The sequence below is a fragment of the Medicago truncatula genome, chromosome 6 (genome assembly GCF_003473485.1).
Source record: "Medicago truncatula cultivar Jemalong A17 chromosome 6, MtrunA17r5.0-ANR, whole genome shotgun sequence".
Classification (NCBI taxonomy): Eukaryota; Viridiplantae; Streptophyta; class Magnoliopsida; order Fabales; family Fabaceae; genus Medicago; species Medicago truncatula.
This window is the reverse complement of record NC_053047.1, coordinates 23,815,742-23,883,311: the sequence shown is the minus strand read 5'-3', so window position 1 is coordinate 23,883,311 and position 67,570 is coordinate 23,815,742. Positions and strand designations below refer to the sequence as shown.

At 34.3% G+C, this 67,570-nt stretch overlaps 4 protein-coding genes and 2 non-coding genes across 7 annotated transcripts; 2 read left to right on the top strand and 4 right to left on the bottom strand.

Moving 5' to 3' along the window:
- Nucleotides 1–9,354: 9,354 nt before the first annotated feature.
- On the top strand, nt 9,355–9,461 carry LOC120576235 (small nucleolar RNA R71). The gene has a single exon (XR_005642312.1). It is a non-coding gene; the product is annotated as a small nucleolar RNA R71 (small nucleolar RNA).
- Nucleotides 9,462–14,712: 5,251 nt separating this feature from the next.
- Nucleotides 14,713–26,999, bottom strand: LOC112421721 (uncharacterized). 2 transcript variants are annotated; one of them, XM_039826697.1, is made up of 10 exons: nt 26,811–26,999; nt 23,372–23,463; nt 21,896–21,987; nt 17,056–18,022; nt 16,666–16,925; nt 16,369–16,572; nt 16,192–16,284; nt 16,000–16,107; nt 15,233–15,628; nt 14,713–14,857 (listed from the first exon to the last, which is right to left on the bottom strand). In XM_039826697.1, exons 4-10 carry the CDS (start codon nt 17,189–17,191, stop codon nt 14,795–14,797), a joined length of 1,260 nt encoding a protein of 419 aa, XP_039682631.1. In that variant the 5' UTR covers nt 17,192–18,022; nt 21,896–21,987; nt 23,372–23,463; nt 26,811–26,999; the 3' UTR covers nt 14,713–14,794. The 2 variants fall into 2 exon arrangements, with proteins under 2 accessions (XP_039682631.1, XP_039682632.1); XM_039826698.1 differs by lacking the exon at nt 16,192–16,284.
- LOC120575879 (uncharacterized) lies at nt 18,067–21,885 on the bottom strand. The gene is made up of 2 exons (XM_039826696.1): nt 19,039–21,885; nt 18,067–18,958 (listed from the first exon to the last, which is right to left on the bottom strand). The coding sequence occupies exons 1-2, from the start codon at nt 20,190–20,192 to the stop codon at nt 18,247–18,249; spliced, it is 1,866 nt and encodes a 621-aa protein (XP_039682630.1). The 5' UTR covers nt 20,193–21,885; the 3' UTR covers nt 18,067–18,246.
- On the bottom strand, nt 20,550–21,582 carry LOC120576055 (uncharacterized). The gene is made up of 2 exons (XM_039827017.1): nt 20,641–21,582; nt 20,550–20,558 (listed from the first exon to the last, which is right to left on the bottom strand). The coding sequence occupies exons 1-2, from the start codon at nt 21,580–21,582 to the stop codon at nt 20,550–20,552; spliced, it is 951 nt and encodes a 316-aa protein (XP_039682951.1).
- A 3,634-nt stretch (nt 27,000–30,633) lies between the features above and the next one.
- On the bottom strand, nt 30,634–34,600 carry LOC120580851 (cytokinin hydroxylase). Its single transcript, XM_039835022.1, has 4 exons — nt 34,290–34,600; nt 33,552–33,781; nt 32,537–33,148; nt 30,634–31,059 (listed from the first exon to the last, which is right to left on the bottom strand). Exons 1-4 carry the CDS (start codon nt 34,558–34,560, stop codon nt 30,634–30,636), a joined length of 1,539 nt encoding a protein of 512 aa, XP_039690956.1. The 5' UTR covers nt 34,561–34,600.
- A 14,008-nt stretch (nt 34,601–48,608) lies between these two features.
- Nucleotides 48,609–48,715, top strand: LOC120576252 (small nucleolar RNA R71). The gene has a single exon (XR_005642329.1). It is a non-coding gene; the product is annotated as a small nucleolar RNA R71 (small nucleolar RNA).
- The last annotated feature ends 18,855 nt before the right edge of the window (nt 48,716–67,570 follow it).

Genomic DNA, 67,570 nt, shown 5'->3' with positions numbered 1-67,570 from the left:
GCAGCGGATAAAACACACACACACACACACACACACACAGAGAGAGAGAGAGAGAGAGAGAGAGAGAGAGAGAGAGAGAGAGAAGAAAGACACAAAGCAATTATATAGGTTCCTTCCACAAACCGGAAGTCAGTCCTGTCCCCCTTGCACTTCCAAGGAGAGTTCACTAAAATTTAATATTTGATTACAATTGCTCACTGTTAAACTTAGCAAGAGACTTCAAACTACTCAAGCACAACTGCAAGAGATTTCTTATGCTCCTGAACACAATTAAGAGACTTCCTATGCTCAAGCACAACTGCAAGAGACTTCTATTCAAACAGAATTACAAAGAAAATTGTTTGAGGTTAAACACTTGATATACAATCAGTGGTGATCACAATACAAATCAGATATAGACTCTTAAGACTGTAGAATTTCTAAGATATGAACTTTGATAAGAAATTCTAAGTGAACTTTTGATGCAGAACAATTTCAGCAGAGTTTTGGCGCTTGTTAATTGTTGTAGAGTCTTACAATTCTCTAAGTCTTCACTCCTTTATATAAAGGTGTGACAGAGACGTTGTGAATTGCCAACACATCAAAAAGAGTCGTTTGAAGCTTTGATCAAGCACCAATGATATTTTTCCTGATATGGTTATTGTCTTATGAAGGATCAATTTCAAATCCATTCCAAGTATGAAGGAATATCATTGCATGCATATCTATTATTCTTGTCCTATAGCAGAGATACAAACAAAGTAGTAGAGGTAGTGGTTGTACACTTCATACAATTGTACTTTGTCAATGCTTTTCAAAGAGCAAGCATCTAATTCCTTCAAATCCTTTTGAATTAGCCGTTGATTAAATCCAATGCTAGGCGTGATTAAATCCTTTGAACAACCTTTGAAGCTTTAATTCTCACAGCTTCTGATGATGTTCAGCTTCTGGTGATGTTGTTTCTGATGAGGTGCTTATGATGAACTTGCTTATGATGAACTTGCTTCTGATGACGTCAACACTTCAGGAGCACTTTTCTTCAGATGCTTCAACCTTTCTTCTTGTTGATTCCACTGCTCTCGTTTGTTCTTCCAGAACCTATACTTTAAGTAGACACTAAATTTTTGTCTATGGTCCTACACACTTGAACAAATATAAGCATATCCAATTGACAATTTTTAATACCTTGTTATTGTAACGCCCTATTTAATTATTTGATTATTTTATTGGGTTTAGAGTCTATTTATATGATTTATGTGATTTAAATGATTATGTGGTGTGTTGTTGATTTATTAAGTAGTTTATTTTATTATTTAATGGAATAAGATTTGAAAATAAAATAATACTAAGTTGTGGGGGGCTGTTTTGGAATTTAGAAGAGTTTAGTGGAATAAGTGGAAATAAAATAAAGAGGGTTGAGGAAATAAATAGGAGAAACTGTAACACCTCGTTTTCCCAACATAAAAATTTCATTTAAATAATCAGAGTTTTCCACATAAACGGAATGCTACACTTCTTTTCATAAAAATCATAAACGGAATAATTAACTAATTATCCATCAAAATTCAATAACAAAATATTCAATGCTTTGCAGCAGAATTTATTTCAACATCTAAATAGTCTTTGGCACGGAGGCCTTATCATAAAATATCTCATAATAATCCAGTCTAAAAATATAGTCATAATCTTCATAAAGTAATACGTAAGGAATAGAAAAGAATGCAACAAAGTTCTCATCCCGTTACGTATCAGAGCACCTAAAGACACATGTGAGAGATAGTCCACTCACGACATCAATCTAATAGCAGCTTAAACTCGATCACCTGCAAGTTACTCATACGAAGAGCAACATTTCTGAGCAGAAGGGGTGAGATTTCACATTCAATAATAATAAGCATATAATTCATCAAAAACATTTAACAACTTAAACTTCATTAATTAATAACATTAAATCTTCTTATAATATTTCATTAATAATTCAATCAAATTCTAATAATTATTAGCTTCATAACAAATATAAAGAACAACATAATCATCATCTTATAATAACATAAGCAACAACATATTCATCATCTTATAATAATATAAACACAACATAATCATTAATATTCCATGGTGTGTCATCAACAACAACTTCAACGATTCAACAACGACAACGTCAACCTGAAAACAACAACGTAAGAGTACACCTCCTCTTATAAACAACAACGTAAGAGTACAACAACTCTTATAAACAACAACATAAGAGTACACCACCTCTTATAAACAATAACTGTAACACCCCGTTATCCCAAAGTAATTAAAATATTAAATAATACATCATAGTATATCCCAAACGGGCATGTCACACTTCTTTTCAAAATTTCTTAAATAGAATATAAAACTATTTAATGAACAACAAACTTTAATAGTTTCACCAAAACCTTGCAGCGGAATATTTTCATTAAAAACAACGACAAACATCAACTGTTTAATTCTCCATAAAATCTTGGCATGAAAGCCTCATCAAAGTAATTCAAACAACAATAAGGGCTACATCAACATGTTACAAAAAATTGATACATATGAATGAAAATAAACAAGAAATCTCATCCCGTACGTATCAGAGCCCTAGACATTGAGCCACCACCTACTACTCAGGATCACCTGCAAGTTACCCATAGGAAGGGCAACATTTTCAAGCAGAAGGGGTGAGATTCACAACATTAAATATAGATAATAAATTCATCAATTGAATCTAACACCCTAACATAACAATAATTATTCAATATAAATGTATATTTCATAATCAACACCTCAACAACAATAGTATTCACAACCAACAACAATGACTCATGCAATTACTCGACAACACCGCTAAGACTCCTCGACAATACGACAATGCATGTGGTACCAATTTACAAGGCAGAAGCCCTCACCGGATATTGAATGGTTAAAGCATTCATCAGAGCATAAGCCCTCACCGCTTTGAACAATTAAAGTGTTCCAGGACATGAGTCCTCTCGCTTTGAACGACAAGGCGTTCCCGGGCAAGAGCCCTCCCGCTTTATATGCTTATGCAACTGACTCCACTTGTGTATATCTACATACAACTCAACAATGCATATATGTATATATGACTCACAGCTCCACAATTCAACAACATGTATGATTTAATTAATGTAAACATACATCACAATCATCAAGAGATCATTATAATCAATCCAACAATTCCAGAAAAATATACAATTAATCATAATTATGCCCAGACATCAAGATCATTCAACATTCATCAAAACAGAACAAACAACTCAAATACTGGGCAACTCGCCTCGCGAGTACTTCTACTCGCTATGGCGAACACAAGAAAACGGGTTACTCGCCATGGCGAACTCAAGGCGAATTAGAAAGGGGGTGCTCTCGGGAGTTTTGACATTTTTCTCACTAAATCTTCATTTCGAAGCTCCATATTCATCTTTTTAATCTAAAAATTGTCCCAATCCTCTCTAAAATCATTTAGGCACTCAAAACTAACAAAAATACAACTTATAACAACAATTCAAAAATCATGATCTCTCAGGCACTTGCTCGCTATGGCGAGTGGTTCTGCTCGCGAGGCGAGCCATGAAGTTGCTCACTCGCGAGGCGAGACAAGCTACTCACCGGGGCGAGCGATGAACATCAGTACGGGCATAATGCAGGTTTTTCTCCAAAATCCCAATTTTCTCAATTTCACTCCCCAAATTAGTTTATAGATACGAAATAACTTGTTGTATGCACCCAGAACCTATTTCTAACATCAAAACAACAATCTCTACACTCAATTCAGTCAAAAACCCAATAATTCATCCTAAACCCAACATCCCCAATTTCTACCAATAACCTGTTAAATCAAAATCAGAAATTCAAAATCTATTCTACTGAAGCAAACCTCACCCTTACCTTAATTCAGACGAACGAATGCACAACAATTCTGGTTCACTTGACTCTTCTCCCTTTTCTCCCAAAACTCTGTTTTCACGTAAACTGCTTTCTGACTTCTCTTTTCCTAACTCCCCAAAATATAACTCCCCTTTAATTCATTTACTCCCCCTTAATTCTATTAATTTCTAATTAACTCCCCAACCTCCAAAATAATATTAATTCACATATTATTCTAATTAATATTGAAATAAACTATATAATAAAATAATACACACCACATAATCAACAAATACTATTTAAAATCATATAAAAGACTCTAAATAAATCAAAAATAAATAAAACAACGACTAGGGCGTTACAACAATGTAAGAGTACACCACCTCTTATAAACAACAACGTAAGAGTACACCACCTCTCACAAAACACCTGAACATAAACAGTCACCAACAACATCTTCAACTACGACTTCAACAACTTAGACAACATTAACAACTTAAGACTCCAATACTTTGGAAAGACAACTTACAACTTTACAACTTAGACCAACACCTGCAACTTGATCAATATGCAACAGCAACAGAAACAGTACAAGCAATTCACAACATAGCAATATTAATGAAGTTTTAGTCCCTAAACTATATGTTTTTTGCAGTTTTAGTCCTATCTCTCTATTTCCAACTCCAGAAATGCATAGAAATGACAATTTTAGTCCAACCACCTATGCTCAACCATGAAATATGATGAGATAAAACCGCAAGTGCACGGTCTTACCGAAGTAGTATAAAAGAGTATCGTTCCGACAGGGAGTAGTTCAATTTAATTAACCTTTAGAGATGATTAGAAGAGAGAAGAGATTGTAGATTGGGGGTTTTTAAACGGTTGAAAGCAATATAATAAAAGAGCCTTGGGATCGTTGGTTTCATCTAAATAACAAGTCCTTCTCAAACCGAAACCATAAGCTTATAATGTTATGTTAGACCTAATTTCTCAAGACAGTTTCTCTTAAGTTCCTCTAGCAACCAAGCCTATTTCGCTGACTTGATTACTATTGGATTTTGGTTCCTCTAACAACCAAGCCTATTTCGCTGAATTGATTGTTATTAGTTCCCTTGAAGATCGAAACTATATGTCTCAAAGATTGCAAAGCCTATTTCGCTGACTTTGCAATCCTTGTCTGAATTCACTTGTTCGAATATCAAAGCTCCACTTTCGTTTTATGAATTGATATTTGAAATAATGGACGAACAATTATCAAACCCTCCACTTTCGTTTCCACAGTTTGATAATGGTTAATCCATGTTAAGACGGTGAATTCAGATAAGAAACTAGGGTTACATAAGATTAAGGCTTAGAGCTTGGTTTGATTAGGATTATGTCATTTAGACTTATCCAACAATCCCAAGACAAGAAGAAGTCTACTCACTCATGTTCATCGTAGACATGGGGGAGAAGAGAGAAAGCATGAAAGTAAAAGACAGGAAAATAAAGGAAAGGAAAAGAACTTTATTGAAAAGCAATTGTCACTTATTGTATTCCAAGTAAAGATGAATATTTAGTGATGGCTAGCTACTCTATTTATAGTACACAATTGAAACACAAGAGTTTGCTTTCATGTACAAGAATCAACAAAATAAGAGGAGACAATGAAAATTTTTGTGTCATGATTTTTTTTCAATAAAAATTAGCTACTTAACTATGCCTTTTACAATAAAACAGAACAAAAGAATAAAGTTCAAGGGAGTTTGGAAACACTACGACTACTGACACTTTATTAGGCTCCCCCCACACTTAGGAGAAGCATTGTCCTCAATGATTCAAGATAAAAGAAAAATAAAAGAAAAGGAGAGGTAGAAGAGTGAGATAGAGATTGAAGAGATATGGTGAAAAAAAAAAGAGGAAGAGGAAAGCTCACATTGTTATTGAGGTCCATAGGGAGGGCCCTGAAGGTGTAAGTGTTGCATCATGTTCCGAAGCATTTGGTTATTTTCTTCGGATATGCGGTTGCCCCGAAGGACATCATTTCTTAGCCCAGATAATTCAACACCTTGCCTTTGTTGCTCGGTGCTTATCCTTTGTACCTCGGTTTGCATCCATGCCCATCTTTCATTGTTGTCGTTATGGTCATGGGGCTCTTCTGCATGGTGCATGTGGGCACCTTCTTCTTCACCTTGATTATGCTCTTCATGTACCTGTAATCCATCACCAACATACAACAAATTTTCCTCCACCTCGGGGTTAGTCCGAGATGGGTTAGGAAGTAGAAATAATAGTGGTATGCGAAGTTGAAGTGCATAAGTCATGGGTGGGTGAATCTTAATGAAGTTCATAGCAACAAGGGTTTCAATATTAAGTCTATTGTTGCCCTCAATTGGATTTATCCCATCTTCCTCACCTACTCCAAACTTTCTAGCGATGAAGGTAATGATACCACTGACTACTATCTCAGCTCTATTGTCAGGTCTAGCTCCTATGGAGGAAAGGTAGTCAAGTAGGTAGAAACAAGTATTAACGGGATTGGTACTAAGCATTGCCCAAAGCATAAAAAGTTCGTCTGTCCTAGTTGTTCCTACTTCTTTTCTTCCCCAAATGGTACAAGCCATGACTCTCTGGAGGTATCTAAGCACGGGGTTGTGAATGTTACTAGCCTTGTTGTTGCGAGGATTGTATTGCCTTAACCCGGTAATGCGTTTCCAAAAGAGAGCGGGGTCATAGTGTTCTGACTTCAAATTTGGATTCCAAGAGTCATGGATGAACCCCGCATTTGCAAAGTCCATCTCTAAGCAGAAATTTTCAAGAGACATCTCGTAATCCATATTCAAAAGTCGGAAAGAGACTCTATGATCGGGGTTGTCAAAATTCACCTTATCCTTCGTAAATTCAATAGAACTTTAGAATTCATAAGTGAAATTTTCGAAGCCCTTCATAGGTCTAAGCATATCAACCCATCCTAAATTTCCTAGTAAGCTGAACAAATTATCCCTTAGTCCTAGCACACTCAAAGTATAAGGATCTAGATATCGACAAGGATGCAAAGGTTTAGAGATAAGAATTTTATACCTGTCCCTTTGCTTGGTGTCCTTGAAGATTATGCCATGATTCATGGCTTGAGTCTTCTTCTTTTGTTGTTGTCCACCGGAAGAGCTTGCTCCACCTTTCCTAGATGCCATTTATCCGGAACCTTGGTTGACCGTTTGTGTTTTGGGTGAGGGTTGGGTGTTGGGAAATGTTTTGAGTAGAAAAGGTTGGTTGGGTGATGGGGTTGGGGTTTGAGTAAGTGGTATGAGTTGGATTGGGTGAATGGATGAAGAATTTGTGGGTTGTTAGGTAGGTGAATGGGGGCTACGAATTTGATGATATTTGGGAGGGATGGAGGAAAGTTGTTTTGGATTGATGGGTTATGATTGAAATGGGTTTGTGATTGATTTGGTGAAGAAATTATGTGAAATGGTTAGGTTTTGGGGGAGATATGGAAGCTTTGAAATTCTATGGTTATGGAGGTTTTTTGAGAGAAGTGTAAATGGAGAGAGAGTTTGTGGTGGAGAATGAGGGAAGAAGAAGATGAAAAGGTGGGTTTATCCTTACCTGTTGTCGGGCACGGCCGTGCCAACCTTAGCACGGGCCGTGCCAACATTCTGGAATTTTATGCTGGTTTGGATAGGCAAGGTCTGGCACAGCCGTGCCAAGGTTCTGGACATGGGCCTCAAAATTTTTCTCGTTTTCTTGAATCACCTTCGGACAATTACCTACAAAATAACTTAAAAACAAAAACGAAAGCAGTTAAATACGTGGGTTGCCTCCCACGAAGCGCTTCTTTATAGTCATTAGCTTGACGTTATAAGAAAGTGTCCTTAGAATGGATCAAAGAGGTCATGTTGTGTAGATGGCGCTAATAAGCGTTCCTTCACATTATGACCTTTAATCATATTACAAGAATAAAGGGCGGGACCTTTCATATAATTCTCCAACTCAAATCCTATCAACTCATTACTCACTTGGAAAACAATCCTACCGTTTTGAACATCTACTATAGCACCCGCAGTGGCGAGAAAGGGTCGTCCTAAGATTATAGGGCACACATTGTCCTCATCTATGTCAAGCACCATGAAATCAGTTGGGATGTCTATCCCTTCTATCTTAACGGGGATGTCCTCGACATATCCGACAGGATGGATATCAGAATGATCGGCTAACTTCAATGTTGTTTCGGTAGGGTTTAGCTTGCCCAACCTCAGCCTTGTAAAGAGGGGTAAGGGCAACAGACTAACACTTGCTCCTAAGTCACACAAGGCTCGGTTGAAGGTTTCATTCCCTATCATACAAGGGATGGCAAAACTTCCTGGATCTCTAAGCTTTGTAGGTGGCTTCTTGATGATTGCACTATTGTCCTTTGTCAAAGCTATTGTTTCATTATGATCTATAGCCTTTTTTTTTGAAAAAATTTCTTTTAAAAACTTGGCGTATAGAGGCATACGAGACAAAGCTTCAGCATAGGGGATTTTAACGCAAATCTTTCGAATTATGTTAAAGAGTTTAGTGAATTGAGCCTCCAAGTTGAGCTTAGTAAGCCTTAAAGGTGTTAGGGCTTTGTTTTTATCAAGCGGTTTCTCACTTTTTATCACACCATTCTTACCTAGACACCTGACATTCTCCTTCTTGACACTTTTGGCCTTAGTAACAGTCTCTTCTATCTTACTACCCCCTAGAAAAATAGCGTTGACATGGGCTTTGGGGTTTGTTTCAGGCTGACCAGGAAAGACTCCTGGTGTTTGAGAAGAGGTGGCCACTTGTTGGGCCACTTGGGATATTTGGGTCTCAAGCATTTTGGTGTGCGTGGCGATGGAATCAACTTTGGTATTCAGTTTGGAGAGAGAGTCGTTCAGAAATCCTGTTTGGTTTTTCAATTCTTGAAGATTTTTATTTTGATTTGCAATGCAATTTTCCAGTAAAATCTCCAAACTTGATTTCTGAGCCACTCTCTGGTTGTTTGTATAGCCAGGTGGTGCTGCTTGTCCATAGGAACCTTGAGGATTTTTTTAAAATTTTTGATTTGGCCTCATTCCTTGGTTGTATTGAGCGTAATTCAGTTGCTCAATGTTGGCAGCACTACCTAACTGACAATCAACACCTATATGACCAGTTATACCACAGATTTCACAAGGAGGGGATGCGGAAGAAGGTGGGACAGCATTAACATTAAGTTTTTCAATTTTTTGTGTTAATGCCTCAACCTTAGCAGCAAGGTGGTTATATTCAGAGACTTCGTGTATACCTGCCTCTTTCTTAGAGGGAGTAGGAGTGGTGACGGCTCTTTCGTTGGTCCATTGGTAGTGATTCTGAGCCATGTCCTCAATCAAAGCATAAGCCTCCGTGTAGTTTTTGTTCATTAGAGCTCCAAGTGCAGCTGCATCAACAGACATCTTAGTGGTATATGACAAGCCATTATAAAACGTGTGGACTATAAGCCACTTCTCTAGGCCATGGTGGGGACAAAGTCTAAGCATTTCCTTGAAACGCTCCCACGCCTCATAGAGAGAGTCCCCATCTTTTTGATTGAAACGCGTAATTTGGTCTCTAAGCTTAGCTGTTTTAGATGGGGGAAAGAATCGGGCGAGAAATGCTCGCCTCATATCGTCCCATGAAGTAATGGAACCGACTTCTAGGGAATGGAACCAAGCGCTAGCTCTATCCCTTAAGAAAAAGGGAAAGAGATGAAGTCTTACGGCTTCTTGGTTCTCTTTTATGGTGCCACTGAGTCTAAGGAAGGAAGAAATATGGAGATTTGGATCCTCAGTGGGTGATCCAGAAAACTGGTTTTGCTGCACTAAATTGAGTAGTGCAGGCTTGATTTCGAAGTTATTACCCGCAACCGTTGGGTACACGATAATAGCTTGTGGCTCTTCCGTTGAAGGAGTAGCATACTCTTTGAGAGTACGTTCAGCCATAGCGGTATTATTTTGTGCCTCTCTCTTTTTCTTATGCAAAAATCTTTCGATCTCAGGAATAAATTCTCTGAGACTTTTACTTCTTCGCATAAGAAACCGAGAACCCAAGAAGTTAGTGGTAAAAACAAAAAGAAAGAAAAGTAGAAGAGAAGAGGAAGAGAAAAGAGAAGAGAGTTCTAATCACAAAGAAAGAATTAATTAAATTAGTTTACTCCCTGGCAGCGGCGCCAAAAACTTGATGAGATAAAACCGCAAGTGCACGGTCTTACCGAAGTAGTATAAAAGAGTATCGTTCCGACAGGGAGTAGTTCAATTTAATTAACCTTTAGAGATGATTAGAAGAGAGAAGAGATTGTAGATTGGGGGTTTTTAAACGGTTGAAAGCAATATAATAAAAGAGCATTGGGATCGTTGGTTTCATCTAAATAACAAGTCCTTCTCAAACCGAAACCATAAGCTTATAATGTTATGTTAGACCTAATTTCTCAAGACAGTTTCTCTTAAGTTCCTCTAGCAACCAAGCCTATTTCGCTGACTTGATTACTATTGGATTTTGGTTCCTCTAACAACCAAGCCTATTTCGCTGACTTGATTGTTATTAGTTCCCTTGAAGATCGAAACTATATGTCTCAAAGATTGCAAAGCCTATTTCGCTGACTTTGCAATCCTTGTCTGAATTCACTTGTTCGAATATCAAAGCTCCACTTTCGTTTTATGAATTGATATTTGGAATAATGGACGAACAATTATCAAACCCTCCACTTTCGTTTCCACAGTTTGATAATGGTTAATCCATGTTAAGACGGTGAATTCAGATAAGAAACTAGGGTCACATAAGATTAAGGCTTAGGGCTTGGTTTGATTAGGATTATGTCATTTAGACTTATCCAACAATCCCAAGACAAGAAGAAGTCTACTCACTCATGTTCATCGTAGACATGGGGGAGAAGAGAGAAAGCATGAAAGTAAAAGACAGGAAAATAAAGGAAAGGAAAAGAACTTTATTGAAAAGCAATTGTCACTTATTGTATTCCAAGTAAAGATGAATATTTAGTGATGGCTAGCTACTCTATTTATAGTACACGATTGACTTAAAATCTAAGCAAGTATATTCCTAGAATATTCCTCGGTAGATTGTGCGCCAAAATAGAATAGCTTGGAGTCAAAGCAAAAGCAGCAAAAGGCATCTGGAGGGTGGCACGGCCGTGCCAAGGCTAGCACGGGCCGTGCCAGGCTTCTGACTTGTGGGAGATATATTTTGTTTCCCAATCTTCGTATTTTCGTGTCCAATTTGCTCCAAATCCCTTTCTTTTGCTCCAAGACTCTCTCCATCCAATATTCTTCCCTGAAATATAATAAATTGCATTTTAAAGTAAACTATCCTAAAAAGGAAATAATACTAATATAAAATTATATAAAATCTAATTAAAACTAAACTAAAAAGCATATTAAAATAACATATAAATGACTCATCAAAATAAACAAGGAATAAATCATGTGGGTACACGGAATCTACTTTGTTCAGCACACAAACCAAGAAAAACTCTAATTTCTAAGACATGTTTCAGGTATGTAACATGTCTCCAAATATTTCTCATATTTCAAGTAAAGAGAAAATACAATACCTTATGATAAATATCATATCCAACATATAATAATTCATTCACACATCTTCATTTAGTCATTTAAGGCTAGTCACAAAAGATCATAAGATAACTGGCTTAAAAGAACCATTTCCGATAAAGTCCGTATCAAGTGGCAACCGGCCAACATTGATAATTCTCAAAGTAAAGTAACTTATTCAAGGTCGAAAACTCATAACTCAATCTTAATCAATCATGTAATCAAGAGCTTAAGCCACTTACAAACTATTAGACATTAGTTCAAAGTATAGCTTAAGTTCGTATGAGAAAACCCAAGTTAACATTTTCCACATTCCCACCAAAAATTCAAGTTTAACATGATTAAGATGTTTGACCAACTTTAATAGTCTTACCTAAGTCTATATGAATTGTAGGTTAAACTTGTAATCGCATTTAGTTCGCAAAAGTTCGTTTCGACAAAAATCCAAAATTCCCAAAAATTCAAGTTAGGTTTAGGAAAATCCCAAATTTGAATGAGTAAAACATGTTCCAGTAGGTTTAGTAGTTCAAACAGTAGTTAAAAAAGTTGAAAGAAGCATTTTACAAAGCTCGGATTGGCCCCCTAAGACCTGGAACAAAAATCAAAGGTTGCTGAAATTGGACAAGTTTGCTTAAGCGACCACCTTGTTCTCTTTAAGCGAACAAGTTCCAGTAGCTAGCAGTAATGTTTGCTTACGGTTCGCTTACTGGTTCGCTTAAGCGACCGAGTTTCAGAACCTACTGTGATTGTTCGCTTACGCGTTCGCTTAAGCGAACAGTCATAGTTTTGCAGAAAAATATTATGGGTTTCAACCCTTTTTCATCCAAAATTCTCAATTTTGATCTCCCAATGCCTAAATATGTTTCAAAAGTTTGTTTATAGGTCAAAACAACTAAAAGGGTTCTCAAGAGCATATCAAACATGAAAACAATTGTCATTTGAACACAATTCACTAAATCAACCCATTTTTACAAAACCAACAACAACAACCTATTTTTCATCAACAAACCATGATTTATGAACACCCAAGTCATGAATCATCAACAACAATATCTCTTAGCAACAACAATATCACTTAAACATGATTCTCATCATAATTCAACAACAACATAACACAATTCATTAATTTGAGCATAATTCACAATATATCATTTTCACATACTATGAACATGCAATTTCACCAACAACAATTCAATTATCACCAATTTCATGCATTAAACATATCATCATAATTAGAGCACGAATTTCAACAACTATGAACAATTAATCACTTATTCAATTAAGCATTTAAACATACAACAAATGATTATGATTGAATTCAAACCCCCTTACCTTAATTAGCACAAATTCTAACCCAAGCTTCACTTTAGCTTCTAGACTCACCACCTCTTAGGTCTTCAAGTCTCTCATCTTCTAACCATTTTCCTCTTCTCTTGCACTTTCTCTCTATATCTCTCTCTAAAAATCTAGTGAAATGAAAAATGAATGCTATTTTCTCTTAAGACAAGGTTTATATAGGTTATTCTCAAATGGGCTTAACCTAATTCCTTAGTGGGCTTAGCCCACTCAATCACAATTCTAAAATATTTCTACACACTTAACGGTCAAATACTAACAAGGGTCACTTACCGGCTCACAACTATTTACCACACTAGTAACTTAGTAAAATAATGGTTCTCACTAAAACACTAAAAATAATCCTCGCCAAAAATTACTAATTACCCTTACTAACAAAATGACCAAAATACCCCTGAGTCTAAAAGGACTAAATTACCCTTCTAACACGAAAACTCATTTAAATGCACCCAACGATGAATAATCACACACAAGCACATAAAAACACATAATAAAACAATTAAAAATAAATCTAACGAAAATTGGGCTGTTACAATTACACTTTCCACGATTTCGTAATCGCCAGAGCCTAGTGTGCCATTACAACGACTTTGCAACCCTCCACCTCTATATATAGGGGACTCATAGCAGTCCCGAAGATAGAATCTATTTCTTCCTCTAAACTCTCACTCTCTGATCTCTAATGAATTGAGTATCGGAGCGCCTGCAGGTACACACCCCCCACCGTTCCAAGAAGCATTCTTGACGCATTCTACCACCACTCAAACCACCGTATTTAAAGCACCGGCAGTAACCTTCTGATCAGATACGATCACACAACAACAAAAAATAGATAAACAAGAGTGGTACACCTTATACATTTAATCCCCTGCAAAGAATAAATTATCTATAATAAAAAAAAAACTAATGAAAGAAAAGTGTAAATAAAATATTTATTGATTATTTATTCCGAAGCATGCATCTCATGAACTTGTATACTAGTTATTACATCTATTTTGAATCGTCACTCAATTGTCTAGAAACAATAAGGACTAATACCTCATTCAAAGCAATTCTAAATTAAAAAGAGAATGGGAAGAAATTACAAAGAGGGGTCTCACTATAATTACTTATTTGAGTTTATCTACCAACATAAAAATTTCTAAAACCGTTGGATAGAGCATATGAAAATAACTCGTGACTTGTCCATAAGTGACTTCTAATTTCTTTTCATAGATTCTCTATGATATTCTATGAAAAGAACAATTAATCTATATGGAAACAATATTGACTTTATTTATTTATAATAGAAATAGCTTATAATATAAGCCTTAAACACAACAACATTTTGGTCCTATAGAAACGCCAAAAAACTGTAGTAAAATGCAAAAAAAGCGTTCTGTTTGGGTACCAGAACGGTTTAACCGCTGTGGCAAACTGAGGGGTTGTGCTTGCCTTTTGCTACGGTTTTCGTTAAAAGCGGCCACGGATAAAATATAACCGTAGTCTTATCTTAACTTTGTAAAACGGTTTTCAAAGTTCTATAAAGCTACGCTTTTCATTCGTTTTCATTTAAAATCCGTAGTGAAATAAAACTTTAGAGAACGGTTTTTTACTGGCATTTGCAACGGTTCTGGTACGTGGAGGATTAGAAATCCGTTCTTATATAAATAATTTTATAAGCTTCCACAACGGTTTCTCACCGTTTCAATAAAGAATGGATTTTTTTAAAATAAAAATTTGTGGACCCACTATTTTGGTCACGTGATTTACACTTTTTTGAAACCTTGTAATAATTATAATCCAACTTAAACAATAATATTCATGCAATTTTTTACATGTAATATCTCGAATTAAACAACTATATAACAAAAAGAAATACTTTGTTAAATATAGATCAAAATATATTTTTTTGTTAATCTTTAATGAATAGATTAAGTTTATCTTTGATCACAATGAACATCTTTAAAATATATATATATATATATATATATATATATATAAACACACATCTATATCTCTTCATCTTGTGCTTCCAAATCTTCAAATTCTTCATTGATATCATCATTATTCATCTACAAAATAAAAGTAAAGTGTTCAATATATATATATATATATATATATATATATATACACACACAAACTTCTTATAAATAAAAACTTCCATAAAATGATAAATGCATGCATCAAATTATACAACCAACAAATACAACAATCAACATTTGCCACCACAACACCGCACTAACTCTATTTCTTTGTCCATCATTATTTTTTCTTCAAATTGTGTTTCATTATGTATCATTACAATTTATTTGTAATATGTTAAACACTAACACAAAATTACACAACCAATACATCAAGTCTTAAAAAACATAACACAGTTTTCATATAATACATTTAAAATATTGTATGAAAGAAACAAGAAGGTAGAAATTATAGTTCAATCTTACCTCATTATCATCTTGAGCAAATATTGACGTAGAAGAACGCAATACATTCTTAGCATCAGCTGTAGAAGTTGTTATCAAATCTGCCAAAGCCTCTGTATCCAACCCAGTGGTGTTTTGACTCAACATGGCCTTAAGAAGAATCTGAATTTTTCCTTCCATTGCTTTTGTTTCCTTACGCCGTTTCTCTTCTATTTCTTGTATCTGATCCCTAAATTGTTTTACCTCATCATTATGTTCTTTTCTAAGTCTTGCAATTTCTTCATTTCTCTTCAATAGAGTCATAGTTGTAGTTCTTCCGTGGCAACGAAGTCTGCCAGGTTTTTCTTTGCCGCATACACTTTGAAAGGCTTCTTCAGAAGGCTTCCCATGTTTCTCAATTAAGTCTTGAAGCTTTATCTAACATACATGAAACAATAGCATTAAATAAATATATTAACGCTTCACTACTAACCAAACATATCATGGTGAAAACTACCGGGGTCGTAAATCAATACAAATACTCAAAAACATAATTCTTATCATATCCTACAAATATTAAACAACTACCAAAATCAACATCAAAACAAGATATATGACTACAAAACCAGAGTGCCACAATGCACAATGCATATTGAGTCTACCAAAGCCAAAGTGCCAACCATACAAACTATGAAGCAAATCAAACTCAATTCGCCAATAACAAACAACAAAACACACAACACAGTCTAAAATTAAATCCAGCCATGCCAAGACACCAACAAATTAAAAGGTATTAGAAAAAAACTCACAATTGCAGTATTGGTTTCTTGATCCAGCTCTTTTCCTTTCTTACTTTGACGTGTAGCAATGAACATTTCCGCTTGACTGGGAGGCTCTTTATCTTCATTACTTACACGCTAAACCAAGCATGACAAGATTTTTAGAATATCAATGAGGTAGCGGAATTTAATATTCACTTGCAAAAATTTAAACAACAATACCATTTTTTCTCTTATAACAGCAAAGGCTTTATTGCCCGTTCGATGTCTCCATTTCAGTTGAGCAATATTTTGAGCATTTTGCAGACTTACTTCCTGCATGAATTAAAGTATAATTCTTTTATTAAATTCTGAATGTGCGACAACGATATTATATACGAAATAGTAATTGTATCTTACTTGACTGTTTTTATCTCTCCAATACACCAATAACTTCTTAAAGTCTTCTTCCGGTACCTCTTCTGGACGATTTTTTAACCGCTCGCGCATGGTTTTGTACTTGGTAAAATGATTCTTTTTAATCAAGTATTTGTATCGTCTCCAAGCATCACTTACAATAGCAAATACATCCTTCTTTCCTTTCTCTGGGATGATGTATTTTTCCTGTGAAAATAACAGACACATTTAGAAAGATATATATATTCATTAAAGCATTCTAGCTCACACACACACACATTCAAATAAAAAGATAAATACATTGACATATTCCCAGACTGGATCGATTTCTTCATCATTCCAAGTCTTAACCAAAGCCTTCCAATTATTGAAGGTGAGAGTACATAAATCTGCACTTCTTGCTACTGTCCCCAAAAAACTACTAAGTTCAGCCACTCTCTTTTCATCTGGTCCAATTGGTTGTCCTTCTTCATTCAACGTGATCTCTTGTCTATTTTTGAAATCTCGAGCATGAATATTCTTACATAAAGTCTTTCCTCGTTTTCGTTTTCTTATTAATCCTGCGCATAAAGCACATAATAGTAATTCATCTCATTATAGTAATTAAAAAATTAAACAACTATGCAAATATTCATATCCAATTTCTACTTTACACGAGCATACCAACAATCAAAACTATTAATATATTACCTTCAACTTCATTTTCATCGGCTCCTTCAATTTCATCACTTTCATAGTTGATATCATTCTCCATATCATCTTCCATTTCATTTTCTTCTATATCTTCATCACCAGCTTCCTCTATGACATGTTGTTCCTTCCTCATTTCAATATACTCATCAAGTGCCAAAGCGGGACATTTTGGAATATATTTTTTGTTCTTGCAGGCTTGTCGATCTACCGTTGATCCTTGAACTTTGTTTCCGTGGTTGATTTTCCTTGCCTCATAAGAGTATTGTTCTGCCTTAACTCTTTGGTTTGCTCATCAATTTTCTTTGAGGCATGTGATTCGGTTGAACATTGAACTTGATTTCCAAGGGTTGATTTTCCTTGCCTCTTAAGAGTATTGTCCTGCCTTACCTCTTTGTTTTGCTCATCAAATTTCTTTAAGGCATATGATTCAGTTGAACCTTTAAGTTGATTTCCAAATGTTGATTTTCCTTGCCTTTTAAGAGTATTTTCCTGCCTTACCTCTTTGTATTGCTCATCAAATTTCTTCGAGGAATGTGATTTAGTTGGACCTTCAAGTTGATAATCCACGGTAGACTTCAATTTCTTAAGATTATTGTTCTCACAAAACCCTTTCATCGGCTCAACAATTTTCTTAGATGCTTCTACTTCCAATTGCCTCTTAATACCTCTGTGAACAAACCCTTTGTCTGACTCAATAGGTTTCATTTGTTGGGCTGGAACTATATTATCCAACGACCGCTTCAGTTGGTCTTGCTTGTTGTGCTGTGTTTGAATCACATTTCTAATTGCCAATGGCTGCTTATGATGGTCTAACTTTTGAATGTTTCCACCAATAATGTTTACATGACTACTTTCTTTTGAAGATTTTGCATTTTCAACTTTGATTTGATTCATCTTCCGCAATAATTCATTGCTGTACTTAGCTTGTATATCAAATAGAAAGCCATTACCCGTCTTCATTTTCCTGCAATTACCAATTAATATATACATAGCGAATGTCAAATAATTGCATCACAAAAACTTTTTTCTTTACAGGGTATATTAAATACAAATCTCTATGATATATATCAAAATCATCATTAGAAAACAGATAATAAAATTTTCTTCATATGTTGGATCCATTTATAATGTATAAATAACAACTGAAATATAAAACTAAATCACACTATATAGAACCTAGACAATTTATCATGCATTATAGTCATCATCAGATTCTATTTCATCTGACACGGGTGCAGGTTTGTCAGTAATTGTTGGTGGAATGTCATTCCTAACCAATTCAACTTCACAAGTTTCAGTGCTTGAAGATAGATTTACTGCATGCTCTGGAGGATCTTCAATGTTTAAAAACTCCCTTTGAACAGACTTCACGACATAGTGTCTATTTGCATCTGAAGGATCGTCAACGTAGAAACATTGGTGGACTTGAGAAGCCAATACAAAAGGGTCATCCATGTAACATCTCTTGTTGAAATAAACACAAGTCAACCCAAACTTTTCCTCTTCTGCTTCAAACCAATCACATCTAAATAACACAAACTTCAACCTACCATAATAGTCTACCTCAACTATTTCAGTAATTAATCCATAGTAAATTACTGACTGTGTTATTGGATTTTCATCTTTGGTACTAGCAAAACTTTCCGTTATTGCCGCTAATGTCACACCGCTGTTTTGTGTTTTAAGTCTAGCATCACGTTGTTTCGTATGGAACCTATATCCGTTTACATAGCCAGAAAAACTTCGTGCAATTCTATTTGGTCCTCTGGATAGCTTCCTAAGGATGTCAGATACATCGCTTAACAAAGCACGCTTCTTAAACCATTCAACAAAATCCAAACCTTGACTCTTTGATTTGTTCCACCCCTTTCTTTTTCTGGGATTTTCATTTTCATGCTCACTGCAAATAAAATTGCACTATTAAAGTAATTGCAAAATAATTATTTTATGAAACCAAAACCTACAATTATGTTCACTTACCGTATAAATTTTTGGACATCGTCATGATTGAATAAGATGTAACGATGAGCTTGACTCCTTGACTTGCAATCCAAAGAAATTGCTCCACCTTTTTTCTTTCCTCCTATAGGATGACCAATTCTAGAAAAAGAAATTGGACTTCCAAGTTCATCAGGATGACACTTATCGATATTCCTTGGCATTCTGCTAAACCTTGTTTCAACACCACTATGTAAATATCGCGAGCACAATGTCAAGCATTCATTAACAACATAACCCTCAGCAATAGAACCCTCAGGACGACTTTTATTCCGAACATAACCCTTTAATTTTCCTAGATATCTTTCAGTAGAGTACATCCACCGAAATTGAACAGGTCCTCCCATTCTTACCTCATTCACTAGATGTATTGGCAAATGAACCATACTGTCAAAAAAACTCGGGGGGAAAATTGTTTCTAACTGGCAAAGTGTTTCTGCAATCTCAGATTGCAAGATATCTAAATCTTCAACCTCAATCACCTTTTGACATAAACAACGAAAAAAGGAACAAAGACGAATTAACGGGTGTGCAACCTGGTTCGACGTCGTACATCTCACAGCTACTTGAAGTAAGTAATGCATCATGAAATGTGCATCATGAGTCTTATATCCGCTAAGTTTTCTTTCAGGAAGGAGAACACATCTTGAAATGTTTGAAGCACACCCATCTGGTATTTTTGCATTTTTCAATACAGAACAAAAAGTAGTTTTCTCATCTGCACTCATGGAAAAGCAAGCTTTTGCAAACACTAGCTTCTTGCCGTGATCTACCTCTTTTGGGTGAAGTTTCTTTCTAATACCCATCTCTTGTAAGTCTAAACGTGCTTTTGCATGATCTTTTGTCTTTCCCGTGATATCCAACAAAGTCCCAATTATACTATCAAATATGTTTTTCTCTATGTGCATGACATCAAGATTATGGCGTAAAGTATTGTGCTTCCAATATGGTAACTCAAAAAATATTGATTTTTTCTTCCATGGACCATCACTGCAATTCTTTTGCAACTTACCAAAAGCATTGTTGAAGTTCTTTAACTTATCCAAGATTTGTTCCCCATTTAACAATTCTGGTGGTGGCCTATGTTCTTTTTTCCCATTGAAACTCCTAGCATTTGATCTATATTTATGATCCATGGGCAAAAACACGATGATCCATATAACATGTTTTATGGCTATTCTTCAAATATATCGATTTAGTTTTATAGTTACAGCAAGGACATGCTAGGCTCCCTTTTGTACTCCACCCACTCAACATAGCATACCCGGGAAAGTCACTAATTGTCCACAAGAGAGCTGCCCTCATTTGGAAAGTTTTATTTATTGAAGCATCATATGTTTCTACTCCCAAATCCCATAACAATTTCAACTCTTCAATCAATGGTTGGAGGTACACATCAATGTCATTACCTGGTGACTTTCGTCCAGGAATTAATAAGGACAACATAAAATACTCAGCCTTCATGCACATCCAAGGTGGAAAGTTATATGGCATTAAAACCACTGGCCAAGTAGAATAATTAACATTCATGGTTCTAAAGGGATTAAATCCGTCGCTCGCCAATCCAAGTCTTATATTACGCACCTCAACAGAAAATTCAGGATGACATTTATCAAATTCTTTCCATGCCTCTCCATCTGCAGGATGCCTCAACTTCCCATCATCTAAACGATCTCTGTCATGCCAACTTAATAAGCTAGCCGTCTTTGAACACATGAACAACCGTTGAAGTCTCGGAATCAAGGGAAAGTGTCTCAAAACTTTCGCCGAAACTTTATGAGATTTATGATTTTTTTCAACCTCATGATTTTCTTCATTTTCAATCCACCGTGGAGCACCACAAACATGGCAAGAAGTATCATTCTCATGATCTTTCCAATAGATCATGCAATCATTAGGGCAAGCATCAATCTTTTTATAATCCATCCCCAAGTCCTTTATCATGCTTTTAGTTTTATTGAACGTATCAGGGATGTTCAAAAAAGGCATAGCTTCTCTCAACAACTCTAAGAGTGCATTGAATGATGTATTGCTCCAACCATAAAGACACTTCAATAAATATAGCCGAATGATGAACGACAATTTAGAGAATGTTTTGCAACCCGGATACAACTCTTGTTTGGATTCTTCGATTAGATTATAAAACTTTTTTGCATCTTCGTTGGGGCCTTCATTAACTCTGTAGTCTTCTTGTGCGACACCTCTGAATCTTTCAGACAACAGTCCATCAATATCGTCAACTTGATCATTTGCATCATTCATATGATTATCATTAACATCATTGGGTTTCCGTATCTTCTCACCATGACGAACCCAAACATCATATCCTTTTTGAAACCCAAATGCTATTAAATGATTTCGTACTGCATTCCTTGTAAACCATCTGCTGTTGTAACATGTAGCACAAGGGCACAAAATCTCTTTTCCACGGGGTTTTCCTTTGGTGTATGCGTAGTCTAGAAAATAATTAAGACCAATTTCATACTCTTCACTCTCTCTAGCGGATTTTGTCCATTCTTTGTCCATCAGGTTTTGAACAGACTACTACTGTATATATGGAAACTAATTTCAGAGGGGTGTTAGTACATGTTACAATATGTGAACCTACATAGGACTCCTAATATTACAGTCGGTTTCGGTTTCAGATTGGTGGTTAGGCACACACATTATGTGTCAGATACAGATTGTGTGGTTAGATTGACACATTTAGTTTCATATATAGTGGTTAAGCTAACATATTACAATCATATACTTTAATAAATTAATTATTTTGCAGTGTAATATTTACAATTTCAACTACATCAATGCATTTCTATGACTATTGAAAAGTAAAACATACCTTCTTGAAGAGTACTTTCTCTGAACCAACAACAAATGCCCTGATTAGAAGAGAGGTGGAATTGATGTATGGAATAAAAACTGCAAATTTTACTGCAGCAAACATGAAGTTGTTATAAGAATCAAGATAATGTAGAGAAAGACTATTATAAATAAGAAAGGAGTACATTGACATTAGGAATGATGCCTAAGACTACAACAGATTTATGCCTATTAATCATTAAAATGAATGATGAACTACGACCTATACACCCCTCTCTCATTCTTGATTTGTAACAAAGATATTGATGCCTGAGTCTTAAACATAAATTCTACTTAGAATATAAAACTAAAACAAATTTTTTAAAAAAAAGGATAAGATAAATATAAGATTAATGTTGAGTTTCACAAAATCACGGTGATACTGTGATTTTTTGTAGAAGCCCTGTCAAAATCATAGCGACACTCTGATTCCGCCGATATGTGGCAGATCATAAACCTGAAAAATCCAATGCAGGATGCTAGCGAACATAAAAAAAAACTGAGAATATGCAGCAAAAAGATTATTATCTGCACAAACAATTATTTTTCCGGGTGCTAAGAAAATATAAATATCCCAATATACAGGGAAAAGGTAGGAGACATGTTCAAAACCAGTCAACTATCAAATATTTAATAAATAATATCCACAAAATAAGTTGACGGGACTGAAACGCACGAAAATGGCACAACAAAAAAGGTTTAAGCAACTAACTAGTTAGTTGTCAGCATGGAGTTATAGCAGTGAGATGAAGTAACACACTTCCCTTTGGTATTCAAAATATAAATATCATAAATATCATTTTAAAATTCAAAATAACATTTTACATGACTATAATAAGATTTTCAATATTTAATTTTACAGGGTTAGTAGCAAATGGAGATTTCAAGGTAAGTCCGTCAAATGGGTTCCCTAATGAAGCAATAATATAAGGACCAAATGAAGTCCCAAACAGGAAATCAAACGGCCCCATTGAGCTAATAGAATCAAGGTAAACACAAGGTGGAATGATCCTCATAGTACCACTAAGTAGACATGCAATAAGACTATGCTGAAATAATCGTAGAAAAAGGTTCAATTTAATCTGTCACGTTTTGTGCTGCTTGCACGTGTGCTAAACTTGAACAACTTAATGTGTTCGTGACATCTGCATCATAAACAATAGACTTGCAGACATTGTATAATGTTCATGGTTGTATAATATTGATGTTTAAGAACCCTGGTATGGAGGATGACCCTACTTGTGGACCCATTATTGATAACATTGCTATTAAAAAGCTTTTCACTCCTGATAAGCCCAAAGGTATATACTATCAACTTGATGCACATTATTGTTTATCTATGTATATCTATCCATGCATTTATACTTTCCTGTCAATACTTGTGAGCTCTGTTAATGTTTTCCTGCAAGGTCATTTAAACTTTTAATGCACTAAGATATGCTATAATAAAACATACCTTCTTGAATGGTACTTTCTATGAACCAACAGCAAATACCCTGATCGGAAGAGAAGTGGGGTTGATGTATGGAATAAAAACTGCAGATATTACTGCAAAAGACAAGAAGTTTTTATCAGAATCAATATGATGTAGAGAAAGACTATTGTAAGAAAGAAAGGAGTACATTAACATTAGGAATGATGCAGAAGACTAAAACAGATTCATGCCTATTAATCATTAAAAAGAATGATGAACTACGACCTACACACCCCTCTCTCATTCTTGATTTGTAACAAGCATACTGATGCATAAGTCTTAAACATAAATTCTAATTAATATAAAACCAAACAGATTAAAAAAAGGGATAAGATAAAAATAAGTAAACAAAATCATAAACAATATGAGCTTATTTACAGCTGAAGTACAAATATGAGCTTATTGAAACAATTTTCTTAACAACGAATTTTATTATAGTGGAAAACCCTGCACGAGAAGTAGAGATCTGCCTGAACAAAAAATGGATAAAAAAGTCTAACAACTATACAAAGAAAGAATGAATAAAAAAGGAGAGTCCATGACTTCAGAACCAAAGTCCTATTTCTAAAAAAGATAAAAAGAAATTTAAAAGTATAAAAATGAGGGTTATTTTATATTTCGGTTGTTGTAAAAAGACTCAAATTCAAAGGGATTGGATCATGACATTATATGCTTATACAACCATAGCAAAAACAAGATTACATGGTTGGAAATGATATCATATTTCTATTAAAATAATGAATGTTTCAGCTTCACACATTAAAAAAATAAAAAAATAAAGATAGTATAATATGCATTTCATATATGTTTTCTCCCCTTTATCCACAATATTCATTTGACCTTTTTCCCATCTTATACTTGAAAGGTCGAAAATTTCAAATTGGTCAAAAGGAATGTTCAAATTGGCATGGATTGGACAAGTTTTTCATCTTGGACCACTTGAAATTGAAGAAATAAAAAACACGATGGGAAGATCATGGATTGACAAAAAGTAGCTTACTATAAAGTATCACAAAATGTTTGATACATGGATTAGATTCCTAATCTTTTCCCCCCTCATTGGATTAACCATTATATAGTGTGGCAATTAACCATAACATAATGTGGCTTCAAGGTATAAATTCAACACCACAAACTAGTATAATGATCATTATTTATTTTCTTGTTTTCAATATCTACTTTTTTTTAACAAATTTATTTATCAACAACCACACAAGACGTGACGGAAGCGAAAGCGAGCAATACACAGATAAAGGGTGTTGATGTACACAATAAAACTAAAGCAGCCCCAAAAGAACAAACAACCATAAAGAAACATCTAATAGATGAAACTAAGAGCACCTAATTGGCACCCAAAATCAGCCCCAAAGAAAAGGAACACAGCCGCACCTACAAAAGTAGACATGCTACTAATAAGCCAACTTGCACTGTCACCACATCAACTGCACTCACAGACTAAAACCAAGCCAAGTCCACAACCAGCAGCCCAAAAAACCCGTAAACAGACCCCTACACGCCCTCCTGACAACACCTAAACCCACCCGTTACAAATTACTTGAAAATGTCTTTCATCTAATACAACTCTAACTCTTATGTCACATCCCACTATTATCCAAGTACAAATTACATTCTCAGTACTCATTGACAATATAAAAAACATTTACATTGACAGTGCATATGAATTAAATCCATAAAATTTACACTGTGCTTAGTCACTTTATGATATAACTAAATAAATAAATAAAAAAACATGCATCGATTATGATTTACAAATGTTTCTCAATTTCATGCTGGAATGGGCATCAGTTGATATGATATGGCTTGTTTTGTGTTATGATCAACAAAAAAAAAATTCTTGGTATGATCACTCAAAATCAGTTAGATCATACTTTGTTGTCAAGACCTCTTTCTAGATAGAATTCATGTCCACCAACAAGCGCCATCTGCACCTAACAAGTAAGCTTAAACTAAGCAATCTGAGATCTCTAACCCCGGCCCATCCATTGATTTTGACCTACAAACATTTGATCACTTGACCTAAACAATTTTACTCATATTTCTTGAACTACCCTAAAGAAACCTTTTTTGAGCTTTAACAACTATTCTCAAACCTTAACCAATATTTTCATAAAGGATAGATTGAAAATGGGCATACTTTGTAATGATACTAAAATTGATATAAGGAAATCTCAATTAATTGATAATGTTTCACTGAGAACACACAATGAGAGAGTACAATTGCAGGAGGTAAAATTGCAGGGAAATAAGGATAGTAAAACAAGAGAAGAGGTTAGGAGGAGAATGTTGACATCACAATTTCCATGCTTATTCCATTGGTTTTTCTCATATTTATAAGGGTCTATATTCCTATTTCCCATAATGCCCCTTCTAACTCTAAGACTCATTACATACTTCCAAGAACTGAATTAATCAACGCAATTCTTTCCCCGAAACTAACAAACCTCTTCCGCCATGAGTGAAGTCTTTTCTAAAGAACCTCCGTCATTGGATTCCAATTGGCAAACTCCTTTGACTAGTCCCAATTGGTATCCCAAGTACGTAAATGGGATAGCCCCCACCTTGAAGTTTAGGAACGTAGCTGCCAATTGCAAGGAGTCTTTGATATTTACACCAAGCAATCGACTTTTGTGGAAGTTTACCATACAATCGCGAAAGGAACCTCAAACCACTTTAGGACTGTCTTCACTCCCCAAATTATCCATGAAGCTCCCTCAACTAATAGTGTATCATATGTATATTGAAGACGACATACCATATACCTCCATTAGCCAACTCAATCTCCCCAAATCTACCTCGAACACTCATCTCCCTCATCAAACAACTCAAGCTCCCAACAAATATCCACTTTATCATTAGGACTCTCATTCAAGAACATATCAGAGTAAACTACAGCTATCTTTTTTTTTCTTCTTAACATCAAATTATTATTATAAAGTCATCATCCCACAAAGAAAGGTGGGAAGAACTATAAGTACAAAGAGGCCAAAAGCTGACTACAGCACCAGAAAATCAAACAAAACCCCTAATACAAACAAGCCACCCATTACACTAATCAAACACGCCCCTCAACAAAACTCACTAAAAACTACAACTATCAACACAGGTTAAATCCAAATACTCAGTAAACACTTATATTAATTAATTAAAAATAAAGGAACCCATCAACTAAACACTAACCAGAGCTTAATATTTTACATAAAAAAGAGGATTGAATTAACAATGAAGTATGTAATACTAAAGTATCAGGAAAAATCAGAATTCTACAAAATCAAAATTGGTAAAATTGATTATCAAATACATAATCCTAATAGCTCAGCACTAATAAAATTGAAATTTAAGCAATAAAAACACCAAAAAAAAACAAACCAAATTGAATTGAGAGATAAGGAAGAAGACTTACGGTGGTGAGATTGGGAAGAAAACTAAGCACCAGATTTTCGAATGGGTTCAGTATGGTTGAAGCTTTTGAGATTTTTGAATGGCTTCTGAGGTTCGAATGGGTTGAGGGTTTGAGAATGTTAAGGTTCCAATGGGTTCTGAAGTTAGCTCCTGAGGTTCAATCAGCTTGTGCGTTTCAGCTTTGGATATTGGATTTTGTTATTTATCTCTTTATTCTTGTTATTAGTTTTTATTAAATAATGGAGTTTTTTTTTTAGAGCAAATTGTTTTTTTTTTTTTTCTTTCCAAAGGGTTGTTGGGTATTTGTTTTTTAGAACGGTATTTTTTGTTATATTAAGATTTTTTTGTTTCAATTTTTAAGAACGGTTCCTTCAAAAAAAGAACGGTATTTAACAAAGTTGTTACTCGTACTTTTATTAAAGATAATTAAAAATTATACCAGAACAGTTAATATATGTTGACAAAAATAACAAATAAAAATCCGTTCTCGTTTCTTATACCACAACACTTTTGAGTTGTTACAAATAAATTGAAAAAATATCATACACTATTAAAACAGAATTAGAAAATCGTTGTCCATGGTACAAGCAATTCACAACATAGCAATATTAATGAAGTTTTAGTCCCTAAACTATATGTTTTTTGCAGTTTTAGTCCTATCTCTCTATTTCCAACTCCAGAAATGCATAGAAATGACAATTTTAGTCCAACCACCTATGCTCAACCATGAAATATGATGAGATAAAACCGCAAGTGCACGGTCTTACCGAAGTAGTATAAAAGAGTATCGTTCCGACAGGGAGTAGTTCAATTTAATTAACCTTTAGAGATGATTAGAAGAGAGAAGAGATTGTAGATTGGGGGTTTTTAAACGGTTGAAAGCAATATAATAAAAGAGCCTTGGGATCGTTGGTTTCATCTAAATAACAAGTCCTTCTCAAACCGAAACCATAAGCTTATAATGTTATGTTAGACCTAATTTCTCAAGACAGTTTCTCTTAAGTTCCTCTAGCAACCAAGCCTATTTCGCTGACTTGATTACTATTGGATTTTGGTTCCTCTAACAACCAAGCCTATTTCGCTGACTTGATTGTTATTAGTTCCCTTGAAGATCGAAACTATATGTCTCAAAGATTGCAAAGCCTATTTCGCTGACTTTGCAATCCTTGTCTGAATTCACTTGTTCGAATATCAAAACTCCACTTTCGTTTTATGAATTGATATTTGGAATAATGGACGAACAATTATCAAACCCTCCACTTTCGTTTCCACAGTTTGATAATGGTTAATCCATGTTAAGACGGTGAATTCAGATAAGAAACTAGGGTTACATAAGATTAAGGCTTAGGGCTTGGTTTGATTAGGATTATGTCATTTAGACTTATCCAACAATCCCAAGACAAGAAGAAGTCTACTCACTCATGTTCATCGTAGACATGGGGGAGAAGAGAGAAAGCATGAAAGTAAAAGACAGGAAAATAAAGGAAAGGAAAAGAACTTTATTGAAAAGCAATTGTCACTTATTGTATTCCAAGTAAAGATGAATATTTAGTGATGGCTAGCTACTCTATTTATAGTACACAATTGACTTAAAATCTAAGCAAGTATATTCCTAGAATATTCCTCGGTAGATTGTGCGCCAAAATAGAATAGCTTGGAGTCAAAGCAAAAGCAGCAAAAGGCATCTGGAGGGTGGCACGGCCGTGCCAAGGCTAGCACGGGCCGTGCCAGGCTTCTGACTTGTGGGAGATATATTTTGTTTCCCAATCTTCGTATTTTCGTGTCCAATTTGCTCCAAATCCCTTTCTTTTGCTCCAAGACTCTCTCCATCCAATATTCTTCCCTGAAATATAATAAATTGCATTTTAAAGTAAACTATCCTAAAAAGGAAATAATACTAATATAAAATTATATAAAATCTAATTAAAACTAAACTAAAAAGCATATTAAAATAACATATAAATGACTCATCAAAATAAACAAGGAATAAATCATGTGGGTACACGGAATCTACTTTGTTCAGCACACAAACCAAGAAAAACTCTAATTTCTAAGACATGTTTCAGGTATGTAACATGTCTCCAAATATTTCTCATATTTCAAGTAAAGAGAAAATACAATACCTTATGATAAAACCAACAACAACAACCTATTTTTCATCAACAAACCATGATTTATGAACACCCAAGTCATGAATCATCAACAACAATATCTCTTAGCAACAACAATATCACTTAAACAATATTCTCATCATAATTCAACAACAACATAACACAATTCATTAATTTGAGCATAATTCACAATATATCATTTTCACATACTATGAACATGCAATTTCACCAACAACAATTCAATTATCACCAATTTCATGCATTAAACATATCATCATAATTAGAGCACGAATTTCAACAACTATGAACAATTAATCACTTATTCAATTAAGCATTTAAACATACAACAAATGATTATGATTGAATTCAAACCCCCTTACCTTAATTAGCACAAATTCTAACCCAAGCTTCACTTTAGCTTCTAGACTCACCACCTCTTAGGTCTTCAAGTCTCTCCTCTTCTAACCATTTTCCTCTTCTCTTGCACTTTCTCTCTATATCTCTCTCTAAAAATCTAGTGAAATGAAAAATGAATGCTATTTTCTCTTAAGACAAGGTTTATATAGGTTATTTTCAAATGGGCTTAACCTAATTCCTTAGTGGGCTTAGCCCACTCAATCACAATTCTAAAATATTTCTACACACTTAACGGTCAAATACTAACAAGGGTCACTTACCGGCTCACAACTATTTACCACACTAGTAACTTAGTAAAATAATGGTTCTCACTAAAACACTAAAAATAATTCTCGCCAAAAATTACTAATTACCCTTACTAACAAAATGACCAAAATACCCCTGAGTCTAAAAGGACTAAATTACCCTTCTAACACGAAAACTCATTTAAATGCACCCAACGATGAATAATCACACACAAGCACATAAAAACACATAATAAAACAATTAAAAATAAATCTAACGAAAATTGGGCTGTTACAATTACACTTCCCACGATTTCGTAATCGCCAGAGCCTAGTGTGCCATTACAACGACTTTGCAACCCTCCACCTCTATATATAGGGGACTCATAGCAGTCCCGAAGATAGAATCTATTTCTTCCTCTAAACTCTCACTCTCTGATCTCTAATGAATTGAGTATCGGAGCGCCTGCAGGTACACACCCCCCACCGTTCCAAGAAGCATTCTTGACGCATTCTACCACCACTCAAACCACCGCATTTAAAGCACCGGCAGTAACCTTCTGATCAGGTACGATCACACAACAACAAAAAATAGATAAACAAGAGTGGTACACCTTATACATTTAATCCCCTGCAAAGAATAAATTATCTATAATAAAAAAAAACTAATGAAAGAAAAGTGTAAATAAAATATTTATTGATTATTTATTCCGAAGCATGCATCTCATGAACTTGTATACTAGTTATTACATCTATTTTGAATCGTCACTCAATTGTCTAGAAACAATAAGGACTAATACCTCATTCAAAGCAATTCTAAATTAAAAAGAGAATGGGAAGAAATTACAAAGAGGGGTCTCACTATAATTACTTATTTGAGTTTATCTACCAACATAAAAATTTCTAAAACCGTTGGATAGAGCATATGAAAATAACTCGTGACTTGTCCATAAGTGACTTCTAATTTCTTTTCATAGATTCTCTATGATATTCTATGAAAAGAACAATTAATCTATATGGAAACAATATTGACTTTATTTATTTATAATAGAAATAGCTTATAATATAAGCCTTAAAGGGGCTGAACCATTAAAGGAAGTCCATAAGCTGGCCTTAGTGAGAGCATTATAGAAGGTGAATGTATATAATTTGGGGAGATTTTAAAACTAAACCTAGAGAGAAGAAGGGTTAGCACTATCTTATATTCCATAAAGCTCAAGTTTCTACCAACACACATTCTTCCTCCAAACCCAAAAGGTAAGTATCCCATGTTTTGGTTGCATCCACCATTTACATCGTCCATGAACCTCTCTGGTCGAAACTCATTCACATTTTCTCCCCACAACGATGAGTCGTGGTGCATCGCAACAACATCGATCCACATGTTAGTCCCATTGGGAATTGTTAAATTGTCAACTTGAATGTCTTCTCTAGCTTGCCTTTGAACATTTGGTGCAGTTGGGTAGAGCCTAAGAACTTCATTCATCACCCACTTCATCTGCGTATATGGACAACAAACACATATAGTTAATGTCGGAAAACAACACATTATTACCAAAACAAATAAAATATTTATGATTGAAATTATACACAAACAAATATGAAATCTGTAGTGTCTAATTTAAAGCTAACTTAGTAACAAAATAAATCGTGACATATATATTTTTTAAAAATTTTATGGATAATTAATATTTTAGGGGCAAATATCAATAATTTTTGTGTGCATATATAGAAGTAATTAATATATTTATCAATATCATTATAAAAAAAATCCTATTTAATTAATTTATGGTCCTCCGTCTTCAAAAAATTGTCTTTTTAACATTTTTTTTAAATAATTACCACTTTAAAATACCAATGTAATATTTATTATTATTTTTTTATTTTTATATCTTTATTTATTGAATGTCATACAATTTAACTACTCTACAAACTATAAGTAATAAAGATATTTTAATAAATAACATTAATTTTGCCGTTGATATCAACACAACTAACCATCTTCTTAAAAATCTTGACAAACGATTACTATTATTTTGAGACGGATGATGTATTTGTGTGGTCTCACATTTCGTGTTTTGATCTTCCTTACTATTAGTTGGTTATTATTTTTATTTTTTTGAGAGATAAAAGAAAGTCGGTTATTATTTTATTACTTACCGTATTCTTTACGGTTTTACTTTTGACATTGATAATGTAAATCTAATTAATCTATAAAGTGAGACTACTGTAACCAAAAAACAAAGTCAATCTATTGACCAATTGGTTCAAACTCAGTGTCAAAGTGGGAATTCATTTTGACATGCACAACACGACACCATAACTCAGATATTGCAGCTTCACACAACAAATTCTAAACTACTATTAAATAATTTGATTCAATATTTGAATTTCTTTTCATGTCTGTATCGACAAATATGGCCCACCTAACCATCCCAGATATGAACATTGACTGACTAATTAATATGGTTCCACCTGCCACCATATTTCATGCATTACACTTACGTAGACAGTATTAAAAGAAAGTCGAAATCCATTAATGGATTCAATTTAATTTTATTTGAAATTATTTTGTTTCACTCACTGTTCTGCGACTTATATTAAAATTTAAATTTTGAATTATCGTAAATTCTAAATTAGATTGACAGTATTTTTTGTTTTAGATCATCATAGCCCCTTTTTTCGAGGAACCAGAGGGCTAATGTAAAAAAAATAAAAATAAATGGCTGTATTTCTCTTGCACAAGGTGTATTTTTATTTTATTATATATATTTTTTTTTATGCGAGAGTGACACATTATTTTTTGGTGGTGTTCATCCTAAAAATTTCGGGTTAAAATTTCAGCTAAGCTTCACAAACCCTAGATTTGTGTCATCAGAAGTACATTTAATTTTGTGTACTCGAAATAGATAGATAAAAAAAATGACAGTAGTTTTTTTATGGAAAAATAAAGAAATTTAAGTTTTAAACATTACCTTTTTCAACCCAGAAAGCACATTGATATCAACTTCTTTATCACCAACAACTTCTCTTATCTCATCTCTCAATTGATTTTGCCAATCTTCATGCATAGCTAAAAGCATTAAAGTCCAAGATATAGCCAATGCTGTTGTCTCATGGCCTGCAAAGAAAAATGTCTTGCACTCATCCACCAATTGTTTTGTACTCAATCTTTTCCCATACTTTCCATCAACTTGATTTTCATTCAACAACAAATCCAACAAATCTTCTCTACCATGCTTTTTTTCTCTTGATTCCTTTCGAGTTTCGATTACACAAAGCAAAAGCTTATCTATCTCTTTCCCAAGTTTTTTTGCCTCTATGGTTTTTTTCATATCAATGCACTTGATATATGGAACACCTACATATCTTGTTGTCTTGAAAAGTGCCATTTGTAGGGTACGTAACTTTTCACAAATTTTTCTTGCATTTTCATCTTTTAAACCAAAGCTTATTCTTGCAATGATTTCTCCTGCGGTTGCGATGATCTCTCTTTCGATATCAATTTCGGGGTTTCCGGAGTTGATTCGGGTAATCCATCTATCCATCATTTGCTTTGTAGATTCTACCATCATGCTTGACGTTGCCTATTACATTGTTAACAATTTGTATATATCAGCAACTAAATTAATTTAGTACATAGCATTACTTTTGCTTCACAATTTGGTGACATTCATGATAAAGCTATGTCGAAACAATTTGTCAACTTAAATGACTGATATGTTACAAAAATAACTTAAAGGACCTATTCGTTACAAACATGCAACTTAAAGGATCCCTGGTGTAATTTGACCTATATATTATAATACATGTGAATCATGCATTGTGTATTTTTTTTTATTGAACCCATTAGAGTGAATAGAAGATCTTAGAGATGCAAATTAAACTTCTTAAAATTCTTAATGATATGATATGATGTCAAGTATTTTCTTATGCCCTCTACACCATATATGATGAAATATTTTCTCTAGAAAAGAAAGAGAAAGAGACCTTCAAGTTAAGAGGAGAAAATGTTGGGGCTATAACATGACGATGATGAACCCATTCATTGCCTTCAGCCATCACTAAACCCTTTCCAAACATAGGCTCTCTATCATTTCTAAACACATTTGGTTTTCCCCATCTCTTTGCTATAACTTCGTTAGACATTTTCTTCAAGAATTCTGGATTAGCAATGTATAGAAAAGGTTCTGTCCCTAGCCAATAGATAAAAACCTTCCCTGCAAAAATCAATTTAATAATTCATCTTTATATATTCATTTTGCTTAACTTCGGAAAATTTCAGAGGGACCAACAACCTAAGGAATATTTTAGGGGGACTAAAATCAAATGTTGTTATATTTAGGTGGACCATTTACTTATTTAACCAATAATTTAACATACATAAAAGAGTTTATACTTTATACAAACGTATATTTTTTTTTAAAGATTACCAAATTATGCATGCAGTTCAGATTTAAAGAAATAAATAAAGAGTTTGAGAAAAAAATTAATCACATATATCTAACTAATTACTTCCACGAAAACGAAAAATCTAACTAATTACTTATATATATCGTTTAAAAAAATATTAATGTAGCTTCTTCAAAAAAAAATTATATTAATGTATGACATCCTATTATACTATTATTTTTGGTTAAACATATAAATAAAATCATATCATACGACGTATATATTTATATAGATTTTTTCTGAAAAAATATTTAAGTGTATTTTAGAACTAATTACCATGAGATTTTTGCCACCGAGAAAAATAGGGGAACACAGTGGAGTGTATATCATGAGTAAGCATTGAGGACTCAAATGAAGAATCAACACCATTCTTCTTTTTCATCTCTTTAATATTTCCAAATGGAAAATGTGGGGGTGGCCCTTGAAATCCACATCTTTGAAACTTACGATATCTTTGAATTGGTGAAATCCACCAAGAAAACATTAGTTTCAAGAATAAAACGAGTGCTAATATTGCCAACAAAGCAAATATACCAAGTAACACCATTCTCTCTTTTTTCACTCTTAATATTTTAGAACTTATTTAAGCTATTAATAAGAGGATAGTAGCTTAATTTGTATGTGTTTGTTTTGGAAAAGAGAAATACAAAATGGTAGTATTTATAGAGAAAGATATTGAGTAGGAAAAGAATTGAGAATGTTTGACTTTTGACCATGAAAAATACCTCAATAATATGTTTGAACATTTGCAAGGTTGCTAATTTAAACCTTTTTGGCCCACAATTGTGTTTCTCACGATTATGCCATTTTTGGACATATCTAATTTGGTCGGAACATTATTATTTGAGAAATTTCATTTTCTTAAATCACTATTTTGTCTCCAAGTTTGGTCTTAGCCGATATTTAACACCTTTTACACCTGGGTCCAAAATAATTGAGTGAATCAATCATTTTATATATATTCATTTATATTCCTTAAAAAAAATGTATTTATTTCTATGTATTTAGACAATTTTGAGGTGAATTTAAATAAATATCAATATATATATAAATTAAAAATTACGTAGTAGATAATATATATTAGGTTTTATTTTGATAAGTAAAAATTTATTAGTGAGAGCAGAATAGGTTTTTTTAAAGCCATTAGAGAAAATCTGAGTGATCCAATTTCCTTAAATGAAGAAAAAAGATATGTAATTATGCACCGATCATCTCATTTACATTTAACCACCTTCCCTTAAACATAATATTATTTTTTGAAAATTGCTTTTTTGACAATGAAAATTTTCTATTGACACAAGTAAAATACTAAACCGCTCCATGATACGCCAGTAGTTAACAACTGCTAGCATAAGTGGTAGTTAACTACCGTTCACACCAGTAAACAAGACCAGTGCAGTCTGCATTGGTTTTTCCAGGAAATTTGTCCTGGTTTTGCATCCAATTGGAAATTAAAGTAAAGAATATAAAACGTACGAAATAATATTTCACAAAAAAAATTAAAACGCAAGAAATAATATAAAAGCTATGTCGGAAAATGTCATAGAAATAAAAAAATGTACGGAACATGTCATAATTATACATCACCATGATTAAGTCAAAAAGTACATAAAAAAAAGCCTAATCATAATCAACTCTGCTGCTTAGCATGCCTCGGCCCCCTGCGCCGCCTGGCAATCTGAAATGTAAGGGCAGAGCGACCAGTACCGGCTATCCGCATCACCTCCTGGACAATCTCCTCTTTAGTCATCTCGGCTTTCCTGGCCACATTATCGTCGGCTATATGCACCACATCTCGGATGATCGTCAGTGTGTCAAGCATCTTTCTAGCATGCTCCTCCTCTATGATCTGCTCCACGTTCGCCGGTCTGGGAGGAGATCCTTCATCAGGTGAGAGAATACGAGGGTGAGAGACTTTGGCATACCAAGCCATGTAGCTAGGCTCATGATGCCATGGTTTCTCACACGCATCTCCCCAAGCAGTGTAGAACCACGCCTGAGCGTTTTGCAGCACAGTGGTCAGCAAATGCGTAGGCATCTGAGCGACTGATGACGGATGTCTGGGAACATCTTGTACATAGAAAAGCTGCCTCTCTACCCGCTCAAGTAAATGAAGGTACACCCTCTCCTTTCAGCACATCAGCCATCCCGAGTAAGTGACAATAAGCTGAAAAGTGCGTATCTCTATGTGATCACCATAAGTAGAAAACCTGATGACATCCACCTCTAAGCGATCAAGCAGTAAGCAGTAATGGTGCACATCTGTATGCCCTCTGCTAGTAAGCCATCTCCCATCACATGGTCTCTCCGGCTTCCAGCTCTTATTTTTCTTCCTTGGGTACGGACCTGGCAAATGCTCCAAAATCCATCCCAGCAACTAATAAATAAAATACATTATAAAAGCTTCACAAAAATATTTAAATTAAATCCTAAATAAATGCAGTCTAACTTAGGAAAAAATAATCTAACATGATAATAAAAATTATAAAATAAATTCATAAATAAATGAAGATAAATATTAAATTATTACCATAAAAAGAGTGGTACTCCCAACCATCGTTCTATTATTCAGAATAACAGATTCATCCAGATAGTCGTACAGGTAAGCTAAGTCCATCCCTCCCCATGACCATTTCCCAATCGCCTTCAAGTCTGCCATACAATCAGATATATCAAGTCGATGTGTCTGTTCGTTTTGTTATTGAACAGCGCACAACCGACGATACATAGACGAAAACTCCTCACACACCACACCCTCCTCCTGCCTCTCTCCTGGAGCTCCTCCTTCGTCTGTGGCTCCTCCAGCCGTCTAGCCTATGTCAGGTGGTCTTCATAAACCCTCTTCAATGTGGGATAACTGATTTGACCAGCAGACTCACTCCTAATCTCAGCCCTAGCATCAGCATCTGACATACCCAACAACCTGGTCATCAAATCAATCGCACGGTCCTGACCCATTGCCTCGTCGTGGTCCAACATACAACCGTGAATAGGAATGTGTAGGAGATTATGCACATCGTCCAAAGTGATCGTCATCTCCCCCACAGGTAGAAGAAAACTACTAGTCTCCGTGTGCCACCTCTCGCACATGTAGGCCAGACCCCTTCACAAGCTCCCAAAACCACCTAAAACCCGCCTCCGACTTACCAAGCTCTTTCATCTTTTTCCGTGCATTTATACACTTATAACCTGTCTGATCATGCCACATCTGAAATTCAAATTAATTAAGACATTGTCACTACTTTATATAATTAAAACACTTACACTACATTCTTTTAAATAATTAAAACACTTACGCTGCATAATATTATATAATTAAAACACTTACGCTCCATAATATTATATAATTAAAACACTAACGCTACATTCTTTTAAATAATTAAAAGACTTACGCTACACTCGTTTAAATAATTAAAACATTTACGCAACATAATATTATATAATTAAAACATTTACGCTACATAATATTATATAATTAAAACACTAACACTACATAATATTATATAATTAAAACATTTACGCTACATTCTTTTAAATAATCACTTTAAAGCATTTATAGAATTTTAAACAATTTAAACACTTACATTATGATGGTTCACCCAAAGAGGGTTCGCCACGTGCCTCACGTAGTCAGACAATAGTGACGTGGTCTCCAACAAGATATGGCGGTATGGGCGGAATACGTCGTCGTCGCTGAGTTTGAGGCTCAGGTTCACCCTCAGGAATAACATTCTCTGCCTCAAGATAATCCGCCACAACATCCTCTGGCACCTCCTCATCGCTTGCCACCTCCTCATCCTATGCCTCGTCTTGTGTAACACCCCGTTTTCCCAACATAAAAATTTGGCATAAATAATCAGAGTTTTTCAACATAAACGGAATGTCACATTCTTTATCTTAAAAATCATAAACGGAAATAATAACTATTTATCCTTTAAAATTCAAATACAAGATCTTTAATACTTCGCAGCGGAATTTATTCAATAACTAAAACAGTCTTTGGCACGAAGGACTCTTCATAAATGTCTCATAAAAATCCAATCTAAAAACATAGTTATAAATCTTCAAAAACAATACGTAAGGAATAGAAAAGCAATAACAAAGTTCTCATCCCGTTACGTATCAAAGCACCTAAGACACACGAGAGAGAAAGCTCACACGACATCAACTATTCTTGGTTACCTGCAAGTTACTCATACGAAGAGCAACATTTCCAAGCAGAAGGGGTGAGATTTCACAAAACAATAATATTAAGAATATAATTCAACAATTATATTTAATCAACATCAAATCATCTTAATATTCATTATAGATAGTAATATATCATTTAGCACTTCAATCATAGTTTGTATAAACAATTACAACTTCACAACTTATCAACATAAACATCCTTGACTCGACAAATGCGACTCTAACTCGACTATGCAACTTAGACCTCTTATATGCATGTGGTACCAATACGGGGCATCAAGTCCCAATCGCTATTTTGAGTATTATTATACTTCTGGAGCATCAAGCTCCAATCGCTATTTGAGTATTATTATACTTCCAGAGCATCAAGCCCCAATCGCTGAATGCTAATGCATGGACTCGACATCTTGAACATCTTAATTCAACGACCTCTTAAATAGTCCAATAATTTGGAACATCATCATCAACATCTTAATCAACTTAGAGATCTCTTATATAATCCAATAATTTGGAACCTCATCATCTTAATCAACTTAGACCGACTCATGCAGCTTAGTTAAATAACAACAACAACACAGCATGACATAATAATATCAAATGTAAGTCAACAACGTCTCAATTATTCACATATAATTCAACTAATGCATATATAATTATATCACAATATAACAACATCAAATGGTAATCAACATCTTAAAACATCATATATACATATAACACTTCATCAATCATGAACAATATCGTATTCACAAACATATACATACATATACTAATTCATCAATCTTATTCAATTATTCATTGTGATCTACGTGCAGTAATTTGACTATAACTCAAGTTCTATAAATCATTTTGAAGTCAAACCAACGACATTAGAAAGCTAACATCCATACCTACAGCTTTCATGTTTACAGCTAAGATCAATTATGTACAAATCAATACCAGTTTTCATTTCAAATTCGGACAAAGTTGTGCTGAAATTCATAAAAATTCACTGTGACCTACGTGCAGTAATATGATCATAACTAAAGTTCTATAAATCGTTTTGAAGTCAAACCAACGGCATTAGAAAGCTAACATCCATACCTACAACTTTTGTGTTTACACGTAAGACCAATTCTGTACCAATCAATACCAGTTTTCATTTCCAATTCGGACAAAGTTGTGCTGAAATTCATAAAAATTCACTGTGACCTACGTACAATAATATGACCATAACTCAAGTTCTATAAATCGTTTTGACGTCAGACCAACGAAATTAGAAAGCTAACTTCCATCCCTACAACTTTTGTGTTTACACCTAAGACCAATTCTGGATCTATCAATACCAGATTTCATTTCAAATTCGGGGTAGAGATGAAAAGAAAAATCAGAAAAAGCAACCTATATTATTCAACATCACTTTCATTCAAAATCATCACAATCATCACTCTTAACCCTAATTCTCAAATTCTCAAAAACTAAACCTACAACATGTTAAATACAATTTTCAGAATCATAGACTCAAGATTAGTGAATGTTAGTCCCACCCTTACCTTAGGTTAATCGATTGAACTCTACAAGATTGCTCCTCTTCTCACAAGATTCTTCTCTTTTCTGACTTCTCTTGGTTTCTCACTTTCTCCCTTTTTCTCCCAAAAGCAGTTTGCACGTAATCCTTATTTTCTAATTCTAACTCTCCCTTTTTATATAAATCCTTAACCTACTTATTTTCTCTTAATTCCAAATATGCCCTACAAGTCTCAATATTCTATTATATATATATATATATATATATATATATATATAATATAAAATATTTCTATAACAAATAACAAATATATCTCTATAACAAATATATTTCTATAACATATATATTTCTACACCAAAGAATATATATATTTCTAAACCAAATATTATATATATTATACTAACAAATAACAACATATAACATAACAAAATATCACTTATCTAATTTCCAAAACAGTCCCCACAACTTTAATCTTATTTTATTTTCAAATCCTATTCCATTAAATAATAAAATAAGCCTTTAAATAAAATATCAACACATCTCATAATCATATAAAATCTCACAAATCATCAAAGTGGACTCTAAACTTTATAAAATAATTAAATAATTAAATAGGGCGTTACATCTTGTGGCTGATAAAACATTTTATCCTCCTCCATCCGATCATATCCAACAAAACCCTCCTCATACACAACCTCATCATGCGTCGGTGTCGGATCAACCACCTGGGAAGAGTAATCCATTTGTGAATGTGAACCCGACCCATCTCCTCCACCTATCCTCAAGTCCATACCTCTCCGGGTCTTTGTAACATACGGGTGTTCAACCTCCATCTCCTTTCGAGCACTATTTGTCATAGCAGGTTTACCTTTGCGCACCCTACCCTCTTTAATACGCCGCTCCCGCGCATCCTCCTCCCTAGCCATATCTGTACAAAAACAAATTAAAAGATGGCATAAAAATCCAAATATTATGTAACATGTAACATTATAACATAAAAATTATCCAAACAATATATCATAAAAATCCAAGCCATTGAATCTAAGATATTGAACCTAAGACAAGTAACATGTAACATATCACAAATTTTACTTAGACATTCATAAAAATTCAAACTTAGAATCATTCAACTTGGGCATTTCATCAAAAAAAATTATGTATCGTATAACATTATGTCATTCTTAAACTTGCCAAAAAATGTCAATATCCAACCTTATAATAATTATAACATATATACATTATAAGATTTAACATATTTGAAAAAAAAAATCTTCAGAAAAAAAACATATTTGAAAAAAAAAAATCACAAAAAAAGCAAGATTATTTCACTTAGGCATTTCATCAAACACCTTATGTACATTTCAAAATACTAGCACAATTAGTGTTAATTCAACATCAAATTCAACTCCATTGTACGTAAACCTACTCTAACCAACAATGCCAGCATAATCATCACATCATAAACATCATCTTATAACAACATAAACGATACATCATAAACATCATCACATAACAACATAAACAATACATCATAAACATCATCTCATAACAACATAAACAACACATCATAAACATCATCCCATAACGACATAAACAACAACGATTAATAAATATTAATACTTCACTTAGTTCTTTATTAACAACTCATTGATAAATGACAACTTAACAACAACGACAATGCAACAACAACAACATCAACTTGACAATGCAACAACAACGACTCAATAAATGCAATATGCATGTGGTACCAATCAGGGCATCAAGCCCCCAACTTTAAGAGCGAAAAAGGCTCACAGGGCATCAAGCCCCCAACTTTAAGAGCGAATAAGGCTCACAGGGCATCAAGCCCCCAACTTTAAATGAATGATTATACATTCCAGAGCATCAAGCCCTCAACTTTATTGAGTACGCATGGACTCAGCAACCAACAACTTTAACAACTTAGACAGCTTCGACAACTTAGACAACTTCAACAACTTAGAACAACAACTTACAACTTAGCGACATTGACGACAACAGCGGCAACGACAACAACAACGACTTCGCATCATAATATCATAATTCATCAATTATGAACAACATCATGTAACATCATATTCATCAACATATACATTCATATAATAATTCATCAATCATGAACAACATCATATAACATCATAACATAGGTTAAATACTCTTAAACACCTTAATTGAACTCATAGTACACAAGCTTTGAAGTTTGGAGACAATCCATAAGTTTTGGGTTGACCTAAAAATAGTTATGCGGAATTTTCATAAAATTTCACTAAGACCTCCTTGGAGTATTTTCATCATAACTCATAAAACAAAAATTATTTTCAAGTCAAACCAAATCCACGGGAAAGCTAACACAATTATCTACAATTTTCATGTTTACACCAAAGGCCAATTCGAAACAGAAACGTGTGAAAAAGACGCAAGAACATGAAACAGGACGTGCTGTCAGAGAGCAACTCGGGAAAAACCCACTTTTCACCCCAAAATCCCAATTTTAACTTCCCTATGCCCAAATTTGATCCAAAAACTTCTCTATCCATTTCTATACATGTTAAGGCACTCAAAACCATATAAAACATTGCACTAAGAATAACCCATGATCTGAACATCAATTCTACACAAATTCCACGGATTTTCTGCTCTATTAACAACCAATTACAACTTCAAAACCTAATTCCCAAATTCTCATAACTACAACCTACAACATGCTAATCTCAATTTCAGAATTATACAACTAAGAATTAGAGAAAGTTAGTCCCACCCTTACCTTAGATTGATCGGACTCTACAAGATTGCTCCTCTTCTCATAAGATTCTTCTCTTCTCACTTCTCACTTTCTTCCTTTTTCTCCAAAAACAGGTTTCACGTAATCCTTATTTTCCAATTCTAACTATCCCTTTTTATATAAATCTTTAACCTACTTATTTTCTCTTATTTCCAAATCTGTCCTCCAAGTCTCAATATACTATTCTAATATATATATATATATATATATAATCTAAAATATTTCTATAACATATATATTTCTATACCAAATAAAAATAATATATTTCTACACCAGATAACATATATATTTCTACACCAAATAACAAATATGTTTCTACACCAGATAACATAAATATTTCTACACCAAATAACATATATATATATATATATATATTTCTATACCAGATAACATATATATTTCTACACCAAATAACATATATATTATACTAATAAATATCAACATAACAAAATAGCACTCATTAAAATAAATCGACTAAATTATAAAAAGACATCTAAACTCAATAAAATAAAAAAATAATAAAATAGGGCGTTACACAAGGCATATGACAGGAGAGAAGTATATGTTCCTCACCCTCACAATGAAAGAAGGAGAAAATGTGAAGTTTGGAGGCAACCAATCTGGCAAGATCATTGGTACAGGAAACTATTGGTAACTCCTCTATCTCAATTAATAATGTGTGGTTGCTAGATAGTCTTGAACATAACCTTTTAAGTATCAGTCAGTTTGTGATAATGGTTATGATGTGATGTTTGGAAAGACCAACTGCACAGTAATAAAAAAGGATGACAAATCCATAGTATTCAAGGGAAAGAGGGTAGAGAATGTCTATAAAATTCACTTCTTTGAACTGGTTGATTATAAGGTAATTTGTCTTCTATCAGTGAATGAAAAGAAATGGATGTGGCATAGAAGGTTGGGACATACTAACTGGAGATTAATCTCTAAGCTTAGTAAGTCACAATTGGTTAAAGTCCTACCTGACATTGATTATCATTCAGATGCACTTTGTGGTGCATGCCAGAAAAGGAAGATCGTGAAATCATCTTTTAAAACAAAAGACATTTTGTCAACCTCCAGACCCTTAGAATTACTTCATATTGATTTATTTGGACAAGTTAACACTGCATCCTTATATGGAAGTAAATATGGATTGTTGATGATTATTGCTGATGGACTTGGGTAAAATTCCCGAGAAGTAACGATAATGCATATGATGTATTCAGTAACTTCAGCACTCAAATACAGTCTGAAAAAGAAATGAAAATTTAAAAAGTCAGATGTGATCATGATGGAGAATTTGAAAATGAGCCATTTGAATCTTTCAGTGAAAAACATGGAGTTGTCCAGGAATTCTCTTCTCCTAGTACTTGATGAGATAAAACCGCAAGTGCACGGTTCTATCGAAGTAGTAAAATTAGAGTATCGTTCCGATAGGGAGTTAAGAATTCAATCAACTTTAGATAATGATTAGAATAAAGTTTTATAAGATAGAAAGTTTTGGATTTTTAATTGAAAGCAAATAATAAAAGAAAAGATAAAAGCCTTGGGAGTATTGGTTCATCTAATTGACAAGTTCTTCACAAACCAAACTATTAAACTTATAACCTTATGTTAGACCTAACTTCTAAAGACAGTTTCTCTTTTGTTCCTCTAGCAACCAAGCCTATTTCGCTGACTTGATTACTATTAGATTTTGGTCCTAAGTTGCAACCAAGCCTATTTCGCTGACTTGATCACAATTTAGAATCCTTGAAGTTCGAAACTATATGTCTCAAAGATTGTAAAGACTATTTTGCTGCCTTTACAATCTTTGTCTAAATTCACTTGTTCGAATATCAAAACTCAACTTTCGTTTTATGAATTGATATTTGAGATGATGGACGAACAATTATCAAACCCTCCACTTTCGTTTCCACAGTTTGATAATGGATAATCCATGTTAAAGCGGTGACTTTAGATTAGAAATTAGGGTTACATAAGATTAAGGTTTAAAGCGTGGTTTGATTAGGATTATGTCATTAGACTTATCCAACAATCCCAAGACAAGAGAAGTCTACTCACTAATGTTCATCGTAGACAAGGAGAAGAAGAGAGAAAGCATAAAAGTAAATAACAAGAAAGTAAATGAACTTTTATTAGAAAGACAATTGTCACATATTGCATTCCAAGAAAAGATGAATATTTGTGATGGATGGCTACTCTATTTATAGCATTTGTTTGACTTAAAATCTAAGCTATTACATTCGGGCTAAAAATAGAGTAGCTTAAAATCTAAGCAAAAGCAGCAAAAGTGACTCTGGAGGGTGGCACGGCCGTGCCAAGGCTAGCATGGGCCGTGCCAGGCTTCTGACTTGGGGGAGACATATTTTTGTCTCTCAATCTTCATATTTTTGCATCCAATCGGCTCCAAGTCCCTTTCTTTTGCTCCAAGACTCAATCCATCCAATATTCATTCCTGAAATATAAAATATGCAATTGTAGTAATATAATTCAAAAAGAAAATATTATAAATATAAATATAACTAAAATCTAAATAAAACAATACTAAATATTATGGATAAAATAGATATAATAATGACTCATCAAACTCCCCCATACTTGAATCTTTGCTTGTCCTCAAGCAAAAGGCATAAACATGGTAGCACAAACAATTTTATCAAATGACTATTCGATTAAAGGACATGTCTCCTCAAGGGCTTAAATCCCAAATGTACACTAATCACAAACTCAAGCATTTCTTGTAATTTTTATTCAACCCAACGATCAAGTTTTAAGTGAGTGTGTGTGTGAAGTCCAACCCTTTTCTTGCTCCTGTATAAGATTAGGCATTATGAGGAAACATGGTCTAATCCTAGCACTAAACCAACCAAGAAAGATTCCTTCTATAATTTATATAAGAAAGATGGGAGTATTTGAGAATTTTTGTTCTTTGCCATTTGCACATTTAAGTTCTTTATTTAAGGAACAACATCTTCACATAGGAAGTTGGAGGGCCTACCCCCTTCCCCAATCTAGATTCAATGGTGCCCCTTAAAACATCATCTTCACGTAGGAAGTCGGAGGGCCTACCCCCTTCCCCAATCTAGATTCAATGATCCTTTTTAAAGTTTTTCTCAAGATAACAATCATCTTTACATAGGAAGTCGGAGGGCCTACCTCCTTCCCCAATCTAGATTCAATGATGAGATCTTGGAATTAATTTGGCTTTTTGGCTTTTTATGAACTCCCTTATACTAACTTATACTACTGGCACTTTGAGAATCTTTAAAGGTTAATGCACCACTAAGATTAAAACGCGTTTCCTTAAAATACCTATTCATACATTTACTCAAGGGAAGCAACTTTGTGTTTTTCTCATTGGAGAATTTTATTCACTTTAAAACAAGATGTGGGTATATCAAGAAGACTTAAAACACAAGAGTTTGCTTTCATGTACAAGAATCAACCAAATAAGAGGAGACAAGGAAAATTTTGTGTCATGATATTTTCAAATAAAATTAGCTACTTAACCATGCCTTTTACAATAAAACTATACAAAAGAATAAAGTTTAAGGGAGTTTGGAAACACTACGACTAAAGACACTTTATTAGGCTCCCCCCACACTTAGGAGAAGCATTGTCCTCAATGATTTAAAAGAAGAAGAAGAGAAAGAAGAAGATGGTGAAGAAAGAAGAGAAGTAGAGAAGAGTAGAGGAAGAGGAGAGCTCACAATTTTATTGAATTCCATAAGGTAGACCTTGGAGGTGAAGGTGTTGCATCATGTATCGGAACATTTGATTGTTTTATTCATTTATTTGAGTGCCCCTTAGGACATCGTTTCTTAGCCCGATCATTTCAACACGTTGTCTTTATTGCTCGGTGCATGTTCTTTGAACTTTGGTTTGCATCCATGCCCACCGTTCATCATTATAGTTGCTACCGGCTTCTTGTTAATGGTGCAAGTTTGCACCTACCTCCTCTTCATTACCACCATCATCACCATCATTGTGTACCTGTGGGTTAGTGCCAACATAAAAGTTTTCTACCATCTTTGGATTAGTAATATCTGAATTAGGTAGAATAATCAAGAAATTAGCATTATTGACTCTCCACTCATATTGGGGATTGTGAGAAGGGCCATGGATTCTAAAAAAAAACATAGTAGTGAGGGTTTCTAAGTATAGATAGTAGTTTCCCTCAATCCAATTTATCCCTTTGTTCACATTGACCTCAAATTTTCTAACAAATGAAAGTGATGATTGCACCCACCACTATATCACCTTTATATCCAGTTTCTTTCTAACAATTGAAACAAGATAATAAATCAAATAATAGCAAATGTTAACATGGTGGTTATAAGCCTACAACAACTCAATAGTCCTCATCATTCCTACCTCTTTTCTACCCCATATGGTACAAGCAATAACCGTGTGAAGGTACCTAAGCACAGGGTTGTGAATTTATTCAACAGCCTAATCACATGTTCATCTATTTCTAGTCTATCCATAGCATTAACATCAAGGTACCTGCAAGGAGAGATAGTTCTAGAGATTAGAGATTTATACCTAATTCTTTACTCGGAATCCTTGAATTGGATCCCATGATTGCGGGTTGTTGATTGCTTCTTGCTTGCACCTCTTCCGGAGGCTTCAATATCCTCACCTTTCCTTTTTGATGCCATTGACCTTAGCTTGGTTTGGGTGCTGGTGGATGATTGTTGGTGAAGTTTGGAGAGAATTATGAATTATGGAAGAAGGAGTATAGATGTTATTTGATATGGATACGGGAATAAAAAATAAAATTTTTTTTTTTTTTATATTTTTGCTGATGGGTTGGTACGGCCGTGCCACCACAGGCACGGGCCGTGCCAACTTTCTGGAAAAAGAGGGAAGATTTTTTTTTTTTTTTTTTTGGGTGGGTTTCTGGTCAATGGCTTCAAATTTTTTTCACTTTTTCGCATCATATTTGGACAAATACCTACAAAACAAATTAAAACAACAAAACAAACAAAATAAAAGCATTAAAACTCATGGGTTGCCTCCCACGAAGCGCTCTTTTAGAGTCATTAGCTTGACGATTAGAAGGTTTCTCTACCCAATACCCAATCTTTCCCAAAGGGATAGTGGCATCAACCTGAGATTCTCTCCCAAATCACACATAGTTTTTTCAATGGTTTCACTCTCAATCACACAAGGGGTGGAAAAACTCTCAATCACTATGAAGTTAGGCTTAGCAAGCCTTTGTGGGACATGGATTTTGAGTTTATAAGGTGGTGAAACTATTGGCTTATCACTCTCTCCTATGACTTTCTCACCTTGTTGCTTTTCACTCTCTATCTCACCCTCAATTGTCTTAGTTTTCATAATGGTGTCCTCTAACTGCTTAGTGTCCCTAAGTTGAATAGCATTTATAAGGCCTTTGGGGTTGGCTTCAGTTTGACTTGGAAAGACTTCGGGGGTTTGAGAGGAAGTAGCTACTTTTTGGGCTACTTGAGAGATTTGAGTTTCTAGCATTCTAGTGTGAGTAGCAATGAAGTCCACTTTAGATGTAAGCTTGACAAGAGAGTCATTCAAAAATCCAGTTTGATTTTTAAGTTCTTGAAATTGCTTGGATTGCTCCATAGCATGTTGTTCTAGTAAAATTTCCAAGCTGGATTTCTGAGGGACTCTTTGGTTGTTTGCATAAACGGGTGGTGTTGTTTGTTGTCCAAAGGTATAAGAATTTTGCTCGGGACTTTTAGCAACACTACCTAGTTGGCATTCAACACCAGTATGGTCAAGTATTCCACAAAATTCGCAAGGTGGTGAAACAAGAGCAGGTGTGACGACACTTACAGTTAATTTATCAAATTTTTGAAGAAGTGTGTCCACAGATAGATGATCAAGGGTAGAAACCTGGTACATACCTGCCTCTTTTTTAGAGGGTGGAGGAGTAGCTTCACTGATAACTCTCTCACTTGTCCACTGATAGTGGTTTTGTGCCATGTTCTCGATCAAATCATATGCTCCTGTGTAAGTTTTATTCATCAAAGCTCCACCTGCAGCTGCATCAACATAAATTTTTGTGGTACACTAGAGACCATTATAAAAAGTGTGTATAATAAGCCAATTCTCGAAACCATGATGGGGGCAAAGCCTAAGCATTTCTTTGAAACGCTCCCACGCATCGTAAAGATCTTCACCATCTTTTTGAGTGAATTGTGTGATTTGACTCCTCAATTGAGAAGTTTTACTATGGGGAAAGAATTGGGAAAGAAATGTCTTCCTCATTTGGTTCCATGAAGTGATAGAACCAATTTGCAATGAATGAAACCAAGCACTAGCTCTATCCCTCAAAGAGAAAGGAAAGAGGTGCAGCCTTACGACCTCTTGGTTTGCCTTCAAAGTTCCACTGAGTCTTAAAAAAGTTGAAACATGAAAATTCGGATCCTCAGTGGGTGATCCGAAAAATTGATTTTGCTGCACCAGGTAAATAAGTGCAGGCTTTATTTCAAATTTAATATCCTCAACCGTTGGGTACACAATAGCATCGTACGGCTCATCTGAAGATGTGATTGCATAATCTTTGAGAGCACGTTTCTCAACCATATCGTTATTACTGTGTGTTTCTTTGAGCCATCCCTGAAATCAAAGCGGTTAAAGATAGAAAATAAAAAATAATAAAAAATAAAAATAAAATAAAATAAAATAAAATAAAATAAGAAGAAAGGGAGGGAGAGAGATTTTATATATAAATATATATATATATATATATATATATTTTCTTTTATTTATAGAGAGAGAGAGAGAGAGAGAGATTTTATATATAAATATATATATATTTTATACAGAGCGAGAGAGATAAATATATAAAAAAATAAAAAAAGATAAGAAAAAGAAATAAAATATTTATATATATATATATATATATATATTTTATTTACTTAAATAAATTTTTATTTTTATTTTTATTTTATTTTTTTAGACTAAACACTATTGAAAAGTTAACCAAATTACAATAACTCCCCGGCAGCGGCGCCAAAAACTTGATGAGATAAAACCGCAAGTGCACGGTTCTATCGAAGTAGTAAAATTAGAGTATCGTTTCGACAGGGAGTTACGAATTCAATCAACTTTAGATAATGATTAGACTAAAGTTTTATAAGATAGAAAGTTTTGGATTTTTAATTGAAAGTAAATAATAAAAGAAAAGATAAAAGCCTTGGGATTATTGGTTCATCTAATTGACAAGTTCTGCACAAACCAAACTATTAAACTTAAAACCTTATGTTAGACCTAACTTCTAAAGACAGTTTCTCTTTTGTTCCTCTAGCAACCAAGCCTATTTCGCTGACTTGATTACTATTAGATTTTGGTCCTAAGTTGCAACCAAGCCTATTTCGCTAACTTGATCACAATTTAGAATCCTTGAAGTTCGAAACTATATGTCTCAAAGATTGTAAAGACTATTTCGCTGCCTTTACAATCTTTGTCTAAATTCACTTGTTCGAATATCAAAACTCCACTTTCGTTTTATGAATTGATATTTGAGATGATGGACGAACAATTATCAAACCCTCCACTTTCGTTTCCACAATTTGATAATGGTTAATCCATGTTAAAGCGGTGAATTTAGATTAGAAATTAGGATTACATAAGATTAAGGTTTAAAGCTTGGTTTGATTAGGATTATGTCATTAGACTTATCCAACAATCCCAAGACAAGAGAAGTCTACTCACTAATGTTCATCGTAGACAAGGAGAAGAAGAGAGAAAGCATAAAAGTAAATAACAAGAAAGTAAATGAACTTTTATTAGAAAGACAATTGTCACATATTGCATACCAAGAAAAGATGAATATTTGTGATGGATGGCTACTCTATTTATAGCATTTGTTTGACTTAAAATCTAAACTATTACATTCGGGCTAAAAACAGAGTAGCTTAAAATCTAAGCAAAAGCAGCAAAAGTGATTCTGGAGGGTGGAACGGCCGTGCCAAGGCTAGCACGGGCCGTGCCAGGCTTCTGACTTGGGGGAGACATATTTTTGTCTCTCAATCTTCATATTTTTGCATCCAATCGGCTCCAAGTCCCTTTCTTTTGCTCCAAGACTCAATCCATCCAATATTCATTCCTGAAATATAAAATATGCAATTGTAGTAATATAATTCAAAAAGGAAATATTATAAATATAAATATAACTAAAATCTAAATAAAACAATACTAAATATTATGGATAAAATAGATATAATAATGACTCATCAGTACTCCACAAAAAAAATAGAGTTATAGAGAGAAAGAATAGAACTTTACAAGAAATGCCTAGATCCATGATTCATGAAAACAATTTGGCTAAACATTTTTGGGCAGAAGCAGTGAATCCAACATGTTATGTCCAAAATACAATCTATATCAGACCTATCTTGGAGAAAACAGTATATGAACTCTTTAAGGGAAGAAGACCTAATATCTATTACTTTCATCAATTTGGATGTACCTCTTACTTTCTAAATAACAAGCTCTACGTAAGGAAATTGGATGCCAAGGCCCAAAAGGGAATCTTTTTAGGTTACTCTGAAAGGTGAAAGGCATACATATTGTATAATTCAGAGACACTCTGTGTTAAAAAATCAATGCACGTTAAAATTGATGACAAAGAGCCTGCAAGTGAAACTCCAGAGCAAGATGAAAGTTTTGCAGATATACAGGTTACTGAAGACAGTCCAGAACTTGATCAGATAGCTGAATCTGAAGATAGTCCAGAAGCTGAACCCGCTCCAAAAGCTGAACCAACTTCAGAAGCATAAGATGAGAATGCTTCTGATGAAGCTCAAGATGACTCCCTACAAGCAAATTAATCCAATAATACATTCAATTACAAGTCTTCACATCCTAAGGACCAAATCATTGGAAACAAAGATAGTCCTAGAAGAACAAGATCATACTTCAGACAAGAAGAGTCTAGGATAGGATTATTATCAATGATTGAACCTGCTACAGTTGATGAAGCACTTTCAGATGATGGATGGATATTAGCTATGCAAGAAGAGCTCAATCAGTTTCAAAGAAATGCTATGTGGGATCTGGTTTCCAAACCTCAGCAGAAGAACATTATTGGATCAAAATGGGTATTCAGAAACAAGTTAAATGAACAAGGTGAATTAGTCAGAAACAAAGCTAGACTTGTTGCACAAGGTTACAATCAACAAGAAGGCATTAATTACACTGAAACATTTGCTCTAGTTGCAAGATTGAAAGCAATCAGGTTACTTCTATCCTATGCAGTTAATCATGGCATAATATTATATCAAATGGATGTCAAGAGTGAATTTCTTAATGGAGTCATCGAAGAAAAAAGTTTGTCAAGCAACCTCCTGGTTTTGAGGATCTTAAGCATCCTGACCATGTTTATAAACTAAATAAATTACTATATGGCTTGAAAAAAGCTCCTAGAGCTTGGTATGATAGACTAAGTAATGTTCTGATTAAAAATAATTTTAAAAGAGGTCAAGTTGACACAACACTCTTCAGAAGGACTCTTAAGAAAGACATTCTTGTTGTGCAGATATATGTTGATGATATAATATTTGGTTCTACTAATGCATCTCTTTGCTAGGAATTTTCTAAGCTAATGCAGGATGAATTTGAAATGAGCATGATTATAAAGTGATGAACACTCCAATGCATCCAACCTGCACCTTAAGCAAAGAAGATACTGGAACAAAGGTAGACTAGAAGTTATATAGAGGTATGATTGGTTCTTTGTTATACCTCACTGCATCTAGGCCAGATATTTTATTAAATATATGCTTGTGTGCAAGATTCCAGTCAGATCCTAAAGAATCTCATTTAACTATTGTTAAGAGAATCTTCAGGTATCTGAAAGGAACAACTAATCTTGGAATCCTCAATAGGAAGTCCCTAGATTATTAGTTGGTTGGATTCTGTGATGTTGATTATGTTGGTGACAGGATTGAAAGAAAATCAACCAGTGGTAACTACCATTTCCTGGGAGAGAATCTGATATCCTGTGTAACACCCCGTTTTTCCAACATGAAATTTTTTGCAAAAACATCATAGTAAACAACTAAAATAGGATGTCGCACTAATGTAAAAGATAAATAGAGTAGAATTGGTATTTATTCAAAACATCTCATGTCATCAATTCAAATCCCAAATTTGATAGAAAAATCTACCTATGATTATTCTACAACCTGAACACCAATTATTACCTTAGTTCATCGGATTACCTACTCTTTCAACAATCAATTTTAGTTTCAAAACCTGATTTTCTCAACAATCTAAATTAACAAAACAACAACAACTATGTTAAACCCTTTTTCAGAATTATACAACCCATTATTATAGAAAGCTAGTCCCACCCTTACCTTAGATTGGTCGACGAAGGACTCTACCTTTTTCTCTCCTCTGACTATTCTCTTCTCTTGGTTTTCTCCCTTTTTCTCCAAAAACAGGTTTCACGTAATCCTTATTTTCTAATTCTAACTCTCTCCTTTTATATAAATCCTGAAGCTACTTATTTTCTCTTATTTCCAAATCTGCCCCCAAAGTCACAATATTCCATTCTAATATATATATATATATATATATATATATATATATATATATATAATATAAAATATTTCTATAACAAATAACAAATATATCTCTATAACAAATATATTTTTATAACATATATATTTCTACACCAAATAAGAAATATATTTCTTCACTAGATAACATATATATTTCTACACCAAATAACAAACATATTTCTACACCAGATAACATATATATTTCTACACCAAATAACATATATATTATACAAATAAATACCAACATATAACATAACAAAATATCACTCATCAAAATAAATCGACTAAATTATAAAAAGACATCAAAGCTCAATAAGATAAATAAATAATAAAATAGGGCGTTACATCTTGGGCTGGAAAAAGACAAGCACCTATTACTATGTCTACAGCAGAAGCATAATACATCTCAGCTGCAAGTTGTTGTGCACAACTGCTTTGTATGAAACATCAGTTGGAAGACTATCAGATAAATGGTAACAGTATTCCCATTTATTGTGATAATACTGCTGATATTTGTTTGTCAAACAATCCTATTTTACATTCAAGAGCCAAGCATATTGAAATCAAACACCACTTTATTAGAGACTATGTTCAAAAAGGAATTTTAGATATACAATTCATTGATACTGAACATCAATGGACTGATATATTTACTAAGCCTTTAACTGTGGAAAGATTTGATTTTATTAAGAAAAATTTGAACATGCACTTTGTGTCTGAATAAATTTTCTTGCTCATGAACTAGAAGTTTAATCCTGAAGTTTGTTCAGAAGCTATGGTCTATTAGAAGCTCTTAACTAAGATTCTGAGGAAAATGTGCTTTTGAAGATGACGTCAGCACTTTAACTTCAGTAGCTGAATTCTTTGCTCATGAACAAGTAGTATTAGTGGAAACGTTGGAAGTTACTTTTTAGGAATACATGTCCCACTAACTTAGCAGTTATTCTGAAAAGCATCTAACGTGGTTTATTTGTATTGGTGTATGACTTAAGAGGGCCATGATGATTTTAAGCTTTGAATGTACTATCTCGCGCCCCCTATGTCATTAATGTTGTGTTTGTTGTCCCTTCTAAATTGCAAACGTTTTTACTCAAAACACTTACACAATTCACACACTACTCACTTCACAACCTACACTTTCTTTGTTCAACTGAATCTCTGCGAAGTAAAACGCACTCTTCTCAAACTCATCCCTAGAACCCTAAATCTTCATACTCATCAATGGCGTCATCTAGTTTAGTTGAAGAAACGTCAACAAGCATGCAAGAAGCTCCTGCTTATGAAATCAAAGAAAGGACTATGAAATTAGAAGAATGGGATCTTAAGATTCAAACAGAGAATCCGGTGGATTTTTTTTCATTAGCACACGATGGCTGTGACATCAGAGGTTACGACGAAGCACAAGGTCTCATGGAGTACTTCAAGATGTTGAATGGTCCAACATACAAAACTTATGTCAGACACTTATGTGTTAGAGCGCATGTGTATGACAAGAATGCTGCAAAGTTAGAAGAAACTGAGAAGATTCTGATTGATCCTACCATGGAAGGAAAATCTCGAGAAGAAATGGGTTTAGAACCATTTGTATGCACAAAAGTCAGATCAAGCATCATGGACATCCCTGTTTTCATCTCTGAAGATGCTATTGCCTTTGTTATCAAAAGAGGTTCTGAAGGAAGTTACAAAGGTGGTATAGGAAACAAGAAAACCAACCCCTAGAATGAAGTAGTTCATCAGGCCATGTTCAACAGCACGAAGAAAGGTGCTTACTGTGACTTGAGCATGGAGAAGAAGATGCTTCTGAACATTCAGAATGAGAATCTACTACCAAAAGGTGGTGGTAGTGATCAACCCTCTTTGGAGCACAGAATGTTCATTCACTTCTTCATCACGAAGGAAAGAAGCAAATGTGCCCAAATACATCTTCAGACACATGATTAAAGAGCTCAGGGAAAGCCAAGACAGCAACAAATATTGGGTTCCCTATGGAAGGCTGATTTTAGAGATTCTTCATCAAGGAGGGATTCTGAAGGCTTTTAAGAATATCAACTTCTTTACTAATGATCAGCTTGGTACAGAAACAGGCATGGTCATCAATGGGAAAACTCTAAGGAATATGTATTTGATTCCAAGACCCCCTGAAAGTTCAAATGAACTTCATCAGAGAACACTTTGCAATAACTGGTACTAAGATAAGGTTGGAAGATGTTCCTGAGACCATGTATGGTGGAGCCTTGCCAGTAGCAAAGAGTAGGAAAACAAAGAGGAAAGCACTCACCAAAGAAGAGTATCTGGATGATGCTCCTAAACAACCTGCAAAGAAAGCCAGAAGAGCTAAGAAGAAAAGAGTTGCAGTTCAGGAGAACATTGTTGCTCCTGCTATACCAACCATCCAAGAAGAGGTTGAACATCTGGAGGCTGACAAGATCTTACCCAAGAGAACCGGAAATGGTAAATTAGCTGCTTCATCACAAGCTGCTCCTGATCAACCTTTAATTCCAAAGAAGAAAAGAAGGACAACTATCAGGAAGCTGAAGGTAGCAGACTATAAGAAGAAGATAACATTGCAGCTGCTACTGATCTAGTTACAAGAGAACTGGAGAAGAAGAAAGCTGAAGATGCTGTTGCACTTGCAAAGATCAGGGAACTTCCAAAGGGGATTGAAGTTCCTGTATCAAGCATAGCAAGGGAAGATGCTGGTATCAGTGCACAACAGGTTGTAAAGGCTACTGAAGACGTACAAGATTTGGTGACTTCAAAAGGTGGAAGTTTGTTGTTGATTGATGGTGAATTAGAGAAGACAACTGAAGAAGTTCAGGAGGGAAATGCTGGTTGTTTCGAAGCTCTTAACTCAGAAGCTTCAAGAGGTAATCCTGATTCTCCACACTCTACTGATGTTATTAATATAGAATCTAGCTCTATATTTGTCTCTCTCTCAACCACATTATCATCTTCCTCAACCTCATCTGACTATGATGATATTCCCTTAGGCAAAATTTACACAACTATTAATAAAGGCCTTTCGCCATCTACCAAACTCCACAAAAAGCCTGTTGATTCATCCACATTATCATCTTTATTTTTTTTAAGGCTTAATTGCACTTTTGGACCCCTATCTTTCCAAAAGTTGCGGTTATGAACCCCTAACTAATTTAAATACAAAACAGCCCCCTATGTTTTGATTCTTTGGCAGTTTTGGCCCCCCAAGGCAAAATAAAAATAAAAAATTTGACACGTGACACCTCACTTAGGGTGCCACGTCAGCGTTGACCGAGTCAACACTGGACTGGGGGTTCAAAACTGCCAAAGAATCAAAACATAGGGGGTTGTTTTGTATTTAAATTAGTAAGGGGTCCATAACCGCAACTTTTGGAAAGATAGGGGTCCAAAAGTGCAATTAAGCCTTTTTTTAAAGGTTTTATCTTTATTTTTTACCTTTTAAAAATTAAAATCAAATATATTTAAAGACATGAAATATATTTTGAAAAAAGTGCATGTGAGAACCGTAAACAATATATGATTATAATAGAAACATTTGCTATCATAGGCATCCATATTTCGGACACCATAATTAGATTGATTATTTAGTTGTGTGATAAATAGGACAATGATCTCCATTGTGAATGCTCATGTGCTCTTTAAAACCCAAATAACACATGTCTATTGTATGATTTTTGAAAGAAAAAAAAAAAGACAAAGTTTACATTGGTTGGTTTTCCATTGTACGTGATAATCGATTGATGTTGAGAAAATGACTTACTACAGCCACAGAACGAAAACCTTTTCTTTGTTATCTTGAAGTAGGAAAAGGTTTTCTTTGTTGTTTTTAAATTTGATCCTAAATATCTCTTTTGGTTGTGGAGATAGGTTACATGTCGTTGTCAACATTTTTATTTGTTTTTCTTTATCATGTACTCCTACTATATGTGAACATTTCATACGCATGGAGTACAGAAATTCAAAACCAAAAGATATAAACTATGATAGATCTTCACACGAAACTGCGGCTATACAATGCGCGCGCGTTTTTCTGTATTTGGATTTTGGACAAACTTCTTTTCATGCTCTATATATACACTTTTAGAGGAATGTCAGATCACATCCTCTCACACACTCTTTTAACACACACCAATAAAAATTTGACACCTCATTCAACTATTTTATTTCTTCACCTAAAAATTTGACCAGAAACATTCTTTGTTTCATATTAAAAGATCAGTTTTTCAGTCAATCCACTGCAAGAATTACTTGATTTTCCTACAAAACTTTTCGACGAAATTTCCTGGAAAGCGGTTTCCTACGAATTAGCGACGAAAATTTCGTCGGAAAGCAACTGTCAGTAAAAAGCAGCGTTATGCACAAAAAAGTGGAGCACGGGGCAGCTTGTGAATGGGTGACTTTACCGAGGAATAATTTCCTAGGAAAGCAGCGGCCCCACATTCAGAAAAAGAGTGTGTGGAAGCATGTGATTGGCCTACTTTACCGAGGAATATTTTTCTAGGAAAGTTGCGGCCCCACATGCACACAACCTTTGGATAAAGGGTGTGTGTATGGTTGTGATTGGTGGAAATTACCTACAAAAATTTCGTCGGAAAACACGGGACCCACATGTTAACTAGCCGTTTGTTACCGTTGCAACATCTGTGTGTATAAATATACAACACTCTATTTTCTTCTTTACAATCTTCATTCTATTCTCATTCAAATTTTTTTAATATCACTCAAATTTTATTCTCCATCATTTTATTATCATTATTGAAGTTTCTAACAAAGGTAATTATTGATATTTTCTTATAATTGATTTCAATTTTACATGTGTTTGAATTTATAATATTTAATGTAGTTATATATTAAAATAAGTTACATTTTTTTTTATTGTTATGTTGGTTCTTATCCATTTTGAGGTTGGTGTTGTTGTTCGTTGCCGTTGATTTTGTTGTCTCCGCTTAGTTCGTCGACTTATTATTTGAGGTTGGTACATTTCTAACTTATTTTAAATAATTATTACAATGGTATTAGTACTAAATATTAATTATTAGAAAAATAGTTACTAAAATTATATTATATTGTAATTAATAAAAACGTTAGCGGAATTTTTCTAAAAAAAAAATGTTAGTTGGATTAACTTCTTTAAAAAAATATTTAGTGGGATTAAATTAAATTTCAACTTATTAGTGTTAGAGAGAGTATAATAAAAAAAGTGTTAGCTTGTAGAAAAACTTGTAGTTTAGTTAAAAATGTTTACTTTTAAAAATGTGTGTATTTATATATATATATTGTTAATTTAGTTATTAAAATATGTTGCATTATTTTTTGCAGTTTTTTTGTTTTCGATCCATTTTAAAGTTGGTGTTGCTACTGGGTGGTTGTTGCTTTTTTTTTTGGATCCACTTGTTCATTGGCTTGTTATTTGAGGTTAGTATCTTTTATTTATTTAAAATTTATTCAATGGATTAGTATTAAAAATATTACATATTAGAAACATAGTTAGTAAAATTAAATTGTAGTAAATATGTTATTTAGATCAAATTTGTTTTACGTCAAATAAACGTAGTTAGTAAAAATGTTACCGTGGTTCTTTAAAAAAAAGTTAAGTTAGTAAAGAAATATGTATAATTAAGTTTGTTAGAAAAATAATGTAAATTAGTAAAAAAATTATGAAGTTAATTAATATGACATATGTGAATTATTTTGTGGGAATCAATTCTGGCGTCCGCGCTTAACATTTATTTGTGGTTCGTAATTTGTATATGCACGCAATGTTTATTTCATACAAATTTTAGAAAATGTTATATATTTTAGTCATAAAATATAAAATATTATATAATTTTTATGTGATGGCATGTTTATTTTGTACAAATTTTTAAATATTTAGGTGATTAGAAAAAAATTGTTATTTATATTAAAAAAATATTTACGTATGAAAATGGAACTAATTTGAGTCAACTACAGCGACGCGAAAAATGGATCAACATATTTTCCATCGTAGTTGGATGTACGATAGAAAATATCTGGGGAAAAGGAAACTGTTGGAACACTAGTGTATATTGGCAAAAACTTGGAGTATACTAGTTGTTATGTGGAGCCTTTGGAATGTAAACACAAGGATGGAGAAACTAGTGTAAAGTGTGAATTTAAAATTTTATGTCCCACATTGGGTAGATCACACACTCTAGTAGTGTTTATATATGTGGGATATCACTTTCAAGGGTGTGCCCTTGGGGTACCCACTTTTGTGAACGGAGTGAGCGCATATATTTTTTAGTGCTCAGAAAAATGAAAAAATAATTTTTTATTTTTTTGCTCCGAGATTCCCGCGGAGACCAAGTCTCACACATTTTCCACACGCGCAAGCTTCAGCTCCACGTTTCCGCGTCGTGGGTTACCGTTACTGAGTCGTGGGCTAAGTTTGGCGGGTCGCGAACCGGGTCGGCGGAGAAAACGAGGTCAAATCCCCTCTATAAATAGAGAGCTCGGGAATGGGATTCTTCACTCCAAAAACGAGAATCGAATCCTCTTCTCTAGTTTTCTCCCCTTCTCATCTCCCTCGGTTTGTGTTGACGAACTGTTCTTTTCTTCCTCCTTGTTTGGTTTCTCGAGTGGTTTGCGTACCATATTAGAGTGGTTTTTCGAAACCATATTGAGGTGTTATTCTCGAGCAATTTCTGGCAGTGCAGCCTTTAATCGTACAGTTAGAATCTGGGCTGTTTTATCCTGGAGACGGCGCGGTTGCTAGTCTTCCTTGCACAACTTAGGTAGTGCCGCGAAACGTCTTAAAGAAAGCGACCTGGTCGTGACTCACCCCGGTAATAGTTTCAAAGCTCTGTCGTAATTTTCAAATTACAAAAACAACATTTTTAAGACGTTTCGAACACGATACGCTGAGTTCTGAAAAAATTACCGCGGTTTCAGCTGATGATTTTAACAAACCGTTTTTGTTTACCGGAAGCCACTTCAAACGTTGGCAGCAAAAGATGTTGTTCTTCTTAACCACTAAAAAGGTTGCCTACGTTTTGAAGGAAGCTATGCCTGTAGCACCTACGAGTTCGACTCCTGCTGGAGCGAATAACAACGGTAAGTCAGCAGCAGACCCTACTACTGCCGAGAAAGCTGAACCTGAGAAAGCTGACCCTGATAAACAGCTAGCCATAGATATTGCTCTATGGAAGGAAAATGACTACCTCTGTAAGAACTATATTCTTAATAGACTCACCGACCCTCTGTATGATTATTATAGACTCTGTGATACTGCCAAACAGTTATGGGAGGCACTTCAGAAAAAATATGACACGGAAGAGGCTGGTGTTAAAAAATACGCGGTAAGCCGCTACCTGAACTTTAAAATGAGTGATGATAAGTCCGTCGAGGCAGAATCACATGAGCTGCAACAGATTGCTCACGAGATCATAGCTGAAGGGATGGCACTTCCCGAACAATTTCAAATAGCTGTGATTATTGATAAGCTGCCTCCTGCTTGGAAGGACTTCAAAAGTCTTCTTAGACACAAAACTAAGGAGTTCTCTCTTGAAAGTCTGATCACTCGCCTTCGTATTGAAGAAGAAGCGAGAAAGCAGGACCAGAATGAAGAGGTGTTTGCTGTTTCAAACAACAACACTAAAAAGAAATTTGTAGGTGCTGTTCTAAAGCCTGCTGGAAAACAATTTAAGAATCAGAACCGCCCTATGAATAAGAATTCCAACAGGAATAAGACTGGGAACAATCCAAGACCCCAGATTCAACAGCCACCCAAGAATGATGCTGCTCCACCTTTCAACTGTTACAATTGTGGGCAGGCAGGTCATATGGCACGCAAATGCAGAAACAGAACCAACCGACCAACACGGGCTCACATGGCTACTGCTGCTGCACCTGATGAGCCCTACGTGGCTATGATTACTGAGATAAATATGATTGCAGGTTCTGATGGCTGGTGGGTGGACACTGGTGTTTCTCGCCATGTCTACTATGACAGAGATATGTTTAAAACATATATTGTTTGTGATGATCAGAAGGTGTTGTTGGGAGACTCCCACTCCACTGATGTTGCTGGAATCGGAGATATAGAGCTGAAGTTCACCTCTGGAAAGACTCTGATACTGAAGGATGTGCTGCACACTCCTAAAATTAGGAAGAATTTAGTTTCAGGTTTTCTTTTCAATAAGGCAGGGTTTGTTCAAAGCATTGGGGCTGATTTGTACACCATCACTAAGAATGGTATTTTTGTTGGGAAAGGGTACGCCACTGATGGCATGTCTAAGTTGAACATTGATATGAATAAAATTTCTTCTTTTGCTTATATGTTGTGTGATTTTAATATTTGGCATCCTAGACTTTGTCATGTTAACAAAAGAATTATTTCAAATATGAGCGGTTTAGGATTAATTCCTAAAATATCTTTAAACGATTTTGAAAAATGTCAATTTTGTAGTCAAGCAAAAATAAATAAAGAATCACATAAATCAGTAATCAGAGTAATAGAACCTTTTGATTTAATTCATTCTGATTTATGCGAATTAGATGGAAACTTGACTAGAAATGGAAAAAGATATTTCATCACTTTTATAGATGACTGCTCGGATTACACACATGTGTATTTAATGAGAAATAAAAATGAAGCGCTTGAAATGTTTAAACAGTATGTAAAAGAAATTGAAAATCAATTCAATATTAGAATCAAGCGTTTTAGAAGTGACAGAGGTACTGAATATGGATCACATACATTCAATGAGTATTATAAAGAACTCGAAATTATTCATGAAACAACTGCTCCTTATTCTCCTGAAATGAACGGTAAAGCGGAAAGAAAAAATAGAACATTTACTGAATTAGTAGTTGCAATAATGCTTCATTCCGGAGCAACGCCTCATTGGTGGGGAGAAATTTTATTGACTGTTTGCTATGTGCTAAACAGAGTACCCAAAACAAAGAACAAAATTTCTCCATATGAAATTTTGAAGAAAAGACAACCAAACTTGTCTTATTTTAGAACATGGGGCAGCCTAGTCTATGTAAGAAAACCAGACCCCAAAAGAGTCAAACTAGCAAGTAGAGCCTATGAATGTGTATTCATTGGGTATGCCTTAAATAGTAAAGCCTATAGGTTTTACGACCTGAAATCTAAAACGACCATAGAATCAAATGATGCTGACTTCTATGAAAATAAATTTCCCTTTAAGTCAGGAGACAGTGGGGGTAATAGTGGGGGCACCGATAACTCAGTTCTTGATCAACCTTCTGAAATCAGAACAAGCAATGAAAACATCGAAAGAGATGTTATAGAACCTCGTAGAGGTAAGAGAGCAAGAATTGCTAAAGAATATGGCCCCGAATATGAGGCATATACACTGGAGGAGGATCCATCAAGCATCAAGGAAGCTCTGTCTTCAATTGACGCTGATTTATGGCAAGAAGCTATAAATGATGAAATGGATTCTCTAATGTCCAACGAAACCTGGCACCTAACTGACTTGCCTCCTGGATGCAAGACTATAAGTTGTAAGTGGATTCTGAAAAAGAAACTAAAACCTGATGGGTCAATCGATAAATACAAGGCACGCCTTGTAGCCAAAGGTTTTAGACAAAGAGAAAATGTAGATTTCTTTGACACATATTCACTTGTAACTAGAATCACGTCCATTAGGGTACTAATCTCTTTGGTGGCCATCCACAATTTGATAGTACACCAAATGGATGTAAAAACTGCTTTTTTAGACGGTGAATTAGAAGAAGAAATCTACATGGACCAACCTGAAGGTTTCGTAATCCATGGACAAGAGAACAAAGTTTGTAAGTTAGACAAATCTTTGTATGGTCTAAAACAAGCACCGAAACAATGGCATGAGAAATTCGACAATCTAATGATTGAGAATGAGTATAAGGTGAATGAAAGCGACAAGTGTATTTATTCCAAGTACGAAAACAACACTTGCACGATCATATGTCTATACGTAGACGACTTACTCATATTTGGTTCAAACCTCAATGCCATTAAAGATGTGAAATCATTGCTGTGCCACAACTTTGATATGAAAGACCTAGGAGAAGCAGATGTAATTCTTGGAATCAAGATTACTAGAACTGATAATGGAATTTCCTTGAATCAATCTCACTACGTTGAGAAGATCTTAAGGAAATATAATTACTTCGATTGTAAACCTGCGAGCACACCTTGTGACCCAAGTGTGAAGCTATTTAAGAACACTGGAGATAGTGTTAGACAATGTAACACCCCGTTTTCCTGACTTAAAAATTTCATTTAATTAATCAGAGTAATCATCAAATAACGGAATGCTACACTTCTAAAAATCATACAACAGATAATTAACAAATTATCTTTCAACATAATTAATTAAAATACTTCGCAGCGGATTAAGTTCATCATCATAAATAAGTTTTGGCACGCAGGCCTCATCAAAATGCATTATAAGTTCAGTAAATCAACATCAAAACATAGCATGTACGTAAAGGAAAGAGAAATAGCCACTAAAGACCCCCTCCCGTTACGTATCAGAGCCCTAAGACACTTGAGCCACCACTCCTACTAAACTTTAATACCTGCAAGTTACTCATACGAAGGGCAACATTTTCAAGCAGAAGGGGTGAGATTCACAATCAATAATAATAATAATATATAATTCATCAAATACACCTAACAACTTAAACTTCATCAATTAGTAATAATAATTCTTTTAACGACTCCTAAACCATATCATGTACTCATCATATCAACAGTCATAACTCGATATCATAAACAACATCATAACAGCATCATTTAACATCATAATCAACATCTTAATCATAATCATATAACATCATACTCATAATTCGTATACAACATAACAACTTCATAATCAATGACATAAACAACGTAACAACATCATATTCATAATTCATATACAACATAACAACATCATTAATTCGTATTAACATTCTCCACCAAGCACCTTATTAACAACTCATGAATAGAGGACAACTTAGCAACTATACGTAACAACATCATTTCATAATAATAATTATTCATCAAACATTCCATTAGCAATTCATGAATAAAAGACAACTTATCAACTTAACATAACCATCATCAAGTACATTTAACAACTCATATTCAACATCATAAATAGTCATCATAACATCGTAATCAATATCATAATAATATAAACAACAACATATATTCAACAATAATATTCTTACTTCTTTAACTTTAGTAACACTTGCTAATTCAACCAACAACGACGACAACAACAAGATTCAACAACAACGACAACAACTTAATCAACAACAACAACAACAACTCTCTCAAGAACAACGACAACTAAAATTATCCAATATATGCATATATTTCATAATCAACAATATCATCAATAATAGATATCTAATTCATCAATTAAATCTAACACCTTGTCATAATAATAACTCATCAATATATAAGTATATCATCATTAACAACATCAACAACAAATGGTAATTAAAACCAACAACAACGACTCATGCAACAACTCGACACCGCCGCTAAGACTCATGCAAGACATGACAACTCCACTAAGACTCCTCAACAAATGCAACTATGCATGTGATACCATATCAGAGCCGAAGCCCTCACCGTTATAGAATGGTTAAAGCATTCTTTTATCAGGACATGAGTCCTCATCGTTAAAATCGTTTTGAACAACATAGTGCTCCATCGTTTTGAACGACAAGGCGTTCCAGGACCGAAGTCCTCATCGTTTTTATGCTTATGCAACTGACTCCAATTGTGTATATCTACATACAACTCAACGACAAATGCATATGTACTTATATGACTCACCACCCTTTAATGCAACTGACTCCACTTGTGTATATCTACATACAACTCAACAACATCAACGACAACCACTACTCATCAATGCATATATGTAAATATGACTTCACCTCGACAATCCAATTAATAATACTTCAACCTTTGAAAAGAATTCAACAACATGTATAATTTATTTAAATATAAATATATATCACAGTCAACAATAATCCATCATAATTGATCCAACGATTCCAGAAAATACACAAGTAATCATCTCCAGATTCACTAAACTCAACAACGGCAACATAGGCAGCACATAAACATCTCAAGATATAACAATATCAAATGATAATCAATATCAACTTAAACATCTTATATAATCCACATAATGCATATACCAATATATCTCATTACTAACAACATCAAATCATATTATATCTGACTCACTCAACATCAACAGTACTATAATCAACCTCCATTCCTACCCCAAGGGTCAACTCAAAACATGGGTTAAATACTCTTAAACACCTTAATTGCACTCATATTACTTCTAGTTTTGAGCCTTGGAATTATCCAACCAATTTTGGATTAACTTGGAAAATGTTTTGCTGAATTTTCATAAAATTTCCCTAAGACCTACTTGGAGTATTTTCATCATAACTCCTAAACCAAAAATCATTTTAGAGTCAAACCAAAGCCATCCCTTTCATCATAACGAGTCTTCGCGTTCGCTTAAGCGAACTACTTACAGTAGCTGTTCGCTTACAGCTCGCTTCCGGCTCGCTTAAGCGAATAGTCATCGTTTCTGCATTATTTTTCACGGGTTTAAACCGTTTTTCACCCCAAAACTCCCAATTTTGATCTCCCAATGCCCAAACATGTTTCCAAAGATTGTTTATAGGTTCAATATACAATTAGGCATCTAAAGGAACATAAAACATGCATCAACAACAACAATTCAGACCATTCTAGCAATCATACAAAACTTCTCCAATTTATCCAACAAATTCTAATCTCCTCATAATTCTGATCACAGCAACATTATAGATTAAGAAATCATTCTAAACACTAAACTAAACACATTAAACATGATTCTTACACCATCCCTTTCAAAATCAGCATCAACCCTAATTCCCAATTTTTTTTTATTTTCAAGAACAATTCAATTAGATCAATTTTCAGAAATTATATACTATGATTATTGAGAGATAGTCTCACCCTTACCTTAGTTTTGCAGAATGATTACACAGCACAAACGGTTCCTAAGCCCTCCTCTCTTGTTCTTGCTCTTCTTCTCCCTTTTCTCCCAAAAGCTAGTTTTCTTACGTTCAAACGTTCTGACTGTTTTTTCTTTCTTTTTCTAACTCCCTATAACTTCCTTATTTCATTAAACTCCCTTAATTTTTATTAAATCCTAATTAACTCCCTAATTTCTAAAATAATAATAATTTCCACTTATTCTATTAAATAATGAAAATAACCATTTAATAAAATACACCACACCACAAAATCAACATAAATCATTTAAAATCATATAAAAGACTTTAAATCAACTAAAAATAATTAAATAACAATTAGGGCGTTACAGACAAACTGAATATGCGAGCATCATTGGAAGTCTCAGATATGCCACTGATTGTACTAGACCCGACATCGGCTATGCCGTGGGACTATTATGCAAGTTTACGAGCAGGCCAAGCATGGAGCCTTGGCAAGCTATCGAAAGAGTCATGAGATATTTGAAGAAGACCATGACTCTAGGACTACATTATCAGAGATATCTTGCAGTGCTTGAAGGATACAGTGGCGCAGATTGGAACACCTTATCAGATGATTCCAAAGCGACCAGTGGCTATATATTTAGCATTGCCGGAGGAGCTGTTTCCTGGAAATCCAAGAAACAGACCATTCTGGCTCAGTCCACAATGGAATTTGAGATGATAGCACTAGCTGCTACTAGTGAAGAAGCAAGTTGGCTAAGATGCTTGCTATCTGAAATCCCTTTATGGGAGAGACCGTTACCAGCTGTGTTAATTAATTGTGATAGTACCGCGGCTATCGCAAAGATTGAGAATCGTTATTACAATGGTAAGAGACGACAGATAAGACAAAAACACAGCACGATAAGAGAATATCTTTCGAACGGAACGGTAAGAGTAGATTTCGTACGAACAAATGAAAACTTAGCTGATCCTTTGACGAAAGGACTAAACAGAGAGAAAGTCGCAAATACATCCAGTAGGATGTGACTAATGCCTATTGATCATAACTGATGGAAACCCGACCTAAATGACTGGAGATCCCAAGAACTAGGTTCAATGGGTAATAACAAGTCACAAGTGATAGAACATGCTATGAGAACGCATGATCCTGCAGTGACCGAAGGTTGAGATAATAAAAACTCTTAATGAGATCTATACTCCTTATGGAGTGAAGTACATAGCTACAGGAGTACTTCTGATAGACTCACCTATACGTATGTAGAACTGAGGCCGGTTCTTATGGAATTTCGAGGCAGAATTCCTAGAGCATTCGTTAAAACTGGGATAGACTTGCAAGGCCATTAATGCACGGGCTTTTAGGAAACACCTAAGAAAAGGTTGTGTGTGGGTCCTATGTCTAAGATAGAGTTCAATGTTGTAAGCAACTCTTGTTAATCGGAATACTACTCATTATGCAAAGGTTCAAGTTGTTGGCGACACCTTTGTTTACTAGCAATCTTTA

Coding starts and splice junctions, on each gene's coding strand:
- LOC120576055 (XM_039827017.1), bottom strand. CDS start 21,582: ATGGACAAAGAATGGACAAAATCCGCTAGAGAGAGTGAAGAGTATGAA.
- LOC112421721 (XM_039826697.1), bottom strand. CDS start 17,191: ATGAGGAAGGAACAACATGTCATAGAGGAAGCTGGTGATGAAGATATA. Junction 16,926..17,055: donor CGATGAAAATGAAGTTGAAG/GTAATATATTAA, acceptor CTTTATGCGCAG/GATTAATAAGAAAACGAAAA. Junction 15,629..15,999: donor AAGAAACCAATACTGCAATT/GTGAGTTTTTTT, acceptor CATGTATGTTAG/ATAAAGCTTCAAGACTTAAT.
- LOC120575879 (XM_039826696.1), bottom strand. CDS start 20,192: ATGGATCATAAATATAGATCAAATGCTAGGAGTTTCAATGGGAAAAAA. Junction 18,959..19,038: donor GATGTCCAAAAATTTATACG/GTAAGTGAACAT, acceptor TTTTATTTGCAG/TGAGCATGAAAATGAAAATC.
- LOC120580851 (XM_039835022.1), bottom strand. CDS start 34,560: ATGGTGTTACTTGGTATATTTGCTTTGTTGGCAATATTAGCACTCGTT. Junction 33,782..34,289: donor TCGGTGGCAAAAATCTCATG/GTAATTAGTTCT, acceptor TGATTTTTGCAG/GGAAGGTTTTTATCTATTGG. Junction 31,060..32,536: donor TGCTTTCTGGGTTGAAAAAG/GTAATGTTTAAA, acceptor CCATATACGCAG/ATGAAGTGGGTGATGAATGA.